The 54450-nt window shown below is 36.2% G+C and overlaps 5 protein-coding genes, 1 non-coding gene and 1 pseudogene across 9 annotated transcripts; 4 read left to right on the forward strand and 3 right to left on the reverse strand.

Moving 5' to 3' along the window:
* Nucleotides 1-5653: 5653 nt before the first annotated feature.
* On the forward strand, nucleotides 5654-7555 carry LOC112778904 (uncharacterized). The gene is made up of 5 exons (XM_025823173.1): nucleotides 5654-6127; nucleotides 6224-6542; nucleotides 6659-6817; nucleotides 6898-7325; nucleotides 7367-7555. The coding sequence occupies exons 1-5, from the start codon at nucleotides 5654-5656 to the stop codon at nucleotides 7553-7555; spliced, it is 1569 nt and encodes a 522-aa protein (XP_025678958.1).
* Nucleotides 7556-7824: 269 nt separating this feature from the next.
* LOC140182486 (uncharacterized) lies at nucleotides 7825-8737 on the reverse strand. Its single transcript, XM_072228963.1, has 2 exons — nucleotides 8306-8737; nucleotides 7825-8227 (listed from the first exon to the last, which is right to left on the reverse strand). The coding sequence occupies exons 1-2, from the start codon at nucleotides 8540-8542 to the stop codon at nucleotides 7928-7930; spliced, it is 537 nt and encodes a 178-aa protein (XP_072085064.1). The 5' UTR covers nucleotides 8543-8737; the 3' UTR covers nucleotides 7825-7927.
* Nucleotides 8738-8937: 200 nt separating this feature from the next.
* Nucleotides 8938-14117, reverse strand: LOC112775421 (uncharacterized). 3 transcript variants are annotated; one of them, XM_025819015.3, is made up of 7 exons: nucleotides 13855-14117; nucleotides 13694-13761; nucleotides 13443-13563; nucleotides 12835-13265; nucleotides 12173-12264; nucleotides 11953-12086; nucleotides 8938-10939 (listed from the first exon to the last, which is right to left on the reverse strand). In XM_025819015.3, the coding sequence occupies exons 2-7, from the start codon at nucleotides 13732-13734 to the stop codon at nucleotides 9236-9238; spliced, it is 2523 nt and encodes an 840-aa protein (XP_025674800.1). In that variant the 5' UTR covers nucleotides 13735-13761; nucleotides 13855-14117; the 3' UTR covers nucleotides 8938-9235. The 3 variants fall into 3 exon arrangements, with proteins under 3 accessions (XP_025674800.1, XP_072085062.1, XP_025674801.1); XM_072228961.1 differs by having other exon boundaries at nucleotides 13443-13506; nucleotides 13855-13992; XM_025819016.3 differs by lacking the exon at nucleotides 13443-13563 and having other exon boundaries at nucleotides 13855-13992.
* Nucleotides 14118-14256: 139 nt separating this feature from the next.
* On the forward strand, nucleotides 14257-18890 carry LOC112775422 (protein GLUTELIN PRECURSOR ACCUMULATION 3). Of its 2 annotated transcripts, XM_025819017.3 has the most exons (15): nucleotides 14257-14397; nucleotides 14480-14577; nucleotides 14674-14815; nucleotides 14904-14932; nucleotides 15057-15153; nucleotides 15236-15291; nucleotides 15413-15520; nucleotides 15688-15744; nucleotides 16139-16230; nucleotides 16497-16581; nucleotides 16886-17038; nucleotides 17579-17679; nucleotides 17942-18219; nucleotides 18343-18424; nucleotides 18673-18890. In XM_025819017.3, the coding sequence occupies exons 1-15, from the start codon at nucleotides 14336-14338 to the stop codon at nucleotides 18742-18744; spliced, it is 1512 nt and encodes a 503-aa protein (XP_025674802.1). In that variant the 5' UTR covers nucleotides 14257-14335; the 3' UTR covers nucleotides 18745-18890. The 2 variants fall into 2 exon arrangements, with proteins under 2 accessions (XP_025674802.1, XP_025674803.1); XM_025819018.3 differs by lacking the exon at nucleotides 14904-14932.
* A 10727-nt stretch (nucleotides 18891-29617) lies between these two features.
* Nucleotides 29618-29721, forward strand: LOC112780890 (small nucleolar RNA R71). The gene has a single exon (XR_003191697.1). It is a non-coding gene; the product is annotated as a small nucleolar RNA R71 (small nucleolar RNA).
* Nucleotides 29722-41074: 11353 nt separating this feature from the next.
* Nucleotides 41075-42400, forward strand: LOC140182378 (uncharacterized). The gene is made up of 3 exons (XM_072228562.1): nucleotides 41075-41266; nucleotides 41384-41793; nucleotides 41935-42400. Exons 1-3 carry the CDS (start codon nucleotides 41075-41077, stop codon nucleotides 42398-42400), a joined length of 1068 nt encoding a protein of 355 aa, XP_072084663.1.
* Nucleotides 42401-43891: 1491 nt separating this feature from the next.
* LOC112776702 (uncharacterized) lies at nucleotides 43892-45324 on the reverse strand (annotated as a pseudogene).
* Nucleotides 45325-54450: the final 9126 nt, after the last annotated feature.

Consider the following 54450-nt stretch of genomic DNA (forward strand, 5'->3'; position numbering starts at 1 on the left):
ATATTTTTTAATACTAATAAATATGTAGGTATTTGTACTATTATATTTATTGTCTTAGATAATGGCTTAAGTTACTTATTTCATATGTTAAATAATATAAATTATATTTTATATATTAAATTCATCATTTATCCATATTAAGAGCAAAAAAATTATGCAATAGATCGTATGTTATAAAGATTAGTTGATTTACATATAAATTATCTTTAGAAAAATAAAGAAATAATTTATCACATATAATAATCCTTGATATATGTAGTGTCATGTATATATTAAGATGATCTATTTTAATTATGTGAGTAATTATTATTATTCACTTTTTTTATTAAGATAGTAAATAATATTTAAAATTAAAATAAAAGATAATTAGAATTTTTTTAGTTTGATTATAAAATCTTTTGTAAGTATACCTAACTTTTATATATACTAAATATAATCATATTTAATAGTATAGTATTTATTACAGTAATGACCCAAAATATTAACTCAAGTGAGTAAGATCAACTTAGGCCTATTGTTAAAATCCTAAATCCGAATTAGGTTCGTTGTCTTAAAACCCAATGCAGATAAAATTCATGTGTCCTATCTCAAATCGGCTCAAATTGAATTTCCATTGTTAGTTAGATATAGTAATAGATACTCGTGTGGGCACAGCGGACCCCTTTTTCCTCCTTCACTCCCGTTTAAAAAAAATATATCCCCTATCCTCTCTCCATCTTCATTGCAAGTCCCCCTATTTAATTATCCCCTCAGTGAATGTCTACCCACGATTATCTATGGATATCCTTTGAAAATTTTTGAAAAAAATAAAAAAAAAATTATAATATAATAATCATAAAATAATGAATTCAATATAATTCAACTCAACTCATAATATATTCATTATAAAAAATAATATTTCAAAAAAAATATAAAAATATTTTTCAACATAATATAATATTTTAGGGCGAGACTAAGCGACAGAATGACGAACTTAAGAGGTAAAGAAAGTGAGTTAGAGAAAGAGTTTATACAAAATCAAGGCTAAGGATGAATATAGAAGAAAAAAAAGAGTTTAAATTAGAGACAAAAAATTAGGATTATTAAATTTGAGATATATATATATATATATAACGGGTCCTTGAAGAGGGTACCTATGTCTCTATCCCAGTCTATTTCACGTGGACAGGTCTCCACCCGTAAAAATTTCACAGATTTTCATTTAATCCCAAATTGCAAGTAATTGAGCAAATATCCATTTGGCTGGTCTTTTTTATTATTCCAATTGCTAGTATTTATTGGTTCGTGATGTAAAACTACTCTAGCCACTTAGTAAATTTCTAGATAACCATATCATTCTCATAAAATCGCATATATCCTTGTTATAACAATATTAATCGAAAATAAATGGTTAAATACTAAATGAGTTATATTTTTCATATATATAACAATGGCTAATATCTCATATTATAACTTGTGAAATTATATTATAAAATATTGATAAGTTTGAACAACTTTAAAAAAATATTAAAAAATTACTGTTTGATTTATAAGATTTTGTTTTTAGAAATTTGTCTATAGTCTATGATTAATAATAAAATTACATATATGCTATTTATCTTATATGTATTTTATTTTACTTGATAGAAACTTATACTTTTCTTTTTTTGTATCGACGATGTTAGTGACTAAAGAGAGATTTTTACCATTAAATAAAACTATAGAGAAATTAAAGACAAAATTTGTTGATATTTTTTTGATAATTCATTTAATTTTTAATTAAAATTAAAATTAAATTATATATTCAATTTATATTTGTTTATTTATTATAATAATTATTTGTAATAGATAATATATTTAAGTATATTTGAAAGAAACAATTTAATTTTACACAATTGAAAGATAAGCATGAAATTGAATTTAAGACGAAGTGAAATATAAAAAACACATTGGGAGTAAAAGTTAAATAAATAATTAAAAATAAGATAAAAAAAACAACTAAAAAGAAGTAAAAATGGGCAGCAAAGACTATACATGTAATCGATAAAAAATACACTGCAAAAAAAATTAGTATAAATTGTTGTAAAATAAATAAGGTAGATGTACTAGATATAAAATAAAATATGTAAATAAATAATAATAATATTCACCACATCAATATCTCACACTAATAAAATGTATTAATATTATATGTATTAATATTATACACTAATAAGGTAAGTTGATTATTTTTCATGATTCTTTCAAGTGATGCTAGGTTCATTTTATAAATATTTTTTGTTCATATTTTAAATTTATTTGATAAGTAAACCCTTGCACGAATCAAAGACAATGCGATTTTATAGATTTATAGGTGCTAATAATCTTTATATTTAATTTGTTTTATAGTGTGATAATAGCCAATATATTTGTTGGTGGATTTAACTATTACTATATTATTTATAATCACATTCAATATATATGTCTGATTTACTGAAGAAAGTAGATTATTAAAATTGATTAATAACCATTTTAAAATTAATCCAATTAATACTAAATAAAAAAAACAATGCATAACATGTTTTTTTTTATTAATTAAATTATTATAATTCAAATTAATTTAAAAAAATAATTTAAAATTATAATTTCAATTTTATCACATGCATGGCATGGGTAATTATACTTGTTAAAAGAAATAAATAAAAAAAACACTCTCAAAAGTACGCTACATCAACTCCATCGTTAAATATAGAAATTCAATTTTTATATAAGAGAATAGATATATTTTTTAACTGGAGACATATGCTCCTCAACCGGGTCTTTGTCAAAGTGATCGATGACCATGTGTAAATCATTGATATAAGTTCACATAATCATATAAGAAGAGTTTTAAGTGTATCAAAAATACCGGTGTTTCAGTTATTTTAACTATTGATCTGAATTATAAAAAATATATATAATATATTAATTAAAATCAACGGTTAAAACAATTGGAATATCGATGTTCCGGTATACTTAAAATTTTCCCAATCATATAAGCCATGTTATATGTCCTTTAAGCAACGGATAAGACAATAATATTTTTTATTCTTATTAATAATAAATAAAGTTTGACCTAAGGCCAAATGGTACACCAAAGTGTATTTCACATCATCATTTTCAAAATATAATATCATTATCCAATTTTAATAAGTACAGGAAATGGAGATGACACCTTGATGGCCGAAAAATAATTCAACTCATATAATAATGAGAACATGGATGAATTGACTAAAAAAAGCATTTGAATATGATTTTAGTTTTTATAGAATAGAATATACTATTCTTTTTTCTATAAAATTTAAAAGATTTTAATTGTAGTGATTGTAATTAATTTGCTTCGTTAAGTATTGATATGAAATTAAAATGCGGATATAACAAAACATGTTAAATTTGTGTTTAGTCTTGTAAGTTGTAACGTCAGTATTTAATAGAGCAAATTAACCAAAAAAAAAAAAAAACACTTTTAAATTTTATTAGAGTGAACTACCAACCCAGCCCCTGATCATTTCGCAGAATGATAAAGCAATCCCTGATAAATATTGTAATCCAGTTCGGTCCCTGTCCCATGCCTCCGTCACACAAGCCGGTCCTTGAGGGTGAATCTCTGGCTAGAATGAACGGAAAACGCTGAGCTGGCACGGTGAGCGTGTGTGAGCTGGCTGACGTGGACGATCGCTACATACGTGGAGTACTAAAATGGTTAGGGGGTTAGTTGTCCGAGTCCACGTCAACATAAAACGTGGTCGTTATGATGGGAGGTGCCAAAAATGTTTAATTCATAGTGTGCCATTCCATAAAAACCCTTCATTTACGCTTCAGAATTACCAGTAAACCCTAGGAGAGAACGTTTTTCACCTTCGTGACCATTGTTAACCTTGGGGAGTTAGAGAGTCGTGTTGACGTTGTTACTGGGGTGGGCATTGACGAAGCTGACGTCGTTGTCGTTAACGGAGTAGGTTGACGGTGCACTGACGGCGATTGGAGGAGTTGACTGACGGTGCTTGTGACAGTCTAAGTAAGCCCCTTTCTCCGTGGACCTCATTGTTTCTTCTGCTTTATGTGGTCCTATTAACTCACTCTGACACACCACCATTGAGCTTTACAACTCAGTTGCCCTGAATAAAGAAAACATGAAACTTGATTAAGAAATGTCCAACGTGATTAATCAGGGTTGATTATGTACTATTTTAAGCACACATTAGAGAAAGTTAGAAATAGATTCCACTAGTTTTGACTGTTGTGAATTTAGGAAAAAATGATTCTGAGATTGTTATGCATGTTTATTTTTTTGCAGATGTCTGAATATTTAATTACTCCGGTGTTTCACCATGGGGGGAGATTTCAGAATGATTCTGAGGGAGGTCTGTGCTACAGGCATGGGAAAGTGAAGAGGTTTCTCCCGTTGGACCTGGATTATGTCAACTTTTTTGACCTGGTGACATTGTTTAAGGAGTTGGGATATATAGGGTATAAAGAGATGTTTTGGCTAGACATGAGAGCACCCAACATGGAGGTTGGTCTTCATGCTATGAAGGGGGATATGGAGATTAACCAGATGAGGGAAAATAAGCTTATGAACAGGGACACTGATGAATTGCATATTTATTTTGAACACGAAGTGGATGTGGCTGAAGTAATGGAGGATGGTGTGGACCTTGGTACTGTTGTGGTGAGTTCATCATCGTCGTCCTCCGATGATGGATATGAGACAACAGAGGATGAGCCTTATAAGCCTCCTCCTCCTGGGTATGAGACAGATGACAGCAGCAGTGAAGAAGGGGTAAGAGCAAATAAAAAAAAGAGGGTGCCAAAGAAATCATTGTCAGGTAAGAGAAAAATGGATGAAGAGGCTGGTGGTTATGAGACAGATGACAAGGGTAGTGATGAGGAACTTAGGACCACAGATGGTGAAGGGAGAAAAGGAGGCTCAGCTAAGAAGTAGGTTGGGGGTAATAAGGCTTCTTCATCTGCTAAGAAAAAGACATCTAAAAAGTATTCAGGTGTGAGAAGAAGACATATACTTAGGGATGTGCTGCATGATGGATCAATGGAAGGCCATAATTCTGGGCCTGGGCCCAATGTTGGGGGCCCAAGAAGAGGTCAGAAACCAACCCCTGTAGGAGGGACAGAGGGTACTGACAAAAATAACCTGGGGGAAGGGTTTCATCAGTCTGGCTCGGTTCTTACTAATGTGGAGATGGATAGTTATTATGAAAAGCCATATGAGTATGAGAGTGAGGCCTTCAACAGTCCAATCTCTTCAGAGGACGAGGATAAGACAGCGTATGATCCATTTGATGAAGATTCTGAATATGGTGAGGTTGAATTCAAGGTTGGACAGTTGTTTCCAACGCTTGAGATTTTCAAAAAGGCACTAAAAGACTACTTCGTGCATGAGGGGAAGGACGTGTTATACATTAAGAACGAGAAGCATAGAGTGAGGGCAGCATGTGCAGCTGATAAATGTCCTTGGTTGATTTATATTTCTTGGAATTCTGCTAGTAGATGCTTCTAGGTGAAGACCTTAATTGATGAGCATTCTTGTGCTCGGGACTATGGTAGTAACATGGCTGACCGTCAATGGGTGGCGTCTAAGCTTATTAAAAAACTTCTCATTCAACCCGACATGAAGCCAAGACATGCAACGTAGCATATGATAGAAGAATACAACATCCAGCTGAACCCAAGAATGATTGCTAGGGCCCTTAAAGTTGCTAGGAAAGTTGTTATTGGTAATGCAAGGGACCAATATGGAAAAGTGCGTGATTATCTGAATGAACTGCATAGGAGTAATCCGGGCACAACAGCATTAGTGGAGACAATTCCCCAGCCAGTTTCTTTTCCACTTTTTGATAAGTTGTATGTAAGTCTGAATGCATCTAAGAAGGGGTTTGAAGAGGGTTGCAGACCTCTAATCGGCTTAGACGGATGCTTTCTGAAAGGGTACTATGGCGGCCAGCTCTTAAGTGCGGTTGGGCAAGATGCCAATAACCACTTCTTCATCATTGCATTTGCAGTTGTCGCTAACGAATACAGAGACACATGGAAATGGTTCTTGACACTCTTACAGGAGGACTTGGGAGAAGTGACACAGTTTGGCTGGAATTTCATTTCGGACCAGCAAAAGGTAACATGTGTATATTAAGTATGTTAATTTTAGTGTTGAACTATGTTGATGGTTGGTTCTCATTTGTTTATTAATTTGTGTGTATGATGCTTGAAGGGTTTGGAGCTGGCTATAAAAGAAGTTATGCCTAATGCACACCACAGGAACTATGTGCTTCATATTTGGAAGAATTTTATAAAGCATTTCAAGGATCAGCAAACAAAGAATCTGGTATGGGAATGTGCACGATGCACCACTTTCCAGGAGTTCAACACTGCAATGGAAAAAATGAAGAAAGTTAACACTGGAGCTTGGGAGTATCTTCAAAGGTTTGAGCCTGCAGTGTGGACTAAGGCTTACTTCAGCCATGGTCCTAAAGTTGACAACATCACAAACAACATGTGCGAGGTATGGAATGCGAAAATTGTCGAATACCGTGGGAAACCAATTCTTTCTATGTGTGAGGACTTACGTTGCTACCTGATGAGAAAAATGGCCACACATAAAAGAAAGTTGGAGGCTTGTTCTGGTGTATTGGCCCCTGTGCAACAGAAAAATTGGACGAAATTATTAAGCCTAGTGCCAATAAGTGGAGAGCAATTTGGGCCGGAGATAGCAACAAAGTTCTGTTTGAGGTGCATAGGGGAAACCACAAGGTGGGGGTAAATCTGCAGCAGAGAACATGTACCTGCAACGTATGGCAACTCACAGGTAAATCTATGTCCTAGCTCATTACCTTTTCGTCTTGTACACCTGATTATTGTCATAGTAAACCTTGTACTTTGCTTCAGGAATGCCTTGCAGGCATGCGGTAGTAGCCATGTACAAGATTGGCTTGAAGCCAGAGGATTTTGTACATAAATGGCTGACAATGGAGTCCATTAGGGCCACGTACAAACATTGCATCAACTCTGTGAACAGTGAGGAGTACTGGATTCCATCTACTGCAGTACCATGTGATCCTCCACCAATAAAGAGACCTGCACACCGCCCAAAAATGAAAAGAAAAGTGGATCCAGTTGAGAAAGAAATGCACCCAAACAAGGCAAAGAAGACTTTTGAAGTCACATGCAGTAAGTGTGGCGAAACTGGGCATTACTACAAGACCTGCAAAAATCAAGCTAAGGACCCAAACTGGACACCAATGACCAAGAAAGAGAGAAGGGCTGCTAAGTTGCAGATTGTAGTCACCAATGTCCCCAGCCAGAACACACCTCAGGTAACTTGGGGTTCGATATGTCATATGATAGACATGGTTAGGGTGTCAGGCCTTCTGCTCCACCAATGGAAAACCAATTTGCTCAATCACCAATGGGAATCAGGCCTTCTTTTCCACCAACACCAAACAGCATATCCACGGAGACAATGCAGGCAGCAAGTTCTGTGACTGCTTCAAGGCTTTTCAAGTTTATTCCAACTCCTGGGTTCATTCCACCAAGAAAGAAATAATCGATGCAGGGATATGACAAGCTCATTTCATATGTTTTGTGTGTTATTTTTGTGTTAATTTGGATTTGTTTAGGCCAGTTTAGACCCCAGGTGGAAAATTGAAATCTTATGTCTTATCTTTATTTTGTAAGGGGTTATATGCTGCCCCTGAATACTAGTTGCTACATTTTCAGAACCTTTTTTTTTGTGTTGCTTCTTTAGTGAATGAACCTATTATAATATATGAATTATGTTTACTTTTCGTAAGTCTATTCTCAGCTTCATATGTCCACAATAACAATAATAACATTAAACAACATCTGTGTTTGATTATCTCCAAATCAAATATCATAACTTCATAACAGTCTTAACATCAATGGTCATTGACATCCTCTAACTTAATGTCCTAACAATGTTTGCAACTATAACTCCACAGAAAAATGCAACAACTGTTGCACCCCTAAAACACCTATGCTCACTATGCACATGTTTGCATCTCTTAACTTGCAATTCTAAAGCATGTACTGTATGCTCCAACTCCCTCACTTTTCCACCAAGCATCTCAGCTGCAGCCACGTGCTGATCTTCGAGTTGCTTGCCACTATCAAAACCAAGCGATTTCGAGCCTTCAAAATCCAACAACGCCACGAAATCATCGAGCCATGCAAAGTATTTGCAGTGTGACCCTGAACTCTGCAGTATTGATAAATAATGGTAAGAACATGTTACCAGAGGCTACATCAAACGAACTTAATTAAAAATTCAAATCACCTTAAAATTGGGACATCCATAAAACAACCGATTAGGGTTAAGCTCCGTCGAAGATAGGAACAGAATTGCATGAGTTCCACAATAGCACCGCGGAGCATTGAACCTCTTCTTCTTCATCGTCTTCCGCGGTCCAACACTACCAGAAGAACCGGTAGTTGCACTTCTGCTTTCGTCGTTGACTACGTCTCTTCCAATTTCGTGAATGGACATTGAAGTGAGATCTCTCATGATGCTCATGGCGAATTAGGGTTCCACAAATTAGTCACAAAGAGGGGGACGAATACCCACAACGAATAAGAAGGCTCCTCCCATCAAAACGACCATGTTTTATGTTGACGTGGACTCAGACAACTAATCCCCTAACCATTTTAGTACTCTACGTATGCAGCGATCGTCCACGTCAACCAGCTCACACACGCTCACCGTGCCAGCTCAGCATTTTTCGTTCATTCTAGCCGGAGATTCACCCTCAAGGACCGGCTTGTGTGACGGAGGCATGGGACAGGGACCGAACTGGATTACAATATTTATCAGGGGTTGCTTTGTCATTCTGCGAAATGGTCAGGGGCCGGATTGGTAGTTCACTCATTTTACTAAACTAAAACAAAAAAACCTTATTTAAGCCCGCCATAAGATTATAAGTTTGTTTTCCGTCATAAATCAATCTCTTCCCACGCAACTGGATACAATACATAGAATCATTGCCAAGGAACATGAGAATAAAACAATCACTTTAACACCATTGGTGAAGCTGCTAGAAAACTAATAATGGAAATTATATATACATGTTTGCTCTTAAACTCACATCAATTAAAATGAGAAATCATATGCTCCAGGAATCCCAATCCCAACCCCAACCCCAATTTGCTTCTTGTATCGGATCTTGAAAGAGCATCACCAAATGGCATTGACATCAGTGTTGTTGCATCTTTAATAGATTGGAAAAATAGGAAAGCAAGGATAAACTTGTTTCGTAGAAGATAGTATGCCTCCATCACAGAAAGCATCATAGGGGTCCTTTCTAGAATTGAATCTTGACCCATTTAACAATTGTGGGTCGGCAAGAGATTGATCCACTCCAGTAAGGCTCCGAGTTTTGTTAAAATAACCAGTAGTTCTAGATATTCTTCTATCAAGGAAGAAGTTTGAATGAAGTCTGGAAGTCGAATCTTGAACATTAGAACCTGTCATTGTTTCATCAGGAAAATGTGTTGGTTGCCAGAAGAAACTGGAACTTCCGGCTGGGAAGTCTAATTTTTTCTCACTTTTGCTAACATAAGCCGAGGGTTTACATGCTTTGGTGAAGTATTCGGTCTCAACTAGTGGCAGACTATTATTGAGCTCTTGTAGGAATGTCTTAGCTTGTTTGAGTGATTCAAGTACACCACTGAACTTATGAGGTTGTTCATGACAAACTAATGCATTGAGGTCATCTTTTTTGTTTCTTGAGGTCTCTTTTTGGTGCAAACCACCATGAACATCAGTTAGGAAGTGATCTATTTGCTTGTAATCAGGGTAATGATAACCATATGGTTCTTGATTGTGCATATTTGAGGAATCATGATAGTCTTCTGTACTCTCATTTTGGTTCTCCTTCAGTTGGGAATGTGAATTTTCATGAGCAAAGAAATCAGAAACACTAAAAGTTCGGCTTCTTTGGTTGCTGTAACCTTTTGTTCCATCAACTGATGTTTGCATCTTTTCCTTGGCCTCGGCTCTTAATATTCCTTTAAAGAAGGAAAAGTCTGTGGGTTCTGCTTTATCTATTTGCTTGGAATCAGGGTAATGAAGACCATATGGCTCTTGAAGGTGCAAATCTGAAGACTGATAGTGGCAGTTTACCGAACTCTCATTTTGGCTCCTCTTTAGTTGAGAAGTTGAATTTTCTTGACCAAATAAATCAGAACTAAAAGTTTTGCTCTTTCGATTGTCATAAGAACCTTTTCCATCAAATGATTTTGGCATAATATCCTTCACACCAGCACCTAATAATTCTTCTAAGAAGAGAACGCGTGAGGGTTCTGCTTTATCTATTAGCTTTGAATCACGGTAATAATGACTATATGGTTCTTGACTGTGCCGATTTGAAGACTGATAGTGGCAGTTTACCGAACTCTCATTTTGGCTCCCCTTCAGTTGAGAAGTTGAATTTTCTTGACCAAATAATTCAGAACTAAAAGTTTTGCTCTTTTGATTGTCATAAGATCCTTTTCCATCAAATGATCTTGGCATAATATCCTTCACACCAGCAGCTATTAATTCTTCAAAGAAGAGAACACGTGAGGATTCTGCTTTATCTATTAGCTTGAAATCAGGGTAATAATGACTATATGGTTCTTGATTGTGCTGATTTGAAGAATGAGAATGGTAATTTTCTGGACTCTCACTTTGTTTTTCCTTTAGTTGAGAATGCAAATTTTCTTGACCAAGGAAATCATCAGAACTAAAAGTTTCGCTCCTTTGGTGGTTGTAACCTCTTGTCCCATCAAATGATTTTGGGACTCTTAAGGATCGTTCAAATAAGCAAATATCTATAGCTTCAGTGTCATCCTCTTGAGCATTTGAGTTAAGCTGAGCCTTGCTTTCATCTTTTTTCTCATACATATCATAATGATTCCTCCAGTTATATGAGCCCTGGATTTATGACCCGAAATGTAAACTTTAGATGAATGAATATAAATAGAATAGAAGAGCAACGGGAAGCCTACTTTGAATACAAAAGATCATTTAATATACAAAGCTAATTTAAAAAAAAAAAAAAAAAAAAAAAACATCATTTATAGATATAGCATACAACTTGAGCCATCAGGAGAATGTAATTATTACCTCAAAATCTTAATTAAAGTACATTTTACAGTATTTAACGAGCAACAATAACACTCATCTGATAAAAATTGAACTTCAATTAAGGGTTTTGTTAACTTTATCATTCACTACCTTATTAACTCCAACAAACACTGTGCATAAACCCTAATAAAAATACAACCTTAGAAAAGAAATTTAGGCAAGTGAACAACTTAAAAGTCAATTACACAAACTAATAATTTCCTAGCACCATATAAATATATTTTCACATTCTCCTAAGCAACAAATGATTGGTCTCACGAATTATATCACAGTCATCTTCCAAATCTCCATGCATGATTGCCCACTTCCATGATAGAAAAATTTGAGTAAGCAAGGAACAAAGTTATGCTATATGTTAAAGTTTATCAAATCTTTACCTATTGCCACGTGCCATCTGCCAATTCCATTTATAATAGTACCCTTAAACTTTAAAGCAGTATAAAATACAAATGATTTTTTTTATTTAAACAAATTAGAGCTTCACAATTATAGAATAGGGGCAGGTTGCTTTCTTCTGCACCCTACTAACTCCATATTTTAAGGAATCTCTGCCTCCAATACCTTGGTCATGCCAAAAAGAAGAAGATGCAAAACCTAGTATTGTCAATGGTTACTAAAAAAAGATAAGATCCTAAGAGAAGTCTAGCATGCTCAGTTTCAGCAATTTCTTTAACATTAAAATTGGATCAATGTATCCTCAAATAATATCTCAACTTCCCTACCAGTATCATATAGGCAACAACCAAACAAAAACATTTTGAAAAGAAATTAATACTATGATAAGTTAAGGTGAAGCATACTGATATGGCACAGTTATTCTCTCTAAATTTCTCTTCCAGATCAATTTGAGCTTTAGCCATTGCTTCATACTCGTCAATAGGTAGGCTCCGGTGTTCAAGTGCCTTCTCCATGTCCTTATCTCTTTCATATCCATCTGTTCCATGAATTTTGTTAGTTAAGCACGTCTCTGAATCATCATCCTCTTAATTTTATGACATATTATTGGCACATCAGTCCCACCTGAGCAATTTTGAAATCCTTCAAAATAGGGCACAACTTCATTTTCTTGGCAGTCAACCTCAACAGAAACGTATCCAGGGATTGATGCTGATCTGAGAAAGATAAAACTAATTATTAACTTCACGGGCAACCGAAAAGATAAATGTCCCAAGAGAAATATAAAAGTAATTACCCAACATCATAGCCAGCGTAGTCAAAGTTAAAATAGAATTGCAATTAAGAGCTTTCAGCCTTTGATGATTGTCTTTTCTATTATAATTATCCTTTTCTTTCTTCCAATTCAGCAGAAAAAGAATAAGTTATGAAAGTAGAAAAATATTTTCATCACAATTTGCTCTGATCAATAATATTAATATCAATATCACGTGCATAGTCATATTATCAGTCCCCATTCCACTTTACTATCACCATTGTTTAGTTTATTACTCTCACACTGTAAGTTAATATACACCCTATGTACTGAACTTCAATTACACACAACCTCCTGGATTAGACAAAAGAGATCAAACCAAATTCAACAACATAAAAATGTGAATTTAGCATTAGTTATCTTGCACAAAGGGAAAAAGAAAAAAAGGAACAATGTCATACTTATTAGTAGACCTGATAAATTAAATGGAAAGAGTGCAAATTTAATGAGAGTAAAACACTAATTGAATTACCTCGTTTTTTTATGTCTTATCTTGTGAAAAGACATTCCATGGTGATGATTCTTTGAAGAAGAACTGATAGATGACCAACTGGTTTCCCTTCTATGTTTGGGATTGTTGTACTTTTTTCGAGAATGAGAAGAATCATGATGTCCTTTCCAAGGGAAACTACCATATAGTGGTGAAGAATCCGTATCAGAACTAGACAGCGCTTCTGGTCCATTCTGTCTCCCTTTTGAGCTCAAAAACCTCTCACCATTGTTTCCAGAATCATTATTCACACCATATTCACATGGAGTATCACGGCCTGATTCAGATTCAAATTCATTAGATAAATCACTTAGTCCATGATTCTCCAAAATGGCAAGAACATCTGCCGTTGCTTTCTCAGCTATCTTCCTTTGCAGAGTCACCATCTTAACTTGTTCCTCTAATTCAATGACCTGATTGGTTTTATTTTGGATAGAAAAAGAAAATGCAATTGCAAGAGAAGGCTACATTAGAATCAAGGAGGCTGACGCCGAAAAAATGAAAAATCACAAAGCTAAAACCTAAAAGGATGAACCATGGAACAGCTCTTAAAGATTTGTAAAGAGAAGGTTGAGGAACCAAAAATATGCCTTTTTTTCCAGATCCTCAGCTCTCTGTCTAGCTCTTCTTGAGATGGACCGTTCGAAAAGCAACCTTCCCCGAAGAAATTCAATAGTTAATATAGTGGAATCCTCCATGAGGGAAGTTCTCCTAAGTTATGAACACATTTCTAATTAATATGGCTCAAAAGAAGATCCAATACAGAAGAACAAAACCAGCAACATTGAAAACAGCATAGTAAAACACTGGAAGCACCTTAAAATGGTGAAAATCGAATTACCTCCGATTAAGTGGATCCATCAAAGAGATTTGCACAACCATGAACAAGCTTCCAAGTTTGAAATTCAGCTGCTCATAAAAAAATAATAAAGGAATAATGAATAAGAATTCAACATACCAATGAAAGAGAAGCCAATTGTGCAAAAGAGAAAAGGAATGTACCTTTGAAAGGAGGAAAAGATGGTGTAGGCGAATGTAAGAAGGAGAAGAAAAAAAAAAAAAGAAAGAAAAGGAAAGTGGATGAAGAACCCTAGGTTATGCCATTCTAACCCTAGGTTAATAATGAATAAGAGTTGGTTGTTTGGGGCAGCATTTGATTTTGAAGTGGTAATCTCATTCTAACCAACTCCACCTTCGACCTCTCACGACGGAGGGAAGGGAGAGAGGTACACTACCGGATCTTGCTCTTGCCCCGATCGTCATCTATTTTCTTGCGGGAAACTCTATGGTGAGATAGTAAAATTTGTCAACACATGAGGATCTGACTTGGCACAGCTGTAATAGTGCCACGTGTCCCTCGCAACTTCTTCTAGATCAATCAGATCGTACAAGAGATTCATTCATACACTTTACTACTAAGTTCTAATTGGATTGCATCTTCAACAACTTCAATTCTTAAAACCCTTTCTTGATTGAATGAACCATGCATTACTGGGTTCGAGCCACCTCTTCTGATTTCGCTGGAACTCCTCCCCAACCTCGCAGGTAACAAACACAACACACATCTCTCTCTATTGATTTTTCGATGGATTAGGTTCAAGGAATTTTTTTTTTCTTTTTCTTTTAGTGGACACTCTGCTGTTAACATCGGCAAATCCAAGGTTGTAGTCTTCGGTGGTCTTGTCGATAAGAAGTTCCTCTCCGACATTGCTGTCTATGACACTGGTTCCCATCCTTTTTCTTTTTGTTTTGATTTTTTTTTAAACAGATGGTATTTTTGTTACTTTCAATAAAATTAAAGCTTGTTTTTGCTTTATTCAGAGGCCAAGCTATGGTTTACGCCAGAGTGCACAGGAAGTGGGTCAGATGATGGGCTTGTGGGTCCAAGCCCGCGGGCTTTCCATGTTGCTGTTGCCATTGATTGTCACATGTTCATCTTTGGTGGCCGTTCTGGGGGTAGAAGGTTTGTGATTTCAGTGACACACTCACTTTGCTTAGCTGCTCTAACTGCATGTGTGTATAATGTTTCTAATAAGCTCTGAATTCATCAGGTTAGGGGACTTTTGGGTATTGGATACTGGTATGACATCTTGTATAGTCTTTGAGTTGTGTTTCTATTATGAGAGTTGATGTGTTTTGGGTTAATGCTTTCATTTCATGGCATATTGACACTTGTGGAACAAATGATCTGATCCATGTTACAGATATATGGCAATGGTCTGAACTAACCAGTTTTGGTGACTTGCCTTCACCGCGAGATTTTGCTGCAGCTGCTGCTGTTGGAAACCGGAAAATTGTTATGTAAGGCCTATGGCATTTGATTTTTTCGCATTCTTTTTTCTCCTTAAAAGCCATGTAATTAGATGGATTTAATGTGATGCAGGTTTGGTGGATGGGATGGAAAAAAGTGGTTGTCTGATGTTTATGTCTTGGATACAAGTATATTCCTTTTTCCCAGGCTTTCCAAATATAAATTTTATGCACCAAAAGAAAATATTGTTATACTGTGGAAGAAAGTGGCAACATAATAACATTTTCTTATTCTCTTTTCCTGTTGTAGTATCGCTTGAGTGGATGGAGCTCTCAGTTTCTGGAACATTGCCACACCCTAGATGTGGCCACAGTGCTACCATGGTTGAAAAAAGGCTGCTTGTTTATGGTGGCAGAGGTTAAGTGGCATAGTTCTCCTCTATTAAATATTGATTTTCTTTGATGTTGAATTTTAAGGAATTTAGCCCTGTTATTCAAATTAAAGAAGAAAATATAGGAGCCTGTGTAAGTGTTTTGTGTATGAAGTTATTAGCTGAAATACGTTCCCAACCCTTACTTTAACAGGAGGAGGTGGACCGATCATGGGTGATTTATGGGCCTTAAAGGGCCTTATTGAAGAAGGTGTGTATTTTCACCATCATTATCTCGTGTCGTTCTCTGCAGGTCATCATATCTGATTATCTGTTTCTATTCAAATGAATAGTGATTAAATGGTGTTGTAATGTATTTTAATTCTCATCGGTTCTTCCATAGATTGTACTCCCTTTGATTCATAACAACTATTGCTTAACCAAGATACCTTGATTTATGTATGTACCAAATTGGTCGAGCCATAGTTATGAAACAGATGGGGTACTTTGTTTGAACTTTGAAGCAAATCCTATGGTTCCTCAAGTCGCACCTTCCTTCTCTAATCATGATACAGTTTCTCATTCTAAAAGAAATATTTAGTTCTAGGTGTCTTCTTATTCAGTTCGGTTATTTACTTATAGTTTGTATATGTTGTGGAGGGAAGAAAATGAAGCTCCTGGGTGGACTCAATTAAAGCTTCCGGGTCAAGCTCCTTCTCCTCGTTGTGGCCATACTGTTGTCTCTGGAGGACACTATGTAATCATATCAGCACAATCCTTCTTGTTCTATTACAGCACAATACTTGTTAACTTCCAATGAAGCTTTTCTGATTAGAAAGAGTTTAAATTCATTGTCTGCAATTACAAAGATTAAATAATGATAGTATTATGTTGCTATCATCATATTGTTTCTGATGCAGTTCCAATTCCCCCATTCTCCCATTGGGGATTTAACTCTTTATTTGTTCCATATGAGTGATAGTTTCACCTCATTTATTTATTTTGTTGGAATTGATTTTGCAGTTATTGATGTTTGGAGGGCATGGGACTGGTGGATGGTTGAGTCGCTACGACATCTATTATAATGATTGCATTATTTTAGACAGAGGTGAGAAGTTTTCTATCTATATGTGGCATTAAGACTTATTATATTGTGTGCCTCTATTAATGTGTTCTATACTTCTATTTAAATCCAACTAGTTAATAATCTCTGGCATCATCCTTCCTTTTGATGTTAGCTTTCTGAATCTCCATGTTGATCTGTTGCCTGTTGCAGACTTGTATACATTACTACTGATGCTGCATGATTAACATTTATGTTCTGGTTGAAGAAATTTGTTTTCTATTTTTGATTTTAGATTGACTTAGTTGTTGGGTTAGGTTAATTTTTTTTGCTATGCTGTTGCTTATAGTTTCGGCACAATGGAAGCGGCTACCCATTGGCAATGAACCCCCTCCTGCACGAGCATACCACTCTATGACAGTAATTGGTTCGCGGTATCTTCTAATAGGTGGCTTTGATGGAAAATCAACATATGGTGATCCATGGTGGTTGGTCCCTCAAGGTTTTCAATAGCTAATTTATTATTTGGTTTAATTGTTGAATTCTCATTTTTGAATCCATATATTTTGACTGATAAAGTATGCAAATGAAGTTAACTGATTAACTGTTTTTTATTTGGCACTGATTTCAACTGATGCAAGATTTCATCTCTCTCTCTCTCTCTCCCTCTGAGACAGAAATACTCTAATATTGGATTTTTTTTTCTTGTTTGTTTTGTGCTTTGAAATCTACATATAAACGGTCTCTCTGTAGACATGATACATGACAGAGCACAATGGCGTCGTTTGATTCATATAGCCGACCCCGCTTAGTGGGACAAGGCTTTGTTGTTGTTGTTGTTGTTGTTGTTGTTTTGTGCTTTGAAACACCCAATTGAAAGTGATCTTTTAGTCAATGCTCTTTTTTGATTGGGAATATTTTCTTAGATGCAGAAATATTTCAAGATTATACAAGTTTTAAAAGAACTGAACACTAAACAGTCAGAGGCTCTAAAGTCAAACCACATCCTAATTTCCTTTTGCTTCTGTTTCATCTTCTTCAGATGACCCAATTGCGAAGAGATTAACTGCATCTCCACCTAGAAATATTCCTGAAAGTAGGGATGCTGCATCACTGAATGATGATTTTCAAAATCAGTTCAAGGTATTCGTAAATGTGTTGCGAGTTGTGAAAGCACCCTTCATTTCTCTGATCTAGATTTTGGGAAAAGTGTTTACACCTTCAATATTTCTTTTTCTGTGTAGCCCATGATTATTATGACTTTGATGTTAATCTTTAAAATCTTGAATTTCACCTTTTAGTTCTGTTGTAAATTTTGAACACTTACACTATATGTTTTTTTTTTTCAGTCATCTTTACGGATTCATCGTTATGTCTTTAGATTAATTGACTGCTGATATGCCAGGAAAGCCAGGTGGAGAAATTTCCTTTCGCAGAATTGCAAAGAAGATTGCAAATATCAGTTCCAGTGTCCAATTCTAGGCTTCCAATTGTAAGTGAATTGGAAGATAAAGAGCTTCTTGAAGTAGCATCAAGATTTATTGGAGGAAGAATTTCTACAAGTGACAAGGCAATCGAAGCACTTCGTGAGCACTGGAAGAAGTCTGATCCGAATTTAGTTAAACTCAAGGAGCTTGGACCACTTCTTCGCGATTACCAACGTCTAATTTACCGGCACTATCTGTAAGAACTATATCTTTAAAAATTCTTTCTTTTTCTATCTTGCCTTTTAATTTTTACAAGGCTTTGTTCTGCCTTTTGAACTTGACTGATGAATATTTGTTTTTGTTGTGTCTGTAACTTCAGAGAAAGAAGTGCATCTGATGCAGATCCGGAAATTGGTGAAAAAGTGATGCATCAATTTTACCATGTCAAAAATGTTTCTCAGGTGAGGTCTGCTTTTTGAGGTTTCATGTTATGTATATCAACTCAAATGTTCTTTTCTTTCTTATGGATATTATGGCTTCTCATTTTGAACTAACAAGAATTATGCACCTAAGACACTTCATTATATTTTCTTTCCCATTTGTCTAGTGTGCACCAATAATAATAAGTGCAAGTTACCCTTAGTAATATCACAATTTATCTATACCCCTTTTTCCCTCTCATTGATTCCCCCCTTTGATCCTATTGCAGTTGCACATGGATGATGTTCCAAAACTATTGGCAGAGTACAAACTGCTACCTGTGATGAGCATTGACAAATAGATAGTCCCACTGAATTAATGGTATCTCATTATGTATATCAACATATGCTTGATGATTTTGTAACTGTCTCCTTGAAAACAAGGATCAACAGAGCACTGTTATGAATATGTTCTAATTTATAAGAAATGCAGAACTCTGTTCCCAGATCTTCCTGAATTACTATATACTTTTTCATATATTTTGCAAATTTGCAAATTTTGGTTATCTAGCATATATTCATAGGCGCCATTTGTGAAATATGATTATAATAAAAGAATAAACTACCATTTTTATGGATTTTTTATTTTAATAAATAAAATAAATGTATTAATTACCGAATTGTATTAATTACCGAATTAAATAATTTCAAAAGTTATTACCGAAATCCGTCACCTGGTCATATTTCGTTTACACAGTTAAGGTCTCGGAGATATTTATCTTTCCGGATCAATACTTCTTACTAACTATTTTAACAATGAATGATTCATTCTATGACAAACTGTAAGTGATTAAACTCTAATTTCTTAGTAATTTAATCTTCTTTGATCTTACTAAAATGCCACAGACAAGGTCAATTGTTTCAGATCAGAGGGTGAAGTTCAGGAAACTAGTTTAGCACCACAAAAACCTCAATTACCCAAAGCTAACCTGATTATATGTCACGTATCTTAATTAGTCCAGGTAATTCGCAGTTTAGGAGGAGTATTTTCAAGCTGTTGTTCAGGCGACCTTAACCATATAAAAAAAGGGGTCATACTTCCGTTCCACCCAATTTCATTAGATTAAGAACGAAAACACACCTTAGAATTGAATCAAACATATATTAAAATAGAGAAGTAATAATATTAATCTATAGAAATAAACAAAGCTCCTAACCTTAACCAGGAGGTTTAGTTGCTCATAATTTTACAAAAAAAACAGAGTTCTGAAAAGTATGGAAGAAGATTTGATGTTCTCAAACCTAATGGATCTTCTCCTATAAATACTAAAAATAACAATAAATGCTAAACCTAAAAGATATTATTTTAAATTAAAAATTACAAAAATAAGAAAAGATAAACCTAAGAGGTGCTAAATCCACTTTGGAGGCCCAATAGTATATGAAACAGACAGCAGCTTGGCGTTCAACGCCAGGTTTAGGCATTGAACGCCCAAGGAGGAGTTGCACTTCTGCTTTCTTGCCCCCTTGTTGGCGTTGAACGCCAGTTTGGGCGTTCAGCGCCCAAGGGGGGCTGGCAGCTTTTTCGTCACTTACTTTCAGATTTCTCTTAACTACTTCAAATTTCACCTAAAATCATAAAAACACAAGAAAAACTCAAAGTAACATCCAAAGGTAAATTTTACACTAAAACATAATAAAACTTAATAAAATCTAGCTAAAAACAATATGAAAACAACTAGAAAAAGGGTATAAGATGCTCACGCATCAGTATATAGCTATGGTTAAGGTAGTAGTGAAGAAGTAGAATATAACTTTGTGTATGTAGCTATGGTTAGGGTAGTAGTGAAGAAGTAGAATATAGCTTGTATAGTTAGTATGCAATAGGTAACTGGTAGAATTTTAGAACTCTCTTTTATTTCACTTGTCTTAGGCTGTTAGTACATAATTATTAGTTTGGAACGCCATCTGATTTAGTTATTTTATCCATTTTAATTTAATAATTAGAATAACATATATTAAAACTTACAGAATAAGATTTTTCTAAAAAATATGCAACTAAATATGTAATTACGTTGTTATTTATAAAATCTATAATTTATAAAGAAGTATCTATTTAGGTTTAATATTGTTTTTTTGAAAATATCTAATAAGAAAATAAAAACATGGTAGGAACCGAAAAAAAAAATATAGACACTTATTCAAAAAATTAGTGACATTGTACAAGGTACGTTAAACCTAAAAGAACCAATAAAAATTTTAAAATTACTTATTGATAATTGTGAACATATTTTTTTCTTCAGAGACCTCGCCTTCTACTGTCCCGACGAGTGGGTCACACCCTTCTTCCACCGGACGCCATTGTCCCTTATCTGAGGGAGGCCGAATTTGGAGACATGGTGCCTCTCAGGGACTTCACATTTGACAATACCCTGATTACAGCATTTGTGGAGCAATGGCGTCCAGAGACGCACACGTTTCATCTCCCGTGGGGTGAGATTACTATCACCATGTAGGACGTTGCGTACCATCTAGGGTTACGCGCCCACGGGGACCTGTTGGGGGTGCTTCCGTGACTTTGATAGGTGGTACTACACGGAACAAAAGAAGATATGAAATGAATGTGGAGAATCCTAAGGGTTAGACATCCTTTTATAGTTGCTGGAAAATTGTTTACATGTATCTCGTTTATACTGTGAACGAGATGAATTTATACGTATCTCATTTACAGTGTGAACGGGATATACATGTATGACATTTACGTGTCATATCTCGTTTATACACTATAAACGAGATACGTGTAAATTCATCTCGGTCACAGTGTAAATGAGATATGACCAGGTAACGGATTTCAGTAATAACTTTTGAAATTATTTAATTCGGTAATTAATACATTTATTTTATTTATTAAAATAAAAAATATTCATTTCTACCCACAAAAATTTTAAACGCTTGAGAAAATCTACCACGAAAAAAAGAAATTAAAGTTATAACCAAGAAAGAAACAAAATTATCTAAATACTAACAAATCACCTAAAACCCCTAATTACCCTTTTCCTAACCGTACTCCCCAAACACTAGCACCCCTCCCTTTATTCTTTTCATAGATTTCACCACCTCCTTCACCAACACTACCACCACCAAGTTAGTAACATCTTTGCGTTCTTTGTCTACATCAGCAACAATTTGCAGCTCCTTGAGAAGAAGACTTTGGTGGAGACATTATTCAGATCTAGTGGCATGATGAACCGCAAGGGAAAACAGCCGACGATGCATGACAGCTGCGGTGATGTAGGGAATGGCGCTAATTTCGTCTAAGATGGAGGCCGCGAAGCTCTTCCTCACGGTGGACCTCGAGAGGGTAAAGAGGAGCTACTGCGACGGAGAAGACAAGAAGGTTGGCGGGAGGCACGGAGGTTGGACCTTCGATGTCTCTGAATTGGTGGCTGGCAGTTGGTCCTTCACAACGAATTCAGTTGCAGGGGAGATCTTCTCTCCAACTCCTTCTCCCACCATACATCCCTCTTCTTTACCTTCTTTCCTCCACCTCTGTGTTTGTCTTCTATATCTCCATTAGAGACAATTTTACTTCTTCTTTCTTTGCATGCTCTCTTTCTTTATTTTGGTATTTTCTCTTTAAAAAAAAATTAAAAACATAAAATTGAATGTTATTGCATTTGTTATTGTTGAATGATTAGATGCTAGTGATGGTAGGATTGTACCACTGCAGTTAGAAGATGAAGAGGGTAAAGGTATTAGTGATAGTAAAAAGATAGAATTATGGGACTGAGAATTTGGCGGTGTAGTGAGGGGTGGTTGGAATTGACGGAGGCAAACAAAGATGAGGGTGATGGGTGGTGGTTGCCAGAAAAAGGGATAATAAATTGATGTTGAAGATTGAGAGAGAGAAGATGAGGGTAATAGTGATAGAGAGAAAGGTAATTTGAAAATTTTTTGGTAATTTTTGAAGTTTTGGATAATTTTATAGTAGGAAGCTAATTTTTTATGGGTATAATTTTAATTTCATTGTTTCATAAGTAAATTTGTTGTGTGTATAATTTTTATGGATAAAAATAATAATTTACTCATAATAAAATAGTGTCTCTTTCAAGAGAGAGAGAGAGAGAGAGAGAGAGAGAGTGTGTGTGTGTGTGTGTGGGAAACACAGGAAGGGGTAGAACGATAAGTCATGCTAAGGATCCTAGAGTTTGGAACCGAGAAGAGTATTGACGTTTGGAGAACGAGTCCTTCTCAATTTTCGTGGATAATCTCCCAATAGACATATCGAGGAGAGAATTGTTTCAGCTGTTTAGTTGGACTGGACGCATAAACGACATATACTTATCGAGAAAACAAAAGAATTGTGGTATATACATCTTTGCGTTTATACGATACACTACGAAAGGGGGCCTTGAAGGCTATAGCTGAGATGAATCATATGAGATTGAGAGGTAAGGTTGTCTTTGTGGGGGAAGCTAAATACATGAGAATGTCCGAGGTAAAAGACACGAATAGGATTCTTCCATAAGGTGACACTCGAATTGGTATGGTTCGTCAAACGCCAGAAGAAAGAGGAGAGACTCAAAAAATCATAGCCGCCTCCAACAAAGATTTGAAAAATGAGAAAACAGTTCAAGATCCACATGGCAATGGGTGGACGAAGAAGTTGGAAGTGACAGTGGTGAAAGAAAACTTGGACTGGTTGCAGAAAAGTCTAGTTGGGGGAATGACGAAGGCTATTGACTTCAGATCACTGAAGGAATCAATTGTGAAGAATTTTCTCAAGTTATTCAGGTGCGCGAAATGGGAGCATATAAAGCACTGTTGCCCTTTGACAGTATCTTGAATGCAAAAGAGGCTTACACCTTCAAAATGAATAGCCTACTGCAGTTGTTCCATAGTGTATGGAGGTGGGACGAGTCGGAAAGAAGTGAAACTCGGAGGGTGTGGTTAGAATGATTTGGGGTCCCATTACATGCATGGTTTGTGGATACTTTCAGGTTAATAGGAAGTCAATGGGGTGAGGTGGTTGGGTGTGATAATGTGACAGAATCGTGCATATTCTTTAGTATCGGCCGTGTACAAATTGATACCAGTGTGATGGATGTGATCAATGAATGGGTCCATATCATAATAGGCACTAGTGGCTTTGATGTATTGGTAAAAGAGGTGGGATGTGAAACATATGGAGGGAATGGCAAGGTGAAAATGATGAGGGATGACAAGGGAAGCTGTGAACCCCAGAGGAACATATCTACAAAGGTCTGTGATGATGTAGCTATAACGTCGCCAAGGCCAACAAATTTGACAGGCAGTGCAGATCAGGCAGCAGAAGTGGTTATCGAGGTGTTGCGAGAGGAGGTTGAAGATGATGCTAGATGGGTAAATTTAGAAACAATTTTGAATGAGTGGAGTTATGAAAATTTAAGACACAATCAATTGAAATTGATAACTTATCAATCTAATAATGGTGATATTGAAGGCTGGTGCACGAAATTGTGATCTCAGGCAACGGCGTCAAAAAGTCTGTACGCACGTCTTAATAAATTATTTTTCATTCACAACTTCGATACAACTAACCAGCAAGTGCACCGGGTCGTCCAAGTAATAAACCTTACGTGAGTAAGGGTCGATCCCACGGAGATTGTTGGTATGAAGCAAGCTATGGTCATCTTGTAAATCTCAGTCAGGCGGATAATAATTGATTATGGAGTTTTCGAAAATACTAATAAACAAATAGAAAAAAAGGATAGAAATACTTATGTATATCATTGGTGAGAATTTCAGATAAGCGTATAGAGATGCTTTCGTCCCTCTGAACTTCTGCTTTCCTGCTGTCTTCATCCAATCAGTCCTATTCCTTTCTATGGCTGGCTTTATGTAAGGACATCACCATTGTCAATGGCTACTTTTCATCCTCTCTGGAAAATGGTCCGATGCGCTGTCACTGCATGGCTAATCGTCTGGAGGCATCACCGTGGTCAATGGTTGCATCCTATCCTCTTGTGAAAATGGTCCAAATGCTCTGTCACAGCACAGCTAATCATCTGAGGTTCTCGATCATACTGGAATAGGATTCACCCTCCTTTTGCGTCTGTCATTATGCCCAGCACTCGCGAGTTTGAAGTTCGTCACAGTCATTCAATCCCAGAATCCTACTCGAAATACCACAGACAAGGTTTAGACTTTCCGGATTCTCATGAATGCCGCCATCAATCTAGCTTATACCACGAAGATTCTTATTAAGAGATCCAAGAGATAATCATTCAATCGAAGGTAGAACGGAAGTGGTTGTCAGGCATGCGTTCATAGGGAATGATGATGATTGTCACATTCATCACATTCATGTTGAAGTGCGAATGAATATCTTAGAATCGGAATAAGTTGAATTGAATAGAGAAACAGTAGTACTTGCATTAATTCATGAGGAACAGCAGAGCTCCACACCTTAATCTATGGAGTGTAGAAACTCTACCGTTAAAAATACATAAGTGAGAGGTCCAGGCATGGCCGAATGCCCAGCCCCCTAAACGTGATCAATAGTCTCCTAAGATGAACAATAGATTAAAACTGAGACCAAAGATTTCTAATACAATAGTAAAAAGTCCTATTTATACTAAACTAGTTACTAGGGTTTACAGAAGTAAGTAATTGATGCATAAATCCACTTCTGGGGCCCACTTGGTGTGTGCTTGGGCTGAGCTTGAATGTTACACATGCAGAGGCTCTTTCTGGAGTTGAACGCCAGGTTGTAACGTATTTCTGGCATTCAACTCTGGTTCGTGACGTGTTTCTGGCGTTTAACTCCAGACAGCAGCGTAGAACTGGTATTCAACGCCCTTTTGCGTCATCTAAACTCGGCCAAAGTATGGACTATTATATATTTCTGGAAATCCCTAGATGTCTACTTTCCAACGTGATTGGAAGCACGCCATTTTAAGTTCTGTAGCTCCAGAAAATCCACTTTGAGTGCAGGGAGGTCAGAATCCAACAGCATCAGCAGTCCTTCTTCTACCTCTGAATCTGATTTTTGCTCAAGTCCCTCAATTTTAGCCAGAAAATACCTGAAATCACAGAAAAACACACAAACTCATAGTAAAGTCAAAAAATGTGAATTTAACATAAAAACTAATGAAAACATCCCTAAAAGTAACTAGATCCTACTAAAAACATACTAAAAATAATGCCAAAAAGCGTATAAATTATCCGCTCATCACAACACCAAACTTAAATTGTTGCTTGTCCCCAAGCAACTGAAAATCAAATAGGATAAAAAGAAGAGAATATACTATAAATTCCAAACTATCAATGAAACATAGCTCCAATCAGATGAGCGGGACTTGTAGCTTTTTGCCTCTTGAATAGTTTTGGCATCTCACTTTATCCATTGAGGTTCAGAATGATTGGCATCTATAGGAACTCAGAGTTCAGATAGTGTTATTGATTCTCCTAGTTCAGTATGTTGATTCTTGAACACAGCTACTTTATGAGTCTTGGTCGTGGCCCTAAGCACTTTGTTTTCCAGTATTACCACCGGATACATAAATGCCACAGACACATAACTGGGTGAACCTTTTCAGATTGTGACTTAGCTTTGCTAAAGTCCCCAATTAGAGGTGTCCAGGGTTCTTAAGCACACTCTTTTTTTTTTTTTTTTGCTTTGGACCTTGACTTTAACCGCTCAGTCTCAAGTTTTCACTTGACACCTTCACACCACAAGCACATGGTTAGGGACAGCTTGGTTTAGCCGCTTAGGCCAGGATTTTATTCCTTTAGGCCCTCCTATCCACTGATGCTCAAAGCCTTGGGATCCTTTTTATTACCCTTGCCTTTTGGTTTTAAGGGCTATTGGCTTTTTGCTCTTGCCTTTTGGTTTTAAGAGCTTTTGGCTTTTTCTGCTTGCTTTTTCTTTCTATTTTTTTTTGCTTTTTTTTCCTGCAAGCTTTGTTCTTTGCTGCTTTTTCTTGCTTCAAGAATCATTTTTATGATTTTTTAGATTATCAAATAACATGTCTCCTTGTCATCATTCTTTCAAGAGCCAACATATTTAACATTCTTAAACAACAACTTCAAAAGACATATGCACTGTTCAAGCATTCATTCAGAAAACAAAAAGTATTGTCACCACATCAATATAATTAAACTAAGTTCAAGGATAAATTCGAAACTCATGTACTTCTTGTTCTTTTGAATTAAAACATTTTTTCATTTAAGAGGGGTGATGGATTCATAGGACATTCATAACTTTAAGACAAAGTTACTAAATACTAATGATCATGTAATAAGACAAACATAGATAAGCATTTAACATAAAGAAAACGAAAAACAGAGAATGTAAGAACAAGGAATGAATCCACCTCAGTGATGGTGGCGTGTTCTCCTTGAGGAACCAATGATGTCCTTGAACTCTTCTATGTCTCTTCCTTGTCTTTGTTGCTCCTCCCTCATTGCTTTTTGATCTTCTCTAATTTCATAGAGGATGATAGAGTGCTCTTGATGTTCCACCCTTAATTGTCCCATGTTGGAACTTAATTCTCCTAGGGAGGTGTTGATTTGCTCCCAAAAATTCTGTGGAGGAGAGTGCATCCCTTGAGGTATCTCAGGGGTTTCTTGATGATGAGCTTCTTCATGTGCCTGTTGAGATCCATGAATGTGCTCTCTTGTTTGCTCCATCCTTTTCTTAGTGATGGGCTTGTGAGATGAATCTTTCCATCTCCCATGGCTCAGAGGTGGAAGCAATTGTCTTCCCTTTCCTCTTTCTTGAGGTTTCTCTGGCCTTAGGTGCCATTAATGGTTATGGAAAAACAAAAAAGCTATGCTTTTACCACACCAAACTTAGAATGTTGCTCGTCCTCGAGCAAAAGAAGAAAGAATAGAAGAAGAAGAAGAAGAAAAAGAAGAATAAGATATGGAGGAGATGGAGGGATGTGTGTATTCGGCCATATGGGTGGGATTGGGTGGGAAAGAGATGTTGAATTTTGAAGGTAGGTGGGTGTATGGATGTGAGTGGTAAATGGAAAACAGAAGGGATGACCATGAATGGAGAGAGAGAAGGTGAGGTAGGTGGGGATCCTGTGAGGTCCACAGATCCTGAGGTGTGTAGGATTTACATCCCTGCACCAATTAGGCATGTAAAATGCCTTTGCATGCAATTCTGGCGTTTAAACGCCGAATTGATGCTTGTTCTGGGCGTTCAGCGCCCAGATGCTTGTTTTTAGCGTTCAGCGCCAGCTCTTCTTCACTGTGCATTTCTGGCGTCTGGACGCCAGGGTGCTGCTTGTTTCTGGCGTTGAACGCCAGACAGATGCTCCTTACTGGCGTTTAAACGCCAGTGAGATCCTCCTCCAGGGTGTGATTTTTCTTCTGCTGTTTTTGATTTCGTTTTCAATTTTTATATTTATTTTGTGACTCCACATGATCATGAACCTAATAAAACATTAAATAACAATAAAAATAAAATTAGATAAATAAAAATTGGGTTGCCTCCCAACAAGCGCTTCTTTAATGTCAATAGCTTGACAGTGGGATCTCATGGAGCCTCACAGATGTTCAGAGCATTGTTGAGACTCCCCAACACCAAACTTAGAGTTTGGATATGGGAGTTCAACACCAAACTTAAAGTTTGGTTGTGGCCTCCCAACACCAAACTTAGAGTTTGACTGTGGGGGCTCTGGTTGACTCTGTTTTGAGAGAAGCTTACTGTGCCTCTTTTCCATGTTTACAGAAGGATGACCTTGAGTTTTAAACACAAGGGAGTCCTCATTCAATTGAAGGACTAATTCACCTCTGTCAACATCAATCACAGCTCTTGCTGTGGCTAGGAAGGGTCTTCCAAGAATGATGGATTCATCCTCATTCTTCCCAGTATCTAGGACTATGAAATCAGTAGGGATGTAAAGGCCTTCAACCTTTACTAACACGTCTTCTACTTGTCCATAAGCCTGTTTTCTTGAATTGTCTGCCATCTCTAATGAGATTTTAGCAGCTTGCACCCCAAAGATTCCCAGTTTCTCTATTACAGAGAGGGGCATGAGGTTTATCCCTGAACCAAGGTCACACAAAGCCTTTTCAAAGATCATTGTACCTATGATACAAGGTATTAGGAACTTTCCAGGATCCTGTTTCTTCTGAGGCAATCTCAGTTGATCCAATGCATTTAGTTCATTGGTGAACAGGGGAGGTTCATCTCCCCAAGTCTCATTACCAAATAAATTGGCATTCAGCTTCATGATTGCACCAAGGAACTTGGCAACTTGCTCTTCAGTAACATCCTTATTCTCTTCAGAAGAAAAATACTCATCAGAGCTCATGAATGGCATAAGGAGGTTTAATGGAATCTCTATAGTCTCTAGATGAGCCTCAGATTCCTTTGGTTCCTCAAAGGGAAACTCCTTATTGATCACTGGACATCCCAGGAGGTCTTCCTCCTTGGGATTCACGTCCTCCTCTCCCTCTTTGGATTCGGCCATGATGGTTATATCAATGGCCTTGCACTCTCTCTTTGGATTCTCTTCTGTATTGCTTGTGAGAGTACTAGGAGGGGTTTCAGTGATCTTCTTACCCAGCTGGCCCACTTGTGCCTCCAAATTTTTAATGGAGGATCTTGTTTCATTCATGAAACTTACAGTGGCCTTAGACAAATCAGAGACTAAGGTTGCTAAATTAGAAGTATTTTGTTCAGAGTTCTCTGTCTGTTGCTGAGTGGATGATGGAAAAGGCTTGCTATTGTTAAACCTGTTTCTTCCACCATTATTAAAGCCTTGTTGAGGCTTTTGTTGATCCTTCCATGAGAAATTTGGATGATTTCTCCATGATGAGTTATAGGTGTTTCCATAAGATTCACCTAAGTAATTTACCTCTGCTATTGCAGGGTTCTCAGGATCATAAGCTTCTTCTTCAGAAGATGCCTCTTGAGTACTGTTGGATGCAGCTTGCATTCCATTCAGACTCTGAGAAATCATATTGACTTGCTGAGTCAATATTTTGTTCTGAGCCAATATGGCATTCAGAGTATCAATTTCAAGAACTCCCTTCTTCTGAGGCGTCCCATTACTCACAGGGTTCCTCTCAGAAGTGTACATAAACTGGTTATTAGCAACCATGTCAATGAGTTTTTGAGCTTCTGCAGGCGTTTTCTTTAGGTGAATGGATCCACCTGCAGAAGTATCCAATGACATCTTAGCTAATTCAGACAGACCATCATAGAATATATCTAAGATGGTCCATTCTGAGAGCATGTCAGAAGGACACTTTTTGGTCAGTTCCTTGTATCTCTCCCAAGCTTCATAGAGGGATTCACCTTCTTTCTGTCTGAAGGTTTGAATATCCACTCTAAGCTTACTCAGCTTTTGAGGAGGAAAGAACTTGGCTAAGAAAGCCTTGACCAGCTTATCCCAAGAGTTCAGGCTATCCTTAGGTTGAGAGTCCAACCATATTCTAGCTCTGTCTCTTACAGCAAAAGGGAAAAGCATGAGCCTGTAGATTTCAGGATCTACTCCATTAGTCTTAACAGTATCACAGATCTGCAAGAATTCAGTTAAGAACTGAAAAGGATCTTCAGATGGAAGTCCATGAAACTTGCAATTTTGCTGCATCAGAGAAACTAATTGAGGTTTCAGCTCAAAATTGTTTGCTCCAATGGCAGGAATTGAGATGCTTCTTCCATGTAAATTGGAATTAGGTGCAGTAAAGTCACCAAGCATTCTCCTTGTATTATTATTATTTTCGGCTGCCATCTCCTCTTCTTGTTCGAAAATTTCTGAAAGGTGCTTGCTGGATTGTTGTAATTTAGCTTCTTTTAGTTTCCTCTTCAGAGTCTTTTCAGGTTCTGGATCTGCTTCAACAAGAATATTCTTGTCCTTGCTCCTGCTCATATGAAAAAGAGGGAACAGAAAAATAATAATAATAGGGATCCTTTTTACCCAGGTATAGAGGTTCCCCTGTGTGAGTAGAAGAAGAAAAGAATGTAATGTAAAGAAAGAAACACAAGGGTGAGGAGAGCAGAGATGTGAGATGAAGAGATTTTCGAAAATTATTTTTGAAAAATGGTTAGTGATTTTCGAAATTAGTTTTTGAAAAAGGTTAGTAATTTTCGAAAATTAGGAATAAAATTAAAATAAAAAATTAAAATAATTAGTCAATTAAAAAGAATTTTTGAAAAAGAGGGAGATATTTTCGAAAATTAGAGAGAGAGAGTTAGTTAGGTAGTTTTGAAAAAGATAAGAAACAAACAAAAAATTAGTTAGTTAGTTGAAACAAATTTGAAAATCAATTTTGAAAAGATAAGAAGATAAGAAGTTAGAAAAGATATTTTAAAATCAAATTTTTGAAAAAGATATGATATTGAAAAAGATAAGATAAAAAGATATTTCTGAAAAGATATGATTGAAATTAGTTTTGAAAAAGATTTGATTTTTAAAATCACAATTAATGACTTGATTCACAAGAAATCACAAGATATGATTCTAGAACTTAAAGTTTGAATCTTTCTTAACAAGTAAGTAACAAACTTGAAATTTTTGAATCAAAACATTAATTGATGATGTGATTTTCGAAAATTATGATATAATATTAAGAAAAGATTTTTGAAAAAGATTTTGAAAAAGATAAGATTTTTAAATTGAAAATTTGATTTGACTCATAAAAACAACTAGATTTTAAAATTTTTTGAAAAAGTCAAATCTAATTTTCGAAATTTATGAGTGAAAAAGGGAAAGATATTTTTTTGATTTTTGAATTTTCAATGGTGAAAGAGAAAAACATGAAAAAGACTCAATGCATGAAAGTTATGGATCAAAACAATGAATGAATGCAAGAATGCTATGAATGTCAAGATGAACACCAAGAACACTTTGAAGATCATGATGAACATCAAGAACATATTTTTGAAAAAATTTTTATGCAAAGAAAACATGCAAGACACCAAACTTAGAAATCTTTCATGTTCAGACACTATGAATGCAAAAATGCACATGAAAAACAAGAAAAGACACAAAACAATAAAACATCAAGATCAAACAAGAAGACTTATCAAGAACAACTTGAAGATCATGAAGAACACTATGAGTGCATGAATTTTTTCGAAAAATGCAAGATGAGTATGCAATTGACACCAAACTTAAAATCTGACTCAAGACTCAAACAAGAAACACAAAATATTTTTTATTTATTATTTTTTTTATTTTATGATTTTTTTGGATTTTTTTTTCGAAAATTATTTGAAAAATAAAAATAGGGATTCCAAAATTTTTAATATGAATTCCAGGAATCTTGCAATCTTAGTCTAAAGCTCCAATCTGAGGGTTAGACATGGCTTAATAGCCAGTCAAGCTTTAGAAGATATTTATACTTTCCATGTATAGAGCAACTAAGTGTGTGAGAATCAACAAGCTCTTGTGATGATAAGTTGAAACCCCAGTCCAAAAGATTAGACATGGCTTACAGCCAGCCAGGATTCAACAAATCATCATGAAACACTAGAATTCATTCTTAAAAATTCTGAAGAAAAATATATTTTTGAAAAGATTTATTATTATTATTATTTTTGAAAATAAAGGAAAAATTTTTGAAAGATTTTTGAAAAATTTTTGAAAATAAAACAAAAAGAAAATTACCTAATCTGAGCAACAAGATGAACCGTCAGTTGTCCAAACTCGAACAATCCCCGGCAACGGCGCCAAAAACTTGGTGCACGAAATTGTGATCTCAGGCAACGGCGTCAAAAACTCTGTACGCACGTCTTAATAAATTGTTTTTCATTCACAACTTCGATACAACTAACCAGCAAGTGCACTGGGTCGTCCAAGTAATAAACCTTACGTGAGTAAGGGCCGATCCCACGGAGATTGTTGGTATGAAGCAAGCTATGGTCATCTTGTAAATCTCAGTCAGGCGGATAATAATTGATTATGGAGTTTTCGAAAATACTAATAAATAAATAGAAAATAAAGATAGAAATACTTATGTATATCATTGGTGAGAATTTCAGATAAGCGTATAGAGATGCTTTCGTCCCTCTGAACTTCTGCTTTCCTGCTGTCTTCATCCAATCAGTCCTACTCCTTTCTATGGCTGGCTTTATGTAAGGACATCACCATTGTCAATGGCTACTTTTCATCCTCTCTGGAAAATGGTCTGATGCGCTGTCACTGCATGGCTAATCGTCTGGAGGCATCACCGTGGTCAATGGCTGCATCCTATCCTCTTGTGAAAATGGTCCAAATGCTCTGTCACAGCACGGCTAATCATCTGAGGTTCTCGATCATACTGGAATAGGATTCACCCTCCTTTTGCGTCTGTCACTACGCCTAGCACTCGCGAGTTTGAAGTTCGTCACAGTCATTCAATCCCAGAATCCTACTCGGAATACCACAGACAAGGTTTAGACTTTCTGGATTCTCATGAATGTCGCCATCAATCTAGCTTATACCACGAAGATTCTTATTAAGAGATCCAAGAGATAATCATTCAATCGAAGGTAGAACGGAAGTGGTTGTCAAGCACGCGTTCATAGGGAATGATGATAATTGTCACATTCATCACATTCATGTTGAAGTGCGAATGAATATCTTAGAAGTGGAATAAGTTGAATTGAATAGAGAAACAGTAGTACTTGCATTAATTCATGAGGAACAGTAGAGCTCCACACCTTAATCTATGGAGTGTAGAAACTCTACCGTTAAAAATACATAAGTGAGAGGTCCAGGCATGGCCGAATGGCCAGCCCCCTAAACATGATCAATAGTCTCCTAAGATGAACAATAGATTAAAACTGAGACCAAAGATTTCTAATACAATAGTAAAAAGTCCTATTTATACTAAACTAGTTACTAGGGTTTATAGAAGTAAGTAATTGATGCATAAATCCACTTCCGGGGCCCACTTGGTGTGTGCTTGGGCTGAGCTTGAATGTTACACGTGCAGAGGCTCTTTTTGGAGTTGAACGCCAGGTTGTAACGTATTTCTGGCGTTCAACTCTGATTCGTGACGTGTTTCTGGCGTTTAACTCCAGACAACAGCGTAGAACTGGCGTTCAACGCCCTTTTGCGTCGTCTAAAATCGGCCAAAGTATGGACTATTATATATTGCTGGAAAGCCCTGTATGTCTACTTTCCAAATCAATTGAAAGCGCGCCATTTTGAGTTCTGTTGCTCCAGAAAATCCACTTTGAGTGCAGGGAGGTCAGAATCCAACAGCATCAGCAGTCCTTCTTCTACCTCTGAATCTGATTTTTGCTCAAGTCCCTCAATTTCAGTCAGAAAATACCTGAAATCACAGAAAAATACACAAACTCATAGTAAAGTCCAGAAATGTGAATTTAACATAAAAACTATTGAAAACATCCCTAAAAGTAACTAGATCCTACTAAAAACATACTAAAAATAATGCCAAAAAGCGTATAAATTATCCGCTCATCAAAGGCATGACAAATTTTGTGTGATATGAGGTGAGTAATGAAGTGGATTATGAGCTAACTATTCCCTGGGATTATGGTTGTAAATCTAATGGGCTGGGTAAGGAAAATAAGGATTAATGTAATTGAACCTAAAAGGAGGCCCTCCAACAGAAATAAGAGCTGGAATAACGTATTGAGCCTTGAAGGCCCAAGCTCCAAAGCATCTAATCACATTGGAGCAGTGGACGTCCATCATGGGCCTGCCTTGGAGAGCACATGTTGGGTCTGTGCTAGGTCGGTCTTAAAGCCAGCGGGTTGGGAAGGTTGCTCCAGCAGGGTAGCGCATTACCAGCCACAGAAGCCTCTACGCCTAGAGATCTTCAGGAGTTGGGGGGTACGGGTTCGAAGGCTGGAGAAGCACGAACCTGCCCTGATGAAGAACGACTAACGGTGGCTGGTTCACAAGCTGTGCATTGGCCAGATCACAAAGTGGGGGTCATTGATTGGGCGAACGGGTTAGAAGCTAACCGGAGAAGAGGAGGACGAGTTGCCTAGGGTAGTGCGGTTATGAAGACGACGTATGTGTGCCAGGTAGAAGATGAACCTCACTCCCCTTTTGATGAGCCGGTATTGGCACAGGATGGCAGGAATAATGAGACTCGAAGAGGGACACGTGCAGTGGAGGCGGGAGGAGGCAGATTATTAATTCATGATGGAGGGGCTGATGGGCTACAAGGAGTTATGGGCACGGAAGACGATGCAGAAAACAGACACAATGATGTTGATGTCTATGAACACAACGGTAAAGACAATGATGAAATTGGGAAGTCTGGGCTGGGTATGGAAGCATTTGTTGACAAAAATTTACCGGTGCTTAATGATGAAGATGGATATGACGAAGATGAGGACAACTTGGAGGATGCAGCACATGCCAACGATGATGAAGCCAGTGACAATGAGGGTTTAACATTGGAGGAGCAGTATTTAGAAAACAAAAGAACCTGGGAATTAGCAAGGGAGTCAGGAGCAGTGCTATATAACGAAGAAGATGACATTATGGCTATTCTTCAACAACAGAATCAAGAAATTGCTCAGAAAAAAGGTTGGCAAAACAGAAGGAAAAAGCAAGACGGAGCAGACCCAAAACTCGTAAAAAATGTGCAATAATTTATTGAAATGATTTTTAGTTCTTGAAATGTCAGGGGGTTGAGGGGTGACGGGAAGCTGAGGATGGTAAAGGACCTAAAGAGAAAATTTAGATTAAACATGTTAGGTTTAGTGGAGACTAAAAGACAATTAGTGACTAAATTTGATATACCAAAAATTTGAAAAAATAGTTGTGCGGGGTAGGACTATGTTGAATCTAATGGTGCATCTGGTGGGTTGTTGTTAATATGGTATGATGAATTTTTTAAAATAAGAAATAGTTACAAAGGAGAGAGATGGTTGTGTGTTGAAGGGCAACTGTTGAAGTATAATTTTAATTGTGCTTTTATTTTGGTTTATGGTGCGCATGTTAGAGATGAGAAGCTTATTGTATGGGAGGAGTTGAGTTACATAGCTGAGTTATGCCGGGTCCCCTGTTGTTTCATGGGGGACTTTAATGAGATTGTACAGGTAGAAGAAAGACGAGGCACTGATAGTTTATCCTTGTTAGCCGAAGACTTCAAGTATTGGATACATGACATGAGTGTGGTGGACTTGCCGATTACTGACCGCAAGTTTACATGGTTCAGGGGTCGATCCTGCAGTCGTATTCATAGGGTTCTAGTTAGCCTGGAATGGCTTGAGAAGTTTCTAGAGACTCGGCTACAAGGTAGTCCAAGAGGTTTGTCTGACCATTGTTCTATTATAGTGGAAGATAAGAGGCAGAGAGATGGGTCGAGGCCGTTCAGAAGTCTTGACTCGTGGTTTACACATGAAGGTTTTCTGAGGATGGTCAAGGAGGAATGGAGAGGCCTAGGTGAGGCACAATTCACAGATAAATTGAAGGCTTTGACAGTTCTTCTAGGAAGATGGCATTAAGATAACTTTGGTGACATGGACAAGAAAATCATGAAGTTTGAGAAAGAGATTAAGAAGATTGATGACATGGTGGGTGATGGTGTTTATGATGGAACAGTAGAGGCAAGAAGAAGGGCGCTTGTGATTTGCTGTGAAAAATGGTATGTAAGGAAGGAACTACATTAGAAGCAGATGTCGCGCTCTAGACATGCGAAGGACATTGATAAGAACACGAGGTACTTCCACAACTTAGTTTCTGCGTGAAGGAGAAACAATAGGATTGATGCGCTACTTATTAATGGAAGGTTGATAAGGAATCAAGCTAGAATTAAGATTGCGATTAGGGACTTTTATAAGAATTTGTATCATCAGGAAGAGTATCCTTTGGTGGGGTTCAGGGACGGTATAGTGGAAATGATTGGTGAAGAGGATGCTTTGGCTTTGGAGGTGCAATCGACTCGTGAGGAGGTTAAAGACGCAGTGTGGGATTGTGAATCATCCAAGGCTCCAAGAAGTGATGAGTACAACATGAACTTCATAAAGAGGTGTTGGGCTAAAATTGGCTCTGAATTTACGGCAGCGGTGTTGGATTTCTTCTTGACTTCCAAGCTATCGGCGGATGCTAATCTCACTTGGGTGACGTTGGCCCCTAAGTATACTAGTGCTAAGGAAATCAAAGACCCGAGGTTGACCAGCATGGTAGGTTGTGTGTATAAAGTCATTTCGAAAATGCTGGTTAGGAGGATGCGAGCAATAATGCCACGACTAGTAGGTGAGACACAGAGTGCTTTTGTCAAGGGGCGAAAGATTTATGACGGGGCTCTTATCGCATGCGAAAACTGTTCAATGGATTAAAATGGCGAAGAAAGAAGCAGTGATAATAAAGCTAGACTTCCAAAAAGCATATGATAGAGTCAAGTGGAGTTTTGTAGACCTTGTGTTGCAAAAGATGGGCTTTGGACGAAGATGGAGGAGTTGGGTTATAGAGTGTGTAAGTACGTGTTCTATGTCAGTGTTGATAAACGGCTCGCCATCGAAGCCATTTAAGATGGAGAGGGGTTTGCGACAGAGTGATCCACTGTCTCCATTTTTGTTTGTACTTGTCGTTGATGTTCTACATAGGATGTTTGGGAAGGCAGTTAGAAATGGACGTATCTCGCCGTTACTGGTGGGTAGAGATCATATCGAGTTGTCTCATCTTCAGTTTACGAATGATACTATTCTGTTCTGCCCCCTGAGGAAGAGACCCTTAAGAATTACAGGATGATCCTTCGTTGTTTTAAGCTAATGTCGGGCTGAGTATTAATTTTGATAAATCTAGCTTGATTCCAATTAACTGTAATGATCAGTGAGTACAACGTATGTGTAGCGTATGTGTAGAGTGCTGGGCTATAAGGTAGCCTCTCTTCCAGTGAAATACTTTGGGATCCCTCTAGGAGCGAACCCGAGATTAGTGAAGACTTGGAAGCCAATTATAGAAAAAGTGGAGGAGAAGATGAGCATATGGAAAGCCAAGGTTCTCAATAAAGCCGGTAAGTTGGTGCTCATTAAATCTGTATTGAACAGCCTCCCTGTCTATTATTTGAGTTCATATAAAATGCCAAAGGCTATTGTAGAAAAATTTATTTTCTTACAGAGAAGATTTCTATGGAGTAAGGAGGATGGTAGGAATGGTATGGCAATGGTCAGGTGGGAGGTGGTGCAGGCTCCTAAAAGTTTGGTGGGTTGGGTGTCGAGGATGCTATGGTGTGTAACACAGCCCTTCTATTTAAGTAGTGGTGGCGTTTTTCAAAGGAGGATTGTCCCTTGTGGAAGAAGGTAGTTTGATCTTGTAACAATCTGAACCCAAATGTGATGCTGTCATCCCAGGTGTTACCTGTCGGGGGGTGTGGAAGGATATTTGCCATATACAGTTCAAGGATCAACAAGTAAGACAGAAGATGTTCAATGGTTTGTTTATGGAGATTGGTGATTGGAGAGGGACTCGGTTCTGGGAGGATGTATGGCTACATGGCGGTTCTCTGAAAGATCAATTTCTGAGGTTTTTCTCAGTTTTAAACCAAAAAGGATCCGTTATAAGGGATTGTGGGTTCTAGGACTGGTTAGAGTGGAGATGGAACTTTCAATGGAGGCGAGAGTTATTCCAATGGGAGTTGGACTTAGTGAACTAGTTGCATGAAACTTTAAGACTGGTCAAACTTGCTTATGACAGAGAGGATAGAGTTGTGTAGAAATTTGATAAACAATGTGTATTTTCTATTAACTCTTTTGTGCAGGTGGAAATGATTCTGGAGGATATAACAAATTACAGCTTTACTAGGACGGTTTGGAAAGGTCTAGTTCCACCAAGAGTTGAATTGTTTGTCTGGTTTGTTTTGACTGGAAGGGTTAATATGAAGGAGAGGCTGAATATGTTGTATGTGTGTATGTGTGTTAACCAGGAAGGGTTAATATGAAGGGTCTAGTTCAACCAGGAAGATGTTGTATGTGTGTTATGTAACCAAGGTGTTGAATATGGTCACCACTTGTTTCTTGGTTGTGATTTTTCTTGGAAAGTTTGGTGTGCATGGCTATCATTTGTTTGAAGGCAATGGTCATGCCCAAGGACGCTAAAGGAACATTTTCAAAGTTGGATTGAGCTATCAACTAGTAAGTAGGAGCGCAAAAGAGTGTGTTTCTGTGTGATTATCTGGAACATTTGGCTAGAAAGGAATAGAAGGATTTTTCATAATAAAGGAAAAGGGGTTGACGATATTATCTATCAGTTCTTTATGAACTATAAGGAGTGGTTAGGTGTGGATCCCTTCTGTTGTTGATGACAATGTCGAAGATGACAGGGGATATCAACTAGTGTTCTTTGCGTAGTTTGCTTTTTTTAACTGTTGGTTGTTTATGTTTGTTGTCTTCATATGCTCCACTTATTGTATTGAGCTCTTCCTTTCAAAAAAAAACGCCAATTTTTCAATGAACCAAAAAAGTGAAAGAGATACTTATTTTAAAATGGCCAAAGTAAGAGTAAATGATCAAATTGGTCCCTAAAAATCACGCAATCTCCGATTTAGTCCTCAAAAATTTTTTTAATCAAATTCATCCCCAAAAAATTTCAGTTTAGTCACGTTAGTCCTTTCATTACTTTCTACGTTGAAGGCGTTAACGAAAACTGACGTGGCACGTTAAGAAAAATATCAGCATTAAAACGGTGTCGTTTTTAAAGGTGAGGGATAGTGATTGAAACTACGTCGTTTTGATCTCTCTCACTTCCATTCACTCACAGTAACACACAAGACCCTATTTCTCTTACAAGAGTCTCCCTTTCACTCCCTTTTCCACGTCGCTGAGAAGACGAAGAAGTCTTCATCTTTGTCGTCGATTGAAACATTCGGCACGGTGTCCTTGTTTCTCTCACAAGACTCTCCCTCTCACTTCCTTTTCGATATTGCTGAGAGAAGACAAAGAAGCCTTCATCATCATTGCCAATTGAAGCATCCGGTGTGATGTTCCTATTTTCTCTCACAAGACTCTCCCTCTCACTTCATTTTCGACGTCGCTGAGGAGAAGACGAACAAGCCATCATCATCGTCACCGATTGAAGTATCCAACGCAGCATGTTTGTGAGTTCGCCATTGAGGAGTGGCTTCAGCACAGTGATTGAAGACATGACTGACGACCATTTTTGTCATTGTTTAAGGTTTTATTTTGGGGTAAAAAACGTAAACAAGCCAAAGGGAGAACAATTTGACACAAATAAGCCAAAGCAAAATCTGATTCATCAATCAACCAAAGCACATTTCTATGTAGTTCGAACCAATATGGTTCGAACTCACTTTCCAAGTAATTCGAACCAATTTGGTTCGAACTCTAACTTCATAATTCGAACCAAATAGGTTCGAATTACACTCCTCAAGTAATTTGAACCAGCTTGGTTCGAATTAGTGAGGACCAGAGCTCTATATATATGGTGTGAACGTGAGTTGCTATCATTAGAGGGGGGTAACATGGCTAGTGAGGAGAGTTTCACAATGTTGGTTCACCACAAAGGATCCATTAAGAGAAAAACCCGTTCCGGTGTGAAGTTCTGATAAGGATCCTCTCTGTATTATCGTCAGGCCTACGACGACGTATGAGGACCTTGTTAGCTCTGTACTGCTGAAACTAGGTCTGGAAGGTGTGAAACGGGTTAAGAAGTTTTTTTATCGATTTCCAATCACGGTGCTCCAGGAAACCGTAAAGTACGATTGTTTCACGATCGGGAGTGATGAGGACTTGCAGGTCATGTTTCATTGTCGCCGGCAGTTTCCAGAGGTGAGGACACCAGAACTGTTGGCAAAGTTGGTTGACGCGGTGTCCAGCTCGGGGGGTTCGAACTGGAATACCACCACTTTAGCCACGGTAGCCGGTTCTAGCTCCAGACCTGCCGTTGCATCTTCCTCCGTCCCTGCGTACGAGCCACCCGTCCAACCTGTCGCCTCTCCTTCGTTCGCTGTTGATCTCAACGGCAGTGTAGGCGACGAGGTCGGAGAAGGGGAATATCTGCGGACCTCTTTACAGTGTGCTACACCGGCTGGGGTTGGAGATGGATTCTTGGATGATCCAAAGGACGATGATGTCGAGCCGGATATGATTGCTGATGACAGTGGCGATGATGTTGGAGCAAGTGAGCCTGCTGGGACGGGCGGCGGTTCTAGCTCTGGCACGCAGCAGTACCCTCCATATTTTTCCTCTTTGGACTTGGATGCCATGAGGCAGGAGGGGGTTCCTGGGCAGCCGGCTGGATTTGGCGCTAGAGATGCTGAAGGGTCTGCAGGTCTGATAGAGTTTTAGGTTGGTCAGCAATTTCGGATAAAGAAGAGGCCATGTTAAGTGTCAAGACTTACAGCATCCGACGAGGGATAAAGTACAAGGTTGTGGAGTCTGACTATCGCCGGTATGTGGGCAAGTGTTCTGAGTTCGGCAATGGGTGCACATGGTTGATTCGGCTTAGTCTCCGACAGCGCAAGAGGATTTGGGAGGTCAAACATTACAACGGACCGCATACTTGTCTCTCCACCTCCATTTCCAGCGACCACAGGAGTTTGGATTACCATGTGATATCGGCATTCATTATGCCAATGGTTAGGGCTGATGCATCCGTCAGCATCAAGGTGCTACTAAATGCCACCGCCGCACACTTTGGGTTTAGGCCGACTTACAGGAGGGTCTGGTTGGCGAAGCAGAAGGCTGTTGCCCTCATCTATGGTGACTGGGATGAGTCGTACAACGAGCTCCCAAGGTGGGTGTTAGGAGTCCAGTTGACGATGCCTGGTACTGTTGCAGTGCTAAGGACGAGCCCTGTTCGTGTCGGTGGACAGTTGGACGAGTCTCGAGCTTATTTTCACAGACTATTCTGGACGTTTCCACCATGTATCGAGGCATTCCATCATTGCAAGCCCCTAGTTAGTATTGACGGCACCCATCTGTATGGCAAGTATGGGGGAACGTTGCTTTTCGTGATTGCACATGACGGGAACTCCAACATACTCCCTGTTGCATTCGCATTAGTCGAGGGTGAGAATGCTGAGTCGTGGTCCTTCTTTCTCTCCCACCTGCGTGAGCATGTGACACAGCAGCCGGGTCTGCTGGTTATCTCGGACAGACATAACGGCATCAAGGCCACGCTTGAGGCTCCTAACGGAGGCTGGTTACCTCTGTCTGCATACCGGGCATTCTGCATTCGACATGTTGCGGCAAATTTCGCCCTCACCTTCAAGGGCAAAGACGCAAGGAGGCTACTTGTGAATGCGGCGTACGCTAAGACTGAGGTCGGGTTCCATTACTGGTTTGATATTCTTAGGTCCGAAGACCCGGCGATGTGTGACTGGGCAAACCGGATTGAGTATTCGTTGTGGACACAACATTGTGATGAAGGATGTAGATTCGGACACATGACGACGAATATATCTGAGTGTGTGAACTCGATCCTCAAGGGTGTCCGAAACCTTCCTATGTGCTCGCTAATGAAGGCAACATACGGAAGGTTGGCCGAATTATTTGTTCGCAAAGGGAGAGAGGCTCAGGCGCAGATGGGAACCTGACAACAATTTAGTCAGCACTTGGTGAAGTGTATAGAGGCCAACTTGAAGACGGCTAGGTGCTTCACGGTTACTGTGTACGACAGGGATAACTCCGAGTTCACCTTCGCAGAGACAACTCCGACTGGTTCTTTCTCACTGGGTAGCTACAAAGTCTCGCTTGCATCTCACACATATGACTGCGGATACTTCCAGGCACTTCATTTCTCGTGTCCCCACGCACTGGCATGTTGTGCCTACTCACGACTTACATGGGAGCCTTATGTCCACCAGGTGTATCGTCTTAGTTCGGTCTTTAGTGTGTATCAGATGGGTTTCACACCTCCCATTCCGGAGGGTTTCTGGCCACCATATGACGGGCCGACTGTCATCCCTGACCCCAATAAGAAGCGTGCGAGAGAGGGTCATCCCAGGTCCACTCGGATACGGACCAATATGGACGAGGCAGATCCGAACCGGCCAAAGAGATGTGGGCTTTGTCGGCAGCCCGGCCACACACGTCGGAGTTGCCCACAGCTCGGAGGAGCAGAGCACACACGGGGACATGATTAGGTGTATTGGTGGCTTTGGTACTTTTGTTATTTCAATTTCGCGTTTAGATTCCACTATTATCGGTTTTCTTACTTGTAGTTGGTGACTGATAGAATTTGTTAACGTTAGTGCGATGTACTTTGAATGGAATTTTAGTTAATGAATATGTTCTGTCTCCGCAGTTTTAAACGAAATGTATGTCTAATGCACACCGGAATAAATAACTGTACGAGTTTTATTAAGACATGATGCGGAAACTATGTTCGTAACTTAAATTTCTGTGTGGAACGAATTCTGAGTAATTCGAACCATGTTAGTTCGAATTACTTGGTGGCTATTTCTTCAGTGTAATTCGAACCTATTTGGTTCGAATTATGAAGTTAGAGTTTGAACCAAATTGGTTCGAATTATGTGGCTATGTGGTATATGTGTAATTCGAACCTATTTGGTTCGAATTACTTGGAAAGTGAGTTCGAACCATATTGGTTCGAACTACATAGAAATGTACTTTGGTTGATTGATGAATCAGATTTTGCTTTGGCTTATTTGTGTCAAATTGTTCTCCCTTTAGCTTGTTTACGTTTTTTACCCTTTATTTTGTTCTGGTTACTAACCTTGTTGTTAGGATTGTGCCATTGATAAAATTTATTTCTTGTTAGTATTTTTTGTTGGAACTGAAAACCGATTATAGGGTTGGGGTTTTGCTCTTTGTTGATTCATGAAAGTTGATCAAGAGTTCTGTTTTTCTGAATATTAAAGGAGCACTAGTTACCAATTTCTCTTATCATTGTTTATGTTCAGTGTTTGTTTTGTTATTTGGATTTGGGGTTCGCACTTTTTTCGTGGAATTCAATTTTGTGGAAAGGAAGTTTCTTTTAAATTTATTTTTTTTGTTAGTGAACTTTTTTTAGGACTATGTCATTGTTAAATTCTGTTTTTTGTGATGTTTTTTAACTGAAATTGAAATTTATTTTTGGGGTTAGGGTTCGTTCTAGTTGATTAAACATTTTCAATAACTCAAAGTTGATTAATTGCACCACCGCGACCTCCATCTTCACCAACCATCATGCCGGTGACCTCAAATATTGCCGTCTCAATCGCTGCAACTACACTCCATAGGAAGGGAATATATATGCAACATTTTAGGATTATGGTTTGTCATTTAGGACAGATTTGACCAAATTTCATAAAAATATTGTGCTAGCTGCCAATTGAGATGTAGAGGGGTGTACTGACATGTAACTTAACGTGCCACGTCAACTTCCCTTAACGCTGTTAACGTAAAAAGTGACGGAATGACTAACGTGACTAAACTGAAATCTTTCGAGAATAAATTAGATTAAAAAATCTTTTGGAGATCAAATTAGAGATCGCGTGATTTTTGAGAGACTAATTTAACCATTTACTCGCCAAAGTAACTTATAACACAACAAAGATACCACCGAAGTATCAATCATACCTAGCGCACATGGACATAACCTTTGATGCTGAAATTTGTTGGTAGATTTAGAATGGCCATCACAATTTCTGGCTACTCTGCGCCTCTTTCAATTGATAAAATGTGAACAATTAGTAGTTAGTACATTGCTTGCATTGTCTTCTTTTCTTTTCATCATAAACACAGCAACACAACAATTTGAATAACATAAAAATGTAAGTACAATTAAATACAAGCCACTGAAATTAAACAAATCAGGCTTAATATAATAAACATAGCACCCGCATACAAATATTATTGTTTCCTTGACAGTGAATCTATGGTCTTGCATAGCTCTTCCAGTTTCTTCATCCTCTGTCTTTCACTCTCAGTTAACAGCTATAAACGAAATTTGCATAACATAAAAAGACGTTAAACAGTTACCAAGAAAGTTAAAAGCATAGCATCAGAACTAATTGTCTCTATAAAATCACAATCTTAACTATATAAAACTATACCTCAACTAGTGTGGTTACAAGATGAGATTTCTCTTTGTTCTTTTCATTGAAAGCTTCCAAGGCCTCTTTATACTCTTTCTCCTATAAGTAAACCAAAGTTAATCATTATTGAGTTCTGCAAATTCATTATTAAATTTTCCTTAAACTGGTAGAGTAGGATGTTATATACTAGGGGTGGACTAGTATTTATTTTGTAGCCTCAAGATCAAGAATTTTACCTTCTTCTGGTAGTTTTGTCCCAATGGCTTCAAATCTCTGATAGCCAGTCAATCTTCTTGCGCACAATTGCAACTTCTTTCCTCAAAGGATCATCTAGCACTTCAAGCTCCTAGTACAAATCATGAAATTTGAAAACACATTGAAGATATGTGAAGTATGATTAAAATTAAACACAAATAATGAAAATATATAGATTCTAATACTACATAGAGAAATATTTTATTGTACTTATTTTGGTCAATATTTACTCTATCAACTAAAAACTTCTACATAACCAAGTTGGGTTGGTATAGCGGTTAGCTCATTAGTCCGCTTAAGCAAGTGTCGGGGTTCAAATCCCGCCTTGTGCATGCAGCAACTCATTGGCCAGCGGCAAACCCTTAAATGGAGCTCAGTACCGCGACGGATTAGTCCTTGGCCTGTCGGGCTGGGGGATACCGTGGGAAACCAAAAAAAAAAAAAACTAAAAACTTCTACATAGTCCATATTGAAGAACTTACTTCCCAAATGTGTGCCAAGCGCCTCGTCTCTTCCTCGGCGCGGCCAAGCTGGAGTTCAACCTTCTCTCTCACCTCAGTCTTCTTCCTCTCAATCTCTTCTTCCTTGGATTGAAATGTGGAAATGGGCAGCTTTGAAATCTGCTCATCCTCACACTCTTCTGTGGATAGCCTTCCACTGCTTCCAATGCTCCCAAGGTTCTTCATCTTTTGCATTTCTTCTTTGTTGCAGCAAACAAGCACCACATATGCTCCCACATCAACTCACTCCAACAACTCCAATGTGTTTATCTATCAAACGAAGACGCTTGTTTTGCTTTTGCTTCAATTTTCTTTCTGTCCCTCTCAACAAACTATATCCTTCTCTTGACTTCTAAAAGCAGCAAAAGGACAGCACTAGCCTTTCTTCGAATCTGTTGTTTCTGTAACAGACAACATATTAGATTCATAAGAAGAATATTATTTCCTTACTATATAGCTTTTTTTTTTTGGTTTCTCACTGTTATCCCCCAACTCGGTAGGACAATGACTAATCTGTCGCGGTACTGAGTTCTATTTAAGAGTTTGTCGCTAGTCAATGGATTGCTACATGCACAAGGAGGATTCAAATCTCCAACACTTGTTTAAGCAAACTAGTAAGCTAACCGCTAGATCAACCTAACTTAGTAATTGTTTTAAGACACAAAATAGAAAGAGTTGAGATGAAAAAAATTGTCTCCGCTATTTCCACATTTTAAATGGATAAAAAGTATATATAAGAAAAAAAAATCTGTTTTCTATCTCCTACTCCAAGAAATATCTGCTGAATTTTTTAGATACAAGGACCATGACTGTGAATTGCTAAAATATTGGTCAATTTTGTCATTGACTAAGATACGGTAGTGCGATTTGTCAAATTAAATTTACGGTGAACTTTTTTTTTGTGTAATGTAAAAGTCTGCAAATACAAAATGTTAGGGCTTGAAAAAAATTAAATAAATATAAATAGTCATATATTTTAAAAATAAAAAAAAATAGAGAAGAAAATCATTGAGTGACTTTTTCCAAATATTTGCATAATTTAAAATTATAAAAAATGAAAATAGGAAGACTGATTTTCAACGGGTAAAATGCGCTCATATAAAGGGATATCACCATTATTGTTCCATGTATCCGCTATCATTATCACTATCATATTAAAAATAAAATAAAAAGCCATATATTTGATGATGTTTATATTTCTATGGCAAGATATTCTCTAACACACATAGAGCCACCAATCATTGCCAGCCAAAATTTTAGCAGTGAATCTGGATTTAGTTTTGATATTACAGCCACAATGAGCATACACTTGATGGTGGATTATGATGAGGATTGTATTGTATGTGTATATTTTACAATCTTTTGCTTTTTCCAAAAGGCACTTGCAATCTTATGTTCAAAGCCTGAGAATGGGGCAATGGAGACTGAAGAAGGAAGTAATCTCAATCTGCATGTTCTGGTACCAACTTATGCATTCCTTCAAGCAAAAGATATATCTATATATGTATTTATGGAAGTTGGTACATTTTATTTGTGGTTAATAATTTATAATCTTAGTTTAATTAATTAACTGTGTGTGTCAAGCTCTAAATTGAACTCTTATAGAAAAGGGAAAATGTTTCATTTCTATAAATTGGGAAGAGCAATAATGTCTTCATATACAAGTGAGATAATCTATCTACCTATTTTTATTGGACGTTGTTAGGTAGACAATAGTTTTTGTGAATAATGTGAATAATGAGTTTTAAAATTAGTCCAATAAAGTAAAAAAATACTACACTCCCAAATTACCTATCTAAATCTTAATATTAGGATAACCATCCGCACACCTAATAAATTGAACATCCAATATATTTATTGTTCACATTGTTTAATATTTTCATGGTCTACTTATACTTTTCTATTCTTATTATATAAAAGTTAATATCAATTTTTATACATTAAATCTAAGCCATGTTTCTTCTTCTAATAAATGCTACATCATCAATTTTAATTACTTGACAAACCTTAAAAATTAACCAATTAACTTTTAATAAAATATTAAAAAATTAAATATCAAAACCATAACTCTCATGCATAATTATTAATTTATTATTCAATAAAAATATAAAACATTAATTAAATATAATAAATATCTACATTAAAATATTATATAATAATATTATCATAATAAATTTTAAATTATAAAATATTAAAATTTCATCCTATTTGACCTACTTATATATCACACATAAAACTTTTACTACTATTAATTTATTTCACAATTCGTAATTTATATATAAAAATATTTATACCAACAAATGAAGAGGAGCTTATCTACTTAGATATGATTCTATTAGATAATTAGGTATAAATAAAAATATTTATATATTTTTAAAACAAATTTACGAAAAAACATTCTTATTACTTTTACTATTTATAATTTTTTAAGTTTTTTGTAATACTTTATATATAATCATATTTTAAATTCTTCTAATTATACTTATTTTAATATGCTATTTAAATTAAAGAATTAATTTTGATCATTTTTTAATACTATTTTGAATTTGTATCACTCGAGATATTATCTGATAGAGTAGGTTTAAAAAAAATATTTACAGATATTTTGTTTTATGCTATTTAAATTATTCTTATTAAAAATAACTTATTCAATACATATATATATATATATATATATGACAATAAATATTCTGAAAACTTTTATTCTTACTATTATAGATGCCATTGAAAACCTGTATGCAATAGGAGAAGAAAAACAAGTAAATGTAAAAAAAAAATCTACAAAAACATAAAAAAATAAAGTTTTTGTGCTACAACATAAAAATGATTATAGATTTAAATTATAAAAAATTCTATCAAATTCCATCAAATTATACTTATCATGAAATTTTTTATCAAATTATAAATTACTAACTCAATAATATTATATATTCAAAATTAAATTAAAAGTTCCAAATCAAAGTACTACAATAACTTTTGTGCTATTTGATAAAAAAAAGTAAAAAAATTATTGGGCACAACTGCCTTTAATCTAATTACATTCCAAGTCACCAGTGATACTAAAGCACCATTTCAATTGAAGAATTTATACAACCTCACACTTATATTAGAAATCAAAGTAAATGATTTTAACTTTAAAAAATGCTCTCAACTGTTACCAAGATATTTGTCCCAACAAAAAATACTGAAACGCAACCCCCTATTACAATAAGTCTAATAAGTAATACTACAAAATTTTATTATTTAAAACATCATTTATATTACTTATTTATATTCTTCATTAATTATAGGAATTAACTTCACCAACACTAATATTATCAGATCTAGATGACATACTAATAAGAGATTAAGGAAAATGAAAAATAAACGAATCAAAACACATCTTTAGATAAAGAACATACATACAAAAATGGAACAAAAAAGACAATAAAAAATATATAGAAGTTAAAGAACATATGAAAAAAAAAAGTCAAACAACAACTGAAAAAAAAAAGGAGGACAAACACTTCATAAAAAGACTAAATCCGTCAATTAAAATAAATACAAAAATAAAAACAACAAATGAGATGCAGCTTTGTACAACTTCAATATAAAAAAAATTTATATTATAAATATTTTAAATAAAAATATATTAAATTTAATATTAATTTATATATATTAATTATTTTTGAACAATATATATTTATTAAAACTATCATTAATTTACCAATCTGTGTATCACGCAGGTCTCAATCTAATTATAAATAAAAGAATTTAACTAATATGTGTCTTAAACACATGATAAATTTATTATTAATAAAAAATTTTAAATTTTTATTTAATAAATATAAAATAAATACATGAAAAACTTAAATTTTTTATATTTTTAATAAAATTTTCTTAATTATAATCTAATATATGTTTTTAGGATATAAGATAGATAAATTTTAATAAAGTATAAAAAATAAAAAAAATGCTGAGCATCTAAGGAGAAGTAGAGTTCCAAAATATATTATTTTCAATTCCTTTCAACAAATACTAATGCGCTCCACATCAGATAAAAATATAATATTTTCAAAATTAATTTACTATTAAAATTAAAATAAAATAAAATAAAATATTATTAATTATAAATTATAAATTTAAATTATTGATATAAAATATAATAAATATAGTTAAAATTAATATGTTTTACTTAATAATAATATTTATGATAAGTTTTTTTTCATCTTTTTAAAATTTAAATTTAATTTTAATATGCTAACAATATAAAATATTTATAATTATATTTATTTTTTAGATGATTACATAGTTAATTTTACTGATATAATAATATGTGTTTCGATAAATATGTAAAATTATTTTACACTAATAATGTATTAAATTTGTTGTGATAAATATGAGAGTTGAGTTGGATGCCCATTATATCTGAGCGGCTCTGTTTCTCAATAATAAATGACATTAAGCAATAACAATCTTTTTTCTCTCTCTTTCATATTACTAATTTATTCTCTCTCTTTTTATATATCTTACTATAATATTAGTAAATATACTAATTATATCATTATATTGTGATATAATTGTGGTGAATATTACTATTAGAGTTATATAATTATACTTTATTTTATATTTATTACTTTTATTTATTTATTTATTATTTATTTACAACACATTATCAGCACAAGACTCTGATTAAATTTTTAGGAAGACTCAGGTAACAAATTTTCATTATGTCGAAACTCTCTCATCTTGAGTTCAATGCTCTTGATATATCTGGAAACAATTATTTATCATGGATATTAGATGCTGAAATCCATCTTGATTCAATGGATCTTGGAGATACCATTAAGACTGAAAATAATGCATCCCAGAAGGATAAAGCCAAAGCCATGATTTTTCTTCGTCGTCATCTTGACGAAGGATGCAAATGAATATCTCACATAAAAGATCCTGCAGATCTTTGAAAAGACCTTGAAGAAAGGTATAATCATCAAAAGACGGTGATACTTCTCAAACCGATATGATGGACGCACTTGCGTCTACAGGATTTTAAATCCATAAACGAATATATTCGTAATGTTTCGAATCACCTCACGAATGAAATTATGTGGAAAAAGATATCTGATAATGATATGTTAGAGAAACTTTCTCGACCTCCATGCTCGAATGTGCTCCTGCAGGAGCAGTATCGAGAAAAATGATTTAAAAATATTCTGAGTTAATTTCTTGCATTCTTGTTGCTGAACGCAACAATGAGTTGCTCTTAAGAATCACGAAACGCGCCCAGCTGGCGCCGCCATTTCCTGAAGTAAATGCGGCAAATCATTACCCCAGAAGAGATAAATGACAAGGTTATTATGGAAGAAAAATGAATTATGCTCAAAAGAGAGGATCTCACCAGAAGTGGGATAAGAAAGAAATATTGGGTAAAAATAATCAACATATGATAAGTGTTTCCGTTGTGGTGGAAAGGGCCATTGATCGCGTACCTGTCGTACACCAAGGCACCTAGTCGATATTTATCAAGCATTTTTAAAAAGGACGACAAAGGAAAGGAAATGAATTTTTTTTTTCAAATGATGATGAAATTCCACCACTTATTATGATTATCTGATTTCTTTGAGGATTCTGAAGGAAATATTGGTCATTTGATCAATGATGAAATAGTTTAATATGTGGGATTATTAAGTATCCATGTAAATAAATAATGTAAAGAATTTATTGTTAAGTTTTATTTTCTATATATTTAAGTTTCAAATATGATGTATATAAATAATGAAATATTAATGTTTATGAATTTTGAAATCATTAAATGTGTCAAGTTTTAAAATAAAATTTTAGTATATGACATTATTTTTATGTACAGTGTTTCTTAAAAAAATAATTCCGATCAAGTATTCAATTTAACTGTGCATACTACTCATTTTATTATTATTTGTCTTTGAAGAGAATGACAAGGACATATAGTGAAGATGTTTGCCTTGTGGATAGTGCAAGTTCGCACACCATTCTCAAAGTAATATATTTTATCATCTTGTGCCAAAAGAAGAATATGTTAATACTATCATTAGCTCAGGCAATGTGATTGAAGGCTCTGAAAGAGCTATAATTTTGTTTCTTGAAGAACGAAATTCATAATAATAATGCACTATTGTCTATCAGTCTTAAGAAACTTGTTAGTTTTAAATATTCGCCGAAATGGATATCATATTGAGACTAGAATGAGGAAAATCAGAGTCTTATGTATCACAACTCATAATTTAAATAAAAATGTTATATTAGAAAAGTTACCCTCACTTTCATCTGAGTTATATTATACCAAAATTAGTGCAATTGAATCACATGCCATTGTAAACCAGAAGTTTACTAGCCCAAATGAATTCATAACTTGGCATGATCGATTGGGTCATCCGGGAACAACCATGATGCGGAGAATTATTGAAAACTCCCATGGACATTCACTAAAGAACTAGAAGATTCTTAAATCTAGTGAATTTTGTTGTGCTGCATGTTCTCAAAGAAAGTTAATTTTAAGGCCATCACTAGTAAAGATTGGATTTGAGTCCCCTAAATTTCTAGAAGGATCAAAGTGATATATGTGGACCTATTCATCCACCATGTGGAGCTTTTAGATATTTTATGGTCCTGATAGACGCATCTTCGAGATGGTCACATGTGTGCTTATTATCTTCTCACAACCTGGTGTTTGCGAGATTACTGGCTCAATTATTAATTAAAAGCACAATTTCCAGAAAATTCAATCAAAGCAATTTGTCTTGATAATGCTGGTGAATTTACTTTCCAAGCCTTTAATGCTTATTGTATGGCTAATGGAATAAATGTTGAACATCAGTAGTTCATGTTCACACACAAATGGGTTGGCAGAATCACTTATTAAACGCTCCAATTAATTGCTAGACCCTTACTTATGAGAACAAATCTCCCAACCTCGGTTTGGGGCATGCTATTTTACATGCCGTAGCACTTATTCGTTTGAGGCCAACGAGTTACCATCAGTTCTCTCCTATGCAATTAGCTTTTGGTCAGCAGCCAAATATTTTCCATTTAAGAATATTCAGATGTGCGATATATGTTCCCATTGCACCACCTAATTGCACCAAATGGGACCCCAAAGAAAATTGGGAATATATGTTGGATATGATTCTCCCTCTATAGGGAGGTATCTTGAGATACAAACTGGAGATGTATTTAAAGCCCAGTTTGCGGATTGTCATTTTGATGAATCGAAATTTCCAACATCAGGGGGAGAGAATAAGCTTCCTGAAAAGGAACTTAATTGGAATGCATTATCGTTGATGCATTTAGATCCTCGATCAGGCATGTGAACTACAAGTTCAAAGATTTACATTTGCAAGAATAGCAATGAATTGCCTGATGCATTTTCTAATACAAAGAGGATAACCAATCTTATATACCAGCGAAAAATGCTCCAATTCGAATTGATGTCCCAGTTGGACAAATTGCCACCGAAGCAAAACATACCAGAAGTATGCAGGCTGTTGCTTCCAAAGACAAAAATTATCGAAAGCAAAAAGAGTAAATACTATCCTGTCAAAAAAGACATAGTAAGACACTGCAGTTGTCAAAATTCTGATATAGTTTAATGCCAGAAGACGTTCAATACCTGAAATTGTGAAAATGCGGAGATCTCGATAAATTATGTCTTTACAGGAGAGAAAGGGACAAAATAAGAAATTGTTTGATGAAATATTTGCATATAATGTGGCATTAAATATCATGCATGAAAGTAAGAATCTCGAGCCACGATCAGTCGAAGAATATCAACAAGAAATGATTGACCAAAATGGGAAAGAAGCCATGAAGGCTAATTAGACTCACTTGCAAAACGTGAAGTCTTTGAACATGTAGTCCGTACACCTGAAGATGTAAAATCTGTTGGATACCGACGGGTATTGTGAGAAAACGAAATGAAAAAATGAAGGTTGCGCTACAAAGCCCGACTTATGGCACAAGGTTTTCACAAAGGCTCGGTGTAGATTATGAAGAAACATATTCACTTGTAGTGGATGCGAAACATTACGTATTTGGTCAGTTTATTTGCATATCATAACTGCATATGCATTTAATGGATGTGGTAAACAGCCTACTTATATAGCTCATGATATTTATATGAAAGTCTCTGAAGAACTAAAGATATCTAACCATCCAATGAATATTTACAGGGTTATACACAGCAAATTGCAAAGATCTTTATACGGTCTAAAAAATTGGACGAATTGTATATCATTTTATTGAGTTTGGCCAAAAATAGAATAAGAATGATGTATCTGTCATTTTTTCATAAAGAAATCTGCATCTGGATATTATAATTGTTGTGTCGTTGTGATTTAATATCATGAGATCCTAAAATTCAACAATATAAAAACTTTAAAAGAAGATTGAGATGAAAGATCTGGAAAGACTAATTTTGTCTCGATTACAGATCGAGCATAAAAAAAGGATCTTTATTCACAACAACATACCAGAGAAATCTGAAGAGATTTTATAGAAATCACATCCATTAGTACCTCAATGATCGTAATCTTGGATGTGGAAAGGACATTCTAAGGAGAAATGAGATATTCTTGGTCCTGAAGTACATATCTAGTGCATAGAGCAAATGTATCTTGCTAATAAACTGATATAATTCGCGGAATTTACTAGCAAAATAGTTCCTCTCCAACCAGAAGAATGGATGGAATTAAGCAAATCTTTCGATATTTTCGGAACGGTTATTGAGTTTTATCTAGGTCCAAGTCACTATTAGTTGCTAGCAGAGCATGATATTTCTGATCAATAAAGGAGATCTCAAACAGATACCCTTCATATATGTGGTAAGCTACTATCATGGAGGTCACGAACAGTACGATGCAGCAACATCTTTAATCAGCTGATACTAGCGATACATGAAGTGCGCGAGTGTTTTTGCTCAGGATCTATCCAATGGTATTCTGTCATTATAGGATGATTGATCATAAGATAGCTCCACTGTTCTGTTGAGAAAACATCATGATTCCAATTCTAAGGTGGATACACAAAGGTGATAGAACAAGCATATTCTCCCAAATTCTTCTTCACTCATGATCTTCAAAATCAAGGGACAATTGATGTCCAACAGATCTGCTCAAATGATAATCTGGCAGATTTATTTACAAAGTCACTCCCAAAATCCTCCTTTGAAAGATTGCTATATGAGATTGGGATGCACCGATTTTGAGACATTAAATGATGTCGACAAGAGGGGGAGACCGTACTCTTTTTCCCTTGGTCAGATTTTTTTTATTGGATTTTTCTTGATAATGTTTTTAATAAGGCAGTCCCCATCACAAAGGATATTGTACTCTTTTTCCTTCACTAAAATTTTTTCCCATTGGGTTTTCTTTAGTAAGGTTTTAACGA

This window comes from Arachis hypogaea, chromosome 19 (genome assembly GCF_003086295.3).
Source record: "Arachis hypogaea cultivar Tifrunner chromosome 19, arahy.Tifrunner.gnm2.J5K5, whole genome shotgun sequence".
Classification (NCBI taxonomy): domain Eukaryota; kingdom Viridiplantae; phylum Streptophyta; class Magnoliopsida; order Fabales; family Fabaceae; genus Arachis; species Arachis hypogaea.

Coding starts and splice junctions, on each gene's coding strand:
- LOC112775422 (XM_025819017.3), top strand. CDS start 14,336: ATGCATTACTGGGTTCGAGCCACCTCTTCTGATTTCGCTGGAACTCCT. Junction 14,816..14,903: donor GGCCGTTCTGGGGGTAGAAG/GTTTGTGATTTC, acceptor TGAATTCATCAG/GTTAGGGGACTTTTGGGTAT. Junction 15,154..15,235: donor GGAAACCGGAAAATTGTTAT/GTAAGGCCTATG, acceptor AATGTGATGCAG/GTTTGGTGGATGGGATGGAA.
- LOC112775421 (XM_025819015.3), bottom strand. CDS start 13,734: ATGGTTGTGCAAATCTCTTTGATGGATCCACTTAATCGGAG. Junction 13,266..13,442: donor CTGAGGATCTGGAAAAAAAG/GCATATTTTTGG, acceptor AAAACCAATCAG/GTCATTGAATTAGAGGAACA. Junction 12,265..12,834: donor ATAAGACATAAAAAAACGAG/GTAATTCAATTA, acceptor TATCTTTCTCAG/ATCAGCATCAATCCCTGGAT.
- LOC112778904 (XM_025823173.1), top strand. CDS start 5,654: ATGATAGAAGAATACAACATCCAGCTGAACCCAAGAATGATTGCTAGG. Junction 6,128..6,223: donor TCATTTCGGACCAGCAAAAG/GTAACATGTGTA, acceptor TGATGCTTGAAG/GGTTTGGAGCTGGCTATAAA. Junction 6,818..6,897: donor CAACGTATGGCAACTCACAG/GTAAATCTATGT, acceptor ACTTTGCTTCAG/GAATGCCTTGCAGGCATGCG.
- LOC140182486 (XM_072228963.1), bottom strand. CDS start 8,542: ATGAGCATCATGAGAGATCTCACTTCAATGTCCATTCACGAAATTGGA. Junction 8,228..8,305: donor ATGGATGTCCCAATTTTAAG/GTGATTTGAATT, acceptor TCAATACTGCAG/AGTTCAGGGTCACACTGCAA.
- LOC140182378 (XM_072228562.1), top strand. CDS start 41,075: ATGCCTGGTACTGTTGCAGTGCTAAGGACGAGCCCTGTTCGTGTCGGT. Junction 41,267..41,383: donor ATGGGGGAACGTTGCTTTTC/GTGATTGCACAT, acceptor CATGTGACACAG/CAGCCGGGTCTGCTGGTTAT. Junction 41,794..41,934: donor ATGAAGGCAACATACGGAAG/GTTGGCCGAATT, acceptor TGTGTACGACAG/GGATAACTCCGAGTTCACCT.